The 72089-nt window shown below is 40.2% G+C and overlaps 1 protein-coding gene, 1 long non-coding RNA gene and 1 pseudogene across 2 annotated transcripts; all 3 read right to left on the reverse strand.

The window, feature by feature from the left end:
* Positions 1 to 26090: 26090 nt before the first annotated feature.
* LOC145118971 (uncharacterized) lies at positions 26091 to 28091 on the reverse strand. The gene is made up of 4 exons (XR_013713570.1): positions 27668 to 28091; positions 26823 to 26918; positions 26495 to 26747; positions 26091 to 26379 (listed from the first exon to the last, which is right to left on the reverse strand). It is a non-coding gene; the product is annotated as an uncharacterized LOC145118971 (long non-coding RNA).
* A 7384-nt stretch (positions 28092 to 35475) lies between these two features.
* On the reverse strand, positions 35476 to 36961 carry ATOEP16-2 (Mitochondrial import inner membrane translocase subunit Tim17/Tim22/Tim23 family protein). The gene is made up of 7 exons (XM_079056400.1): positions 36732 to 36961; positions 36588 to 36639; positions 36321 to 36380; positions 36190 to 36221; positions 36052 to 36085; positions 35893 to 35960; positions 35476 to 35825 (listed from the first exon to the last, which is right to left on the reverse strand). The coding sequence occupies exons 1-7, from the start codon at positions 36858 to 36860 to the stop codon at positions 35682 to 35684; spliced, it is 519 nt and encodes a 172-aa protein (XP_078912526.1). The 5' UTR covers positions 36861 to 36961; the 3' UTR covers positions 35476 to 35681.
* Positions 36962 to 39021: 2060 nt separating this feature from the next.
* Positions 39022 to 39734, reverse strand: LOC145121431 (large ribosomal subunit protein eL29y pseudogene; annotated as a pseudogene).
* Between the last annotated feature and the right edge of the window lie 32355 nt (positions 39735 to 72089).

The following is a 72089-nucleotide window of genomic DNA, read 5'->3' on the forward strand; positions in this document are numbered from 1 at the left end:
AAGTCTATTTGATCCTTTTCTGTGTATAATTTGCATGCATAAAGGCAACCTGTTATGATTGGTCTGATTGATGTGAGTAGAGCAAATCTTAGGACAGCCTGGGATTTGATGTATGCGGTAGTCCGCATGATATGGTTTATTTTGGGATGAATTGGAGTTATCAGGTAGAGCATTGGGGAAAGGTACGGGTAGGTGTGGAAGGTAGTACTGGGCCCGTACTACTGAAAGCACAAGACCTGTACCTGAACCAACGGTAGACCTGGGAGCTCTAAGGAGGACCGGTGTGGGAAGATCCCTGTTATGGATATCCTGATCATTATGTTTTATGGTATTTCAGTACAGTATGGTGATGACACAACATGGAGCTAGGGGATTAGGATCGGGATCTGGATCTGGGGTTGGATCAGGCGACACTACCGAGATCATCGACGAGAGGCTGCGTGAGCTTATTGCAGCTGAGGTTACGAGGGGCATCCTTGACGCTACCCCAGTTATCTTTGGGACAGTCAAGGAGGGTATGATGGAGATTATGGAGGAGAGGCTCAGGGCATTCAGAGCCGAGATTACTGCGGGCCAGGGTGGGGCCCGAACTCCCTCATTTCGGGAGTTCAAGGCGTGCGGAGTGCCAGAGTTTTTCGGGGTCAGGGACCCCATTGTTAGCCGATGCTGGGTGGCGGATATCGAGAACGCCCAGCGCACGAGTTCTTGCCCAGACGCGGCAAAGGTGGGTTTTGCTTCTTGTATGCGGAGAGACAGAGCCCGATATTGGTGGGGCGAGGTTACTAGCCAGGTGGGAGCAGCCGGTGTAGCTAAGATGACATGGGACGAGTTCGTTCGGCGATTTGACTTGGAGTTTGCACCAACCATTGAGGTGCAACGGATGGTGAGGGAGTTCTAGGAGCTCCAGTAGACCAACGAGACTGTGGCGGAGATCATCGCCAAGTTTCAGGAGCGAGCATTGTTGATCCCATCGTATGCTACCGATGAGGACATGCGGAGGACGAGATATCATTCCATGCCGAGGGATGATATATGGGAGTTTGTGAGCTTTACAGGGTATAGAACCCTGAATGAGATGGTAGAGAAGGCCTGTGAGAGGGAGATGGAGTTGGACTTCCACACCAAGCGGAAGCCGGAGCAGGCACATGCAGCGGTGGGTCAGGCTAAGAAGCCTAAGACCTCAAACACTTCCAGCAGGACCGGGGCCGGTGTGCCAGGTGCGGTAAATCGCACAGTGGGGCTTGTCGGACAGCAGGCTCTCGATGTTACTCTTGCGGCCAGCAGGGTCATTTGAGCAGGGATTGCCCCAAGAAGGGCTTGATATGTTTCCACTGCAACCAGACTGGCCATAAAAAGGCCGACTGTCCGCGGTTGCAGGGAGGGGGTGGAGCAGTGGCGGCGCCCGTGCCCGCCACGATGAGGATTACTGATGGCCGCCCTGCTAAGGTGGATGCTCCAGCGGCGAAGAGCCGTGCATTTCAGTTGACTACCGAGGAGGCTCGGGCAACGCCAGACGTTGCGGCTGGTACATATTTATTCTTCTCTGCTCTATGTTTATCTGTATTGCTTATGTATACGTTGTGCTTGTATAGAGACCTTTTTGGTCAATGGTATGTCGACTCATGTTCTGTTTGATTTTGGTGCTACCCGATCGTTCGTGTCTCTTACGCTTAGCAAGAAGTTACGGGAGGCGCCGGGAACTTTGGATTCCTCACTCGAGGTAGATATTGCAAATGACTGCACCGTCTGTGAGGGTGTATCAGGACTGTATCTTGACTGTGCTTGGCGAGAGGTTTTGCGTTGATCTAGATCGATACCGTTACGAGGGTTGAAGGTGATTGTCGGGATGGACTGGTTGGGGGCCAATGGGGCCATGATTGATTGCAAGCGCAAATTGGTTAAGGTTCGAACCCCAAGTGGGGGAGAACTGGTTATACATGGTGAGAGGGCCTCGCAGGGGCCAACTCTCTGTTCGGCTGCGAGGGCTAGGAGATTTCTACAGCAGAGATGTACGAGATTTTTGGCTTATATCTCAGATATGAGGGTTGAGACCACAGCGGATGTGGGCAGTGTGCTGGTTGTACAGGACTTTCGGGAAGTCTTTCCCAAAGAGGTACCAGGAGTGCCTCCAGAGGGGCAGGTGGAGTTTCGCATTGATTTGGTGTCGGGTGCCGCTTCGATAGCGAAGGCACCATACCGGTTGGCACCACCCGAGATGCAGGAGTTATCTACGCAGCTTCAGGAGCTGCTAGACCGAGGGTTCATCCGTCCGAGCAGTTCCCCGTGGGGAGCACCGATCCTGTTCGTGAAAAAGAAGGATGGATCACACAGAATGTGCATTGATTACCGAGAGCTGAACAAACTAATGGTGAAGAACCGTTATCCGTTGCCGAGGATCGATGATTTGTTCGATCTGCTACAGGGTGCGTCTTGGTTTTCCAAGATTGATCTTCGGTCGGGGTACCATAAGATGAGGATTCGGGATGAGGATATACCGAAGACTGCTTTCAGGACTCGGTATGGGCATTACGAGTTTGTGGTGATGCCGTTTGGGCTCACCAATGCCCCAACCATGTTCATGGATCTCATGAACAGGGTGTGTAGACCGATGTTGGATCGGTCGGTGATCGTTTTTATTGATGATATCCTGGTCTATTTTAAGACCAGGGAGCAGCATGAACAACATCTGAGAGAGGTATTGGAGACCCTGAGAGTGGAGAGGTTGTATGCCAAGTTCTCCAAGTGTGATTTTTGGCTGCGAGAGGTACATTTTTTGGGTCACATCATCAACCAGGAGGGCATTTCGGTTGATCCAGCCAAGTTTGAGGCAGTGATGCGGTGGGAAATACCGAAGAATGCGCCTGAGATCCCTAGCTTCTTGGGCTTAGCAGGCTATTATCGGAGATTTATTCAGGATTTCTCCAAGATTGTTGTGCCATTGACCCGGTTGACCAAGAATAATGTGCCATTTCGGTGGGGCATGGATCAGCAGTTGGCTTTTGAGACCCTGAGACGGAGGTTATGCGAGGCTCCGATCCTAGTACTACCCGAGGGGTTAGATGATCTGGTGGTGTACTGTAACGCATAGATTTCAGGTTTAGGTGCGGTATTGATGCAGAGGGGCATGTGATAGTGTACGCCTCGAGACAGTTGAAGCCTCACGAGACGAATTACCCCACTCACGACCTGGAATTGGGGGCAGTGGTATTTTCTCTCAAGATTTTGAGGCACTACTTGTATGGAGTGCGGTGTACCATCAATACTGATCACAAAAGTTTGAAGTATCTGATGGATCAGCAGAACCTCAACATGCGACAAAGGAGGTGGTCGGACGTACTTAAGGATTATGACTGTGAGATTCTGTACCATCTCGGGAAGGCCAACGTGGTGGCCGATGCTTTGAGCCGCAAGGCGGCAGGTTCCCCGATTGGGAACGTTTGTTTGAGAATGACCGTGATCTCTCCATTGTTGGATATGATCAAGGAGGATCAGGTCGAGGGGGTGAAGAAGGAAAATTGGAAGATAGAGCGGATTTGGGGACAGTATCCCTTGTTTGTTAGGGATAATTGTGGCCTTCTGACACAGTGTGGCCGGGTATGGGTACCGGTGATAGGAGGAGTGAGGCATAAATTATTGGAGGAAGCACATAAGTCCAAGTTCTCTATACATCCAGGGGCTACAAAGAGGTATAGAGATTTGAGACTGAGTTAATGGTGGCCCTGCATGAAGCGGGAGATCGCCTGGTTTGTGGAGCGGTACTTGACCTGCAGGAAGGTCAAGGCCGAGCATCAACGGCCTCATGGAAAGGTTCAGCCGCTACCCATTCCCATGTGGAAGTCGGAAGACATTACTATGGACTTCATTACGAAGTTACCGAGGACGGCGAGGGGTGTGGACGCCATATGGATGATCGTGGATAGACTGACGAAGAGTGCCCACTTTATTCCGATCTCAGAGAGTGTATCCGCTAAGAAGTTGGCGGACATTTATGTGCAAGAGGTGGTGGCTAGACATGGGGTACCAGTGTTGGTAGTCTCTGATAGGGACATTCGGTTTACATCTAGGTTCTGGAAGAAGTTCCACGAGGAACTGGGCACTTAGCTACATTTTAGTACGACATACCACCCCCAGACAGATGGCCAGATCAAGAGGACGATCAAACACTGGAGGATATGTTGCGAGCTTGTGTGTTAGATTTTGGGGGTAGTTGGGATACATACCTCCCACTCGCAAAGTTTTTATACAATAACAGTTATCATGCCAGTATCGACCGGGCTCCATTCGAGATGTTGTATGGACGTAGGTGCATAACCCCGGTCTGTTGGGGTGAGGTTGGATACCAGGTTATGGGGAGCACTGATGTAGTGCTCAAGACCACCAGATTAATTCAGCAGGTGCGCGACGGACTGCGGGTCGCACAGAGCCGTCAGAAAAGTTATGCTGACCGACGACGATCAGATCTCGAATTCCAGGTGGGGGACTTTGTATTACTAAAGGTGTCACCATGGAAGGGGGTCATCAGATTTCAAAAGAGAGGCAAGCTAGGACCCCGATATATCGGCCCGTTCAAGATTTCGGCCCGGGTGGGCCAGGTATCATATCGACTAGACCTGTCGGATGAGCTTAGCCAGATTCACAACACCTTCCATGTGTCACGGCTTCGGAAGTGTGTCACTGATGAGTCCGCAGTCGTTTTGCTGGATGACATCCATGTGGATGAGAGCCTGAACTACATCGAGAGGCCTGATGCCATCTTAGATAGGAAGACTAAGGTTCTTCAGAACAAGGAAGTGAAGTTGGTGAAGGTGCAATGACAACACCGCAGGGGCTCCGAGTGGACCTGGGAGCCGGAGGACGAGATGCGAGATCACTACCCAGATTTGTTCGGATCAGCAGACTTGGAGGACGAAGTCTAGTTCAAGTGGGGGAGATTTGTAACACCAGTTCCAAGTATTACTTGAATTATTTAATTTTTGGGTTTTGGTGCGTGAACTCGATGAGGTGGGAGCCCAACTTGTCGAGTAGAGGACTTTTTGAGGACGCGAGATCTACACCCTACTCGACGAGTTGGAAGGCCAACTCAACGAGTAGGCGCTGTAAAGATAAAACCCTAATTTTAGGGTTTGCACACTATATAATCTCCTTAAGAGCCTTGAGGCTGACCTTCTATCAGCCTCCAAACCCTAAGAACGTCTGTGCTAAACCCTAATCCCCATTCTCTTTCATTTGGTGAGCTAGAGTGACTTTTGAAGCTTGAGAAGAAGGAGATAGTGAGAAGAAGGAGAAGATCGAGCAAACCAAGCCCTCACTCTTGAACTTGACCATCTTGTGGACTGCTATAAGTCTTCAAGATTCGATTTTTATCTTAGAATATGCCTTGATCTTGAGTTTACTCTTCATTTCCTATCCTTCTTGTTGATTTCATGCATGGGGTTCATAAAGTTTGCAACTTTATGGATCTCTAGAGCAAAATGGTCCCAAGGCGGGCTAGATCTAGCCTTTGGTCAAGCAAGGACGTCATTCAAGGGCTTTTAGGGCATATTTCCCTCTTTCTAGCCATTTTGACCTAAGGACATGCATTGGACATGCATGTCCATAAAGCCTCCATATTTGGAATGTTTTGAGGACTAGAAACTCTTCTGGAAAGGAGGGATTCTAGATCTCTAGGGTTTTGGACCATATGGCAAAGCTTTGGAGCTTTCCAACCTTTGATAAGGGCCTTAGAGCATTTGAAACGGTCCTAGAGGGTAAAGTTGGAAACTTTTTCCTCCTAGACACCTTATGGCTTCAGATCTAAGCCCTGGAGTCCTTGTATTCGGTGTATCATCACAACAAGCAAACATGAAAGGGGACTCGACGAGTTGTCCTAGCAACTCGACGAGTCGGATCGGGTTTCCCCGCCTTCTAAATATCAAGTAAACTCGTCGAGTTGATGAAACAACACAGCGAGTTGGTTAGGGTTTGATCAGGTTGTCTGGAGTCGGTAGGAGCTCGAAGAGTCGCTAGATGCACTCGACGAGTTGAGGTCAACATGGACTGTTGACTTTGACTGTTGACCTTGACTTTGACCAAGGTTGACCTTGAGGGTACTTCTGGGATTATGACAAGTCCATCTTATGATGCTTACAGGCAGTTGAGTTGGAGCAACACGTGGGACATATCGAGTTCTAGCTTGTGAGTTCAACATTCGAGAGAGGTGAGTCTTCTTACCATACCAATGGGTCTAAGGCACCAAGGGTGGCCCACTTTATGTTATGTGATACACTAGCTGTAGTAGAGATATGTGGTATGATAGTTAGCTTTATGCTAAGTGGTATGCTAGTGATTATATGATATTTGCATGGAAGACCCCGGGGGGAGTCCGTGGCAATTGGATATAAGACCATGTGGGGGAGCCCATGGCATTCCTAGGTAAAGACCATGTGGGGTAGCCCACGGCATGATGGTATAAGACCCTGGGGGAGCCCATAACATCCTTATATGTTTAGGTATGTGTAATGTAGTATGATAGATACTTCTGTGATATATGATATGCTAGTTGATTATGTATGTTATTGCATGGAAGACCCCGAGGGGAGCCCGTGGCAGTTGGATATAAGAGCATGTGGGGGAGCCCATGGAATTCCTAGGTAAAGACCATGGGGGGAGCCCATGGCATGAAGGTATAAGACCCTGGGGGAGCCTACGACACCCTTTTATGTTAGTATGCATGGCTTAGGTGGTATATGTAGCTTTTATAGCTAATATGGTATGTGTGATGTGGATTTTGTGTGGGTTATGCTCTGGGGGTCTCACTAAGCATTTGCTTATAGTTTGTGGATTTGTTTCAGGTACATCCGAGCCCAAGGGAATGGGCAACGCTTGATAGCGTGGCGTGCACTCTCTCAGGCGTTTTATAGGGCACTCTGATGTTTTTAAATAAACGTTGTAATTGATATGAGTTTTGAAAACAATTATATTTGAATTTTGTAATTTATGGAGGTGTGTTTGGTTAATCAAAATGAAAATTTTCTTTTGAAAAATTTTGTTGTTACATTCGACCCCTCAGGGAAGAAGCTCGTCAACTATGCAGACTCGATGTCTGCAATCCACCTCCTGGCTATAATGGGGTCCTTCACCTGGTGGAAGTCCGGCGCACCGCATCCCCTGAAATCCTTGAAGGAGAGCATGTGAGTCCCTAACTGTCTAGATGCCATGTCACTCTTGAATGCCCTGAGACGCTCCTCTATCAGCTCGATGACCCCTTCCATGATCGACCTGAAAATCACCGAAGTCGCCTTAAGGATGCCTATCGTAATCTCGGATGCAATGAATGCCCGCAATCCATCATCGACTGGCTCGGAACCCGAACCCGAACCCGAACCTGATCCTGACCCAGACCCAGACCCGAAACCTTCTACTCCGCGACGTGTCACCGCCATTCTGAAACAAAACACATAATCGGCAGGGTCATACATAACCTCGAGAGGTCTTACACCCTGTACAAGTTCCCTGGTTCTATCTCAGCCCTCCTTGACTCGAGTACGGATCTTATGCTTTCAGTAGTACGGGCCCATACTACCTTCCACATATATCCGTACTTTCCTCAAGGATTGCCTTGACTTCGCCATGTCCTTTCTACAAGTATTTCTCTCCTTGCTAGTCTCATATTAGGCTTATCCTAGGGTAACCTCCAACCCACTCTCCGCCATTAGCTGCATAAGAAGTTACTGCTATCTCTCCCTAACTAGCTCGCAAATACCATTACATATTACTAAGACTAGATAATTTTTCGAATGAGAGGTCTCTCCCTACAACGGTTAGACTCAAACGAGAGCTGCGAAATAGGGCTAAACCCAACCTTCTGAAATTATTTAGTCCTCGTAATATGTAACTTAACATTTTCGTTTACTAGTTAGCTAGAGATAACTATAAATCCTAAAAGCACAAAGCAAGCATCATTCGATCATTGAGTAACCAAACTAAGCATATCCTATTCAGGCCATCAGATTACTGACTAATCAGTTCTAGCATGTAATTCAATAAGCACATATAGTAGGCACATATGGCATCTTCAAAGATCCTTATCCTTAATCTAACATGCAGTTCTCATACACATACAATAGGCATATAAGGCATTCTTCCTAGATCCTTAGCCCTAATCTAGCATGGAATTCTCATAATCATATCATAACATGTATGGGTATCTTGGGGAAAACTTACTTGAGCTCGGCTGATTGCATACATCATACACCTTGTTCTTTCTCAAAACTCTTTATTTTAAATTTTAGAAAAACTTTTTTCTTGAAAAATCTTTCAAACCCTCGATTTGAGTGCAGACACCCCCAAAGTTGTGTCCGAATCCCTCAAACCAAGGCTTTGATACCAACTTGAAACATTCCAAAAATCACGACCAAAAATTTCATTTTTGATATAACGATTCATAAAACAATTTATTGAAAACATCATCAAGTTATTTCATTTTATAAAACGCATAGATCATAAGTCTAAAAAGCATGTCATAATATAATAACAATGTCAGAGTACAAATCCCAAGAATCTCATATGCGGAAAATTGTGTGTGTGATGCGCTGCTACCGTGCCGACTCCTTTCCCTTCGAAGAGGAAGTACCTGAAACCAAAACTGAAAATCGTAAGCACAAAGCTTAGTGAGTTCCCCTATCATACCACATGCCATACATAACACACACTGTCTAACATATCCGGGTACTAGCTACCCCTTCGGTCTCTTTCAACCAGTAACTTGCCTTGCATATCAGGGTGCTGGCCTACCCCTTCAGTCCTGTCGATAGGTACCTCGCCTAGCATATCAGGGTGCTGGCCTACCCCTTCGGTCCTTTCGACCGGTACTGGGGACTATTTCACCCCCTGTAACATCCCAAAATTCAAGACCAAAAATTTCATTTTTAATATAGCGATTCATAAAACAATTTATAAGAAAACATCATCAAGTAATTTATTTCATAAAAACCATAGATCACTTGTCTCAAAACCATATTATCAAATAGTAACAATGTCAGAGTCCAAATCCCAAGAATCTCATGTGCGGAAAATCATGTGTGTGATGCGCTGCTACCGTGCCGGCTCCTTTCCCTTCGAAGAAGAAGGACCAGAAACAAAAACTGAAAACCGTAAGAACAAAGCTTAGTGAGTCCCCCATCATATACCATACATAACACATACTGTCTAACATATATGGGTGCTAACTACCCCTTCGGTCTCTTTCAACCGGTAACCTGTCGAGCATATAAGGGTGATGGCCTACCTTTTCGGTCCTTTCGACTGGTACTTGCCTAGCATATTAGGGTGCTGGAATACCCCTTCGGTCGTTTCGATTGGTACCTTGTCTACCATATCAGGGTGCTGGCCTACCCCTTCGGTCCTTTCGACCAGTACCGGGGACTATTTCACCCCTACTCTACCACATAGCAGCCTAGTGCATAAACATAATATCATATACTGTCTAGCTTATCTGGGTGGTGGAATACCCCTTCGGCCCTATCGATCGGTACTCAGGTCTATTCTACCCCTCCTATTACGTATCACATAACATCATAGCATACTAGCACATAATCATAACAGATAGCAACATACCAGATAATTATCACAAAGACAATCATCTCTACTATAACTCTTACTAGTGGGCCGACCGTGGTGCCTTAGAACCACTTCTACTGGAAGGTAACTCGCCTCAATGACGTGCAGTAACTGAACTGTCCTCAGTGCTGGGATCAACTCTCCTCAAACTCCTACACATAACATCTCTTTTAATTACTCTTTCAAACTTTTAACCACTCTAAGGGTCAACTATGGTCAATGGTGAAAGTCAAAGTCAACATCCTGGTCAAGGTCAACATCCTGGTTGACTTAACTCGCCGCTTTGGTCCGTCAACTCGTCGACTTCCATGATTCATAGAATCCCGAACTCGCGATCTAACTCGTCGAGTTACCCTCTAACTCGCCAAGTTTCTCCTTATGACAGAATCGGGACTTTCCGTTTGAACTCGTCGAGTCCTTCCTTGGACTCGTCAAGTTCTCCTTCATAAAAGTCGGGACATTTGCTATCAACTCGCCGAGTTCATCCTTGGACTCGTCGAGGTATTTGATCTCAAGTCCATAAACACGTCCAACTCGCTGAGTCATCTTCTAGACTCAACAAGTTTGCTCAGTAACAGAAAAGGTTGGGGAACCACGACCCAACTCGCCGAGTCCTAAGAACGAATCGTCGAGTTCCCCAAAGTCTAAATCCATACAATCGATTTTAGTCGGGCTTAATGCATCCAAAACGTAGATCTGGACTCTTAGGGTCGATATAACACGTAAAGTTACATACTTTACGTTCATGCATGGGTTATCTAGCTCAAAAGGCCTTAAAATGAGGTTCACAAGTTGCATGGGACTCCCATGGCGATAAAGTTGGCACCTTTATGCCATGGAGTCCCTCAAGGGTTACAGATCTGAAGTCTTAACCCCAAACATGCTTGCATCCATGAATGGTTCCAAAAATGGCTCCTTAAAGCCCTAAACTACTCCATGAAGGGATCTAGTAGATGAATGGTTAAGGTATACACTTTATACCTCAGATGAACTGGAAATGGAGCACAAACTCTGGATCTACTTGTTTCCTCTTGATCCCCAAAGCTTCCTTTTCCTTCTCATGCTTCAAAATCACCAAGAACACACAACAATGGCTCAAGAACACTTACAATGGGTTAGGGTTTCGAATTAGGGTTTTATGGACTAAGGGAGGTGATGAGGGAGGCCAAAATGGGGTTTTAAGGTCTTTAAATAGGGTGCAAACCCTAAAAATTAGGGTTTCACTCTGGCAGTCCTACTCGTCGAGTCGAGGCTCCTCGACTCGTCGAGTAGACTTCAAGTCCCGCGTCCAACAATATTCCGTTCCTACTCGACGAGTTTGGCGCCTCCAACTCATCGAGTCCCCTTGCAAAAACGAATAATTCTTATTTAAAATACATAGCAGGAACCGGACATTACACCCCCTACTTCTACCACATAGCATCCTAGTGCATAAACATATAAGTCATATACTGCCTAGTTTATCCGGGTGCTAGCATACCCCTTCGGCCCTATCGACTGGTACTGGGGTCTATTCTACCCCTCTTACCACTATCACATAACATCATAGCATACTAGCACATAAAACATAACAGATAGTTACATACCACATAATTATCACAAAGACAATCATCTCTACTATAACTCTTACTAGTGGGCCGATATTGGTGTCTTAGACCCACTTCTACTGGAAGGTAACTCACCTCAATGTCGTGATTTAGCTGAACTGTCCTCGGCGCTGGGATCAAGTCCTCTCAAACTCCTACACATAACAATCTCCTTTAATTACTCTTTCATACTCATAACCCTTTTAAGGGTCAACTCTGGTCAACTGTCAAATTCAAAGTCAACATCCTGGTTGACTCAACTTGCCGAGTTGGTCCATCAACTCGTCGAGTTCTATAATCCATAAAACCCTGAAATCTCGATCCTACTCATCGAGACCTTTCATGAACTCGTCGAGTTCATCCTCATAGCATAGTCAGGACCTTTTACCCACAACTCATCGAGTCCCTCCTTGAACTTGTCGAGTTCCTCAATCTTTATAACCCAAACCATGGCCAACTCGCTGAGTCATCTTCTAAACTCAACGAGTTTGCTCAGTAACAGAAAAGGTTGGGGGACCACGACCCAACTCGCCGAGTTGTATGAACAACTCGTCGAGTCCCCCATAGTCTAAATCCATATAGTCGTTTCTAGTTTGGCTTACTACATTCAAATCATAGATCTGGTTCCCTAGGGTCGATATATCACGTACAGTTTCTAACTTTACGTCCATGCATGGGTTATTTGATCAAAAATCCCTACAAAGTGGTTCACAAGTTGTATGGGACTCCCATGGCCATAAAGTTGGCACCTTTATGCCATGGAGTGCCTAAAAGGCTCCAGATCTAAATTCATGACTCCAAAACATGCTTGCATCCATGAATGGTTCCAAAATATGCTCCTTAAAGCCCTAAACTACCCCATGAAGAGATCTAGTAAATGAATAGTCAAGGTATAGACTTTATACCTCAATAAGGCTGCTTGGACAATGAAATCTCTGGATCCAAAGCTTCCTCATTCAACCAAGCACTTCAAGCTTCCACTCCTTCAAGGGAATTCCAAAGAATCACTCTCTTTTCACTCACACACACTCAAAAGGATCTAGATCATGAATTAGGGTTTGTTGGACTGAGGGAGGAGATGAGGGAGGCCACAATAAGTGTTAAGGTGCTTAAATAGGGTGTAAACCCTGAAAATTACGGTTTCACTCTGGCAGCTCTACTTGTCGAGTTCAGACTTCTCAACTCGTCGAGTAGACTTCAAGTCCCGCATCTAAAGATCTGTTTCTACTCGACGAGTTTGGGGCCTCCAACTCATCGAGTCCCTTAGCAAAAATGAATAATTTGGTTTAAAATACATTCCAGGATTCGGGCGTTACACAAGTTCATGGTAAGCATCTCCGAGAAGTACTCAAAGTCCTTAAGATGGAGAAGCTTTATGCAAAGTTTTCCAACTGTGACTTTTGGATACGGGAGATACAATTCTTGGGTCATATTGTTAATTGGGAAGGCATTATTGTTGAGCCAACAAATATAGAAGTTGTGATGAAATGGGAGATGCCAAAGAGTCCACCATAAATTCGTATTTTTCTAGGTTTGGCAGGTTACTATCGAAGATTCATCCAAAATTTCTCTTCTATCATAGCTCCATTGACAGCCCTGAACAAAAGACGAGTTACATATACTTGGAGTGAGAAGCAAGACAAAGCTTTTGGTGAATTGAAGAAGAGGTTGTGTGAAGCACCAATCCTCGCCCTACTAGAAGGAACTGACGACTTTACGGTTTTTAGTGACGCTTCTAAGATTGGATTGGGATGTGTCCTTACCCAAAGGGACAAAGTAGTAGCTCACACCTCGAGACAATTGAATCCTCACTAGGAAAATTATCCGACTCATGATCTAGAGCTCGTAACAGTGGTTTTTTCCCTAAAGATTTGGAGACGCTATCTTTACGAAACCAAATGCAAAATATATATGAATCATAAAATCCTTCAATATCTCTTTGCTCAGAAATAATTGAACATGAGACAAAGGCGATGGATGGAGCTACTCAAGGACTACGATTGTGAGATACTTTACCACCCAAGTAATGAAAATATCGTACCTGACGCCTTAAGTATAAAGGTGATTCCAGAAGGGAAAAGAGCTAGATCGTTGAAGATTGAAGTGATCTCAACGATTGTGGAAAAGATCAAAGAAGCTCAGACAAGGGCTCTAGCAGAAGGTGATAAGAAGGAAGAACTTCTAGGAAAGACGTTTGTGTTTGAAGAAGATAAGAAAGAGTTGAAGCGTTTAAGAATCAAATTTGGGTGCCTAATTTGGGTGGTATATCAGATCTTCTTATGGAAGAATCTCATAAGACCATGTAGTCTATACACCCAGGCAACACAAAAATGCACTTGGACTTAAAACCCTATTACGGGCGGCCGACAATGAAGGTCGATGTGGCAACTTACATAGCAGAGTGCATAACATGTACAAGAGTAAAGGCACCACATCATAATCCATACGGGGATTTGGAACCCTTACCGGCACCCATAAGGAAGTGGGATGATGTTACCATGGATTTTATAACAAAGTTACCCAAAAAAATAGGTCACGGCATGATCTGGGTTGTAGTAGACCGACTCACAAAAAGTGTGCATTTCATAACCGCACAGGAGAATTGGTCTATGGAAAAGTTGGTTGAGACGTATGTAGAGGAAATCATCAGGATACATGGGGTACCCTTATCTATCGTTTCAGATAGGGACAGTCGCTTCACTTCCAGATTCTGGAAGATTTTGCAAAAAGCAATGGGCACAAAGTTGTACTTAAGTACTGCCTATCATCCACAAACCTTGGAAGGTATATTGCGGGCATGTGCCTTAGAGTTTCCTAGTAGCTGGGATAACCACCTATCACTGGCCGAATTTGCCTACAATAGTAGTCATCATTCAAGCATCAAGATTCCTCCTTACGAAGCACTGTACGGAAGGAAGTGCACTACACCATTGTGTTGGTTGGAAGCGGGAGAGGAAAACTGTGTGGGTCCTGAGTTAGTACACCAGACCGCATAGAAGCTAACATTCATCAGAGAAAGGATGCTAGCTGCTCAAAGTCGTCAGAAAAGCTACGCAAATAAGACACAGCGACCGATAACATTTGATGTGGGTGATCAAGTGTTACTTAAAGTTTCGCCATGGAAGGGACTTATTAGATTCGGAAGGCGTACGAAGTTGACTCCTCGTTTTATAGGACCATTCAAAGTACTTCAAAGGATAGGGAATAAGCATACAATCTTGAATTGCCCGGCGAACTACAAGATATCCATAATACCTTTCACGTTTGTTATTTAAGGAAGTACTCGGGAGAAGAAGTTGATATGCTCCCACTTCCAGAGTTAAGGGTTAATGAAGGTAGAAGGCTGGTTAAAGAGCCTAAAGCAATCGTTGACCGTAAGAGGAAGAAATTACGACACAAGATGATTGACTTGGTGCTAGTGTGATGAAAACACAGGACATGGCCGAACCTCACCTAGGAAACAAAAAGCGAAATGAAGAGTTGCTATCCTCATCTGTTTGTTGTTGCATGATTCTAGGGACGAAATCCTCCAAGGGGGGAGATAATTGTAACGCCTACATTTCCTTCTAGATTATGTCTTAGTCTATAATCACTTTGGTCAACTATTGTAATCTTTATATGAATGAATAAGAAAGGATTATTCATATATTTGTATGCTTACGTGTTTTATAGGATATTATGTGTAAATTATATGAGTGTTTAATAATAAAATAAATAAAATTAAAATATGCGTCGTAGATAAAAGATTACTTAGGATAAATAATCTTAACCTAGTTATAGTATATGTAATAAGGATTTGGGAGATATAAGGAATGTTCAAATCCGACTTCATATGAAGAAGTTATGCTTCTTCGGAGTTACGCGATTAAACCGGCACGACTCTGCGTCTTGTAAAAAATAAATTTTTGATAAATTACTTTTTAGCCTTAGTGATCTAAATAGAAGTCGTAGTAGTTGCTAAACCGAAAGCGTGCATATAGAGAACGTCTAAATCTGAATTCATTATAGGAAGTTATTATTTTTCTAAGATTCGGTACAACAATATTCAGCCCAAAAGTCGAATTTTAGATTGGTAGACTTTAGCCAAAGTAATCTAAACGGGAGTTGAAGATCACGTTAATAGGAGTCCAATGATATAAATTATGTCGAAAATGGACAACGGCTGAGAGAGTTATGCTTTTTATACGAACTTTAATAGTCGAAGCTTGTGTGAAAAATATAAATTCAAAATTAGCCGACGAATTCTAAACAAAAGTTGTAGATCTCATTGAGTGCTTTCCTGGAATATAAAGAACGTCAAAAACAAAATTTGTATGAAGAAGTTACGTAATTTTTAAAATCTAAAAAACGATACATGTACTCGTTAGAAGCGCGGCGCACCCGACAAGACCACATAGCCCCACCCATCTTGCGCCATGTGTAAGGACAACATTTCGCCACGTCACTTTGTCCTGACCAGGGGCGCGGCATGCCTCGATGGTGTGCGGTGCACCTAACCCAAAATCACCCTATAAATAGCAGCTCATTCCTTCTTCGATCCTCACACCATTTCAATCGATTTTGCTCTGAAATACTCGACATTTTGCTCATTTCCCTTCATTCTAGCCTACGGAGAAGCCCTACGACACCCCTGAGTACTCATCTGAGTAGTAGGCTTTGAGTAGGAGACCCCGAGTCAGTATTATGTCCGCTTAGATCCCGGTTCTCATCAATAGCCCTTTCTAAGTGAGATACACTTACTCTACTTCCATGAAATTTATAATTATAATTATAAGTCATTACTAGGAACTTATAAGTAAAATTTATCAGTGATTCCATGTCGTTATACTGCTTGATCCACTTATGGGAGTGATGTCTAGGCTGGATTTAGTGAGGTGTTTAAAGTGAGATTTTCAAACAGTATACGTTTATACCAAACGAACCCTACCTCTAATATTATCCTACCTAGTTATTCCTTATTTAGATATTTAAGTAGACTTTGGGATTATTGACGAATCTAAACCCTTAGGATAATAGTTCCATGAAGTATCAAATTAGACTAAGACTTAGTGTTATGTACATCTAGGTCTTTTGGAAAAGGTGCAAGGAGAAGCTCTTCCCTATTCACCAATCAGCAGACACTTTGTCAAGTGAGTGCCTAGTTATTAACAAGATCATAATCTAAAGTAAAAGTATTATTTATATGAAATATTAAATGCTTGCCTGTACTATCTGTGTTATATGTTATTTGTATAATTAGGATAATAATATTGGATTAGAAACCGTAGCGGAAATCAATTGCCCTTAGTTATAAGTCTTACCTTAGGTTTAAGAATAAGACTTGTAAAGGTTGCTTAGTTCAAATTAAGCTTGACATTGAGTACGTCTCATGACTGGGGTAGAGTGTGTGAAATCAGAGCGGAGTGTTTCTCCTATTTTCTTGGGTGACCAGAAATGGTGGGTCCAGATCAAACAACTAGAAATTATGTATGGGTCATCGACCAGAGTAAATAACAACACTTGACTATCCTAGGCGGTCTAGTGAATTACGTTGCTAGCATGGACTTATAACCCATGGACGTAGATAAAATGGGATATCATATTTATCAAATCTCTGAAAATTGGTTGCCTTATATGACTTACATTGGCCAAGGACACCGCTAGATGTGTATTCAAACAGTTGCTCAAATGATTCATCAAGTTGGGTGATTCCTCAATATAATCGTTGCTTTACGATCTGTGACGATTGTTTGGGTTGGTAGTTAGTCTTAGGTCAGATTTTATATTATCTGATAAGTTGTTTGCAAGAACGATATTAATTATGATTATCATTAAATTATTATGGGCTTGAAAACCCTATGCATCTCACCAGGTTTTCCAAACCTGACCCACTCACTTTTATGCATCATTGGTAATGGAACCAAGGCTTTTGTAGTCTAGTTAGGATGTCGAGTGGAATAAAGACATGTGCCTGTAATAAGTAGTTTCATGACCTTTTATAATTTACACTATAATGTATGTTTGGATATGAACGAATGACATCCTCAAGGTTTTAATAAAACAACTTTTGTTAACTTAATTATTTTTTATTTAATTGGGAATTTTCGCATCTCATTTTATAAAGCGTAAAGAAATTGTATTAATTGGTTCTGAAAAAAATAAGGGATGTCACATGTGAGCCTAGATACTCGATTCTTGTTTAGGTGGATTGGTCTTAGGTGCCAAGAGTCTTGGTTGTATGATTGTATGTATATATATATATATATATATATATATATATATATATATATATATATATATATTGTTGTATATGGTATTTTATGGAACTCACTAAGTTTTGTTCTTACATTTGTGGATTAAATGTTTTTCCAGATACTTATCAGATCATGAGAAGGCGAATGCGTGTTTGTACATACATCAACAATTTCATGTTTTAAGATTCTATGTTGATTTTCTTTATTACTCTGATTTTGGAATTATGATTTATGGATAAATGGTTTTACCTTGATTATAATTCTACGAAATGGGTATTTATCTTATTTTAAAAGTAAAAATTTTATTCTAAAAATTTGGATGTTTTAGAAACTGACTGAAAGTTACCAAATTAAATAACCATTTGAGGATCCAAAAATAATTTAGGTTATTAAGCATTTATGTGGATATGATCTCATGTTTATTATTTGAACTCTAATTATAAAAATCTCTAGATTTAGCTTGTGACTAATGGATTAATTTGAAAGGTATTTAGACATGCTAGATCATTGGAATTGATAGGATTTATGATCGAAATAGTTTGGAATTGGTATAAAAGCATTAAGAGCTTCAACTCATGATTTTGGGCATCAAGTATGTCCGCTTGACTTGGCCAAGTCGAGTGGGATGATGCCTTGTGCTCCACACAGTCCAGTAACACATTGTTGGGCCAAACTTGTTTGCCTTGTAACGTTTGCAATACAAGTGAAAATTAACTATAGTTTTGTTCTATGTCTATTTTATGATCTTAGGGATCAATAAGAAATAACAAAATTTCATGTTTGAGATTAAAAAGTCAAGAAGTGACTTATTGAACATTTAAAGGGTAATTAAACCAAATATTGTTAACCTTAGGAAGGTAATGAGCTTGTTATTAAACCTCCAATAAGGTGGGTTATTACCCAAGAATACATGTCTTATACTTACTTTCATGATTTCAAATGTTAGACTTTTCATGTGCTATTATACTTTATGCTATATGACTACTATATGTATAATGTGTCTATACGTGAAAATTGTTTTAAATAAGTTTTATAAAAAAAATTGGGGAAACCTTAATATTTTGCATTTGTTTTTCATCATAAAATTATGCATTTACTCAGGGTGGGATGTTGACTGATGCTACGAACAATGAGCTTGGATATTCACATAACGCTGAAAAATAATATAGTGATACAGTGATATTTTAGACATTCCTCACTCACAAAAGAGGCTAGTTGTAACGCCCGGTTCCTGGTAGGTATTTTAAACAAGAATCCTCATTTTTGCAAAGGGACTCGACGAGTTGAGGTCCCAAACTCGTCGAGTAGAAATGGGAATTGGACGCGGGTAGAAGAGTCTACTCGACAAGTCGGAAGCCCCGACTTGACGAGTAGACCTGTCTGGATGAAACCATAAATTATAGGGTTTGCACCCTATTTAAACACATTAACCAGCCTCCCATGCAGCCCCCATCGTCTTCTTTAGTCCAGAATGCCCTAACTCGGGTCCCTTGAGCTTTGATAAGTGTGGGAGTCATTTTTTAGAGTGTTGTGTGATCTTGAAGCTAGAAGAAGAAGAAGAAGGAGCTAGAAGGTTCGAGGAAGTAGTAGATCCAGGGTTTAAGCTCCATTTCCAGTCCCTTTAAGGTATAAAGTTGCTTCCTTGGCTTGCTTATGGCTAGATCTCTCCATGTTGAGTTTAGGGCCATCTTTTAGCAATTTTGTGAACCTTTTTGGAGTATGGAGTGTGATCTGAAGTTGTAACTTCAGATCCAGATCCCTTTCAGCCCCTTTAGCTATAAAGTTTATGAATTTATCATGCTTTAGCCCTTCCCTTTGGCCTAGACTTCATTTGAGACTTGGAAATGGTGTTAACACCTTGCTTGCACGTAAAGTTTGTAACTTTACGTGTAATATCAACCCTAGGAGGTCAGATCTACGTTTTAGATGCGTTAAGCCTGATTGAGATCGACTGTATGGATTTAGACATTGAAGGACTCGACGAGTCACTCATACGACTCGGCGAGTTGGGTCGTAGTTTCCCCAATCTTTTCTGATATTGAGCAACTTGTTGAGTTTTGGAGATGACTGAGCAAGTTGCGCTCGTTTATGGACTTGAAGATCATGGAACTCAACGAGTTCAAGGATGAACTCAGCGAGTTAAGAGCAACTGTCCCGTCTGAGATGAAGATGAACTCGACGAGTCCAAGGAAGCACTCGACGAGTTCAAACGGAAAGTCCAGATTCTGTTATAAGGGGAAACTCGGCGAGTTAGAGGGTAACTCGACGAGTTAGATCACGAGTTCGAAGTTCTCTGAATTATGGGACTCGACGAGTTGAGTCAACCAGAATGTTGACTTGGACCTTATTGGTTTTGGGCTTGGGCCTTAGTTATGGGTCTTGTTGGGCCAGGGGTAAAATGGTTATTTTACCCCAAGATTGGATTATGGATCATGGTTTAGAACTTAGTTGCTAATTTGGTATTGTGATGGAAATTGTAGTTTGAGAAGCCGTCAGGGCAGCATCTAGGAAGTTCGGGCAGCGACCTTGAGTATTTAAGGTGAGTTACCTTCCAGTAGAAGTGGGAGAGAGAGAGAGAGAGAGAGAGAGAGAGCTATATTCAAATATGGATTGACATCTGTTGTGAGGACATGTTGACAGTGCTATTCTGTGAGAATGACAAAGAAAATATGTTGTTTGTTAATGTGAATACGTTCAATCTTACATAAATATTGTCATTATCCCGTATTGTCACTAATTAAATCGTCTATAAGGTTATTATATATTTTTTATTATTATGCTCATTCTGTTTAGAATGTTTATTGAGTCCTATTATATAAGAATGAAAATGAATAAAAAACGATGCGTGAGAACAAAAATGAATAAGAGTTAGTGAGAATGCATAAAAATGACGTTAGTTCTATGAGGTTGAAAGTATTCACATTAACAAACAACCTTTTCTCTTAGTAATTCTCAAGAAATAGCATTGTCCAAACGTACACACAATAGTTTTTCATCCACATTATAACCTAACCCTATATATATATATATATATATATATATATATATATATATATATATATATATATATATATATATATATATATATATATATATATATATATATATATATAAGGTGAAGTTCAATAGAAAACCATAATTAACAAGGAACCAAGGAACCAATCGTGAGCGTCGGAAATAATAATGATCAACGAGCAAAGAAATAGATGTACACTTGTACATTGGACGCGCGCGCGCACACACACACACACACACACACACACACACACACACACACACACACACACACACACACACACACACCAGATTATACCAAAAAATTCATCTCCTTACCAAAAAAACTCACATTTTTTTTTCGTTTAAAATTTTTTTAGGCCAAAATTTTTATCGAAAAAAAACCGAATATACCGTTGTTCTCGATTTTTCGTCCTCTTTCCGTAGAGAACCACGTTGATATATAAAAAATAAACTTTTTTTTTCGAAAAAAACCCACTTTATTTTGTTAGTTTTTTCAATATTTAAGTTTATTTTTATCAAAAAAAAAACTAATTATACCAAAAATATAAATTTTTTGTACTCTATTAATAAACATTAACACCGGGTAAAAAAAACCTCGATCGGTGTAGATTCACACTGTGAATCTAAACTATAAATATTTCAAATTTATAATATTCACAATGTGAAAAAGCTTGATCAGTTCAGATTCACATTGTGAATCTGACTTACTATTATGCACTCTGTGAATCTGAGAATGTTCACAATGTGAATCTGAACAGGTTCACAATATGAATCTGAACAGGTTCACAATGTGAATTTGAACTTAAATATCATTTTTTTAACATCAATATGAATCTATGTTTAAAGAGTACCAAAAAGTATGAATTTTGATATATTTATTAATTTTTTTCTATAAAAAAATAGACTTACTTTTCATCAAACAAAGAAAATGAAGTGGGTTTTTTGAAAAAAAAAATCATTTTTTATATATTAATAGGGATCTCTATGGAAAGAAGACGAAAAATCACGAACAATGGTATATTTGTTTTTTTTAATAAAAAACATGGCCTAAAAATAAACTAAAAAAAGGAAGTGAGTTTTGTTATAATCCGGTGCATATGCGTCCATTGTAAAAGTCTATAACCCTTCATTTTGTCGTTGATCACTTTAAATTTCGACGTTTTGAATTGGTCCTTGGTTCGTTTATTAATAATAATACATACAACAAAGGCAAGGATTAAATATTATACTATGCTAATCTTAAATGCTTCTCTTCCCCACATGTTAGTTTCTAAAACTTTATGATAACTAGAGAAGGCTTCCCCACGTAGCGGGGGTTAGAAGCCTTCGGTATTTATGATATGTATAACCGAATTGCATTTTTGGGTTACCATGGAAACGATTCACGTACCTGGAACAAACGACATCATCTCATATGAATTAACTAAACATAAAATGGGTATTGAACTGATTTTAAGGAAGGAGAATAGAGAAGCTACTGCCACCACCACCATCAGCGCAAGCGTCCGTTGTCGTTGCCTCCTCTTCCCTTGTGACAACCGTCAAATTCTGGTCAAGTCAATGTCAAACTAAGTCAACAAATCCAACCAGTCAACTCAGTCAACCCTTGTATATTAGGGTTTACGCTATGTAATTACTGAACAGTTCGCTAATTTAAAGGGAAAACATCAATTGGAAAATTCGTGTATTTAATTTTCCTTAGCCTTGATAGTGCTAAACAATGAAACAAAGCGATAAAACACTATTGCACACTCATCGGGAGTGTGTAGGACACTAAAATCATGGCTTAACGGGGTTTACGGACCTTGCGTTGCGAAGCCGGATGCTCAAAAAGGTCATAAATGGAACCTCTCTAAATCCTCTTCACTCTATCTCTCTCTATTCGAAATCTCTCCCAAATCTCTCCCAAATCTCTCTCAAAAGTTCCCGTAACTTTTTGTAATCATTTGGGCCATCCCGACCCTTAACCAGGTCAAAAACCGCTTAAAACGGGGTAAAAACAGGTAAAATACCCTTAAGGACCCGAAACCTACCTTATAGGGCCGAAGCCTCTTAGGGCCGAAAGTCCCCTTAAGGGACCGAACTGCTGAGAAGCGAACCCCAAGAACCGAACCTGCCTTCGGACCGAACCTCGCCTGACTCGAACCCGAAGCCTCTCGGACCGAACCCTACCTTCGCTTTCGCTCCTAAGCCTTTCGGTCCATTTCGCTTCTTACTCCTTTCACCTCGTTTCGCCTTCGGGCCCAGCAGCCTTGGGACCGAACCTCGGCCTAGCACCGAGAGGTCTCGCAGGTTGCCATTTTCTTCCCGGTTTTCGACTAGTTTTGCGTTCTAAGCCTGATTTTAATTATTTTAACGCGGGATTTTCACCCAAAACTTTATTTTAACATATAAGACCCCATATTTATTAATTAATCACGTTTTTCGGGATAAATCTTATCCAAGATTTAGTGGGTAAAGTACAAGAGGTGGAGTGTTGACTTTGCCTTAGTTTATGACACAAGCAACCACCTACACCCACTCTATGACCAGTCACACCTCCCCACCATCCCTAGTCACTTCCTTGTACTTTTCCATCAATCACCAGCCCCTCCCACGTTCTAAGAGCTGGAGCAAATCAACCTCTCTCCTCATTTTCACTCACTTGCTCTCATTTCACCAAAAATCAAACACAAGTCTTCTCTCAAACTTTTCTCTCTATTTCGAGACTCCAAGGCTGATCATCAAGCTTCATTCTACTCTTGGTAAGTATAATTCATCCTCCTTGTGATTATTACACTTCATTCTACCCCAATCATCGATTGCTTACACAAACTCCATCACTTTGATGTTAGATTCTCGAAAATCTTTAAGGCATCTCCCAGTGTTCTTGAGTTGAACACTTCCCTTCTCCAACATTCACCTACTGAAATCACATAAGGTGAGTTCATACCCCTACATTTTCATGTTTTCTTATGTTTTAAGGGGGGGAATACAAGTTAAAACACCAAGAACACAACTAAATTCTTCTAATAGCTTTCATTAGAAAAATTGGACTCCATTCACAGACTGTTTTGGTCAACTTAAACATTTTTGTTTTCAAAACTGTACATGGTGCAAGTAGTTCAAGTTCTTAGCTTTAAAATGGATACTTGCACATCTCCATAAGATTTTTCTACAATTTATGGTGATTTTTACAAAACTGCCTATCATTTCAAGAACCAATCCGGACCAGTCTGTGATTATGGACGTTTTCACCTAAGTTGGAGGTCACTAAAAATCGTGAGAAAATTTATGAACAAACTAGACTCATTTTCCAAACTCTCAGAATTTACGGATTTTGATTTGGACCTTTGATGATTTTTCTACAAATTTTCTAAGAACAGTAATAGAAATTGTTAACAACAGAAAAATGCTATCAATTTCATTACACCTTGTAACATGTTGAGCGAGGTGTATATCTTTATGTGATTATATGTTATTGCATTATATGACATTTTGCCTTAGTATAAGGACATACAACAGTTAACAAATGGATTTTTGCTAGATAAAGCATATAAATAATAAATTGTTATAATCAAGGTACATCCATTACATACAAACATTTGGATAAAATATGTTAAGTATAGTTTACATACATTACTACTACTACCCTTGTTTTGGTAAACTATAATAGGTATAGTTTATGATACATTACATAATACATACATTTCAAAAGGGTACATTTATACAGAGAGGATTTTCATTACACAACACGTAATTCCGTTAATGACTTTGTGAGACATTCGCTTCACTATACAAATAAGTCCTGTATTGTAACCAGAGTCTCCTGGAGGGAGAGCGTGATAGTTGTATATAGATCTATATTGGGTCTGACAAACCCACACCTTAACTGCATGCAACAGTTAGACCGGCAGGTCTGGGGTGACAAATGTCATAACATTTCCGACGCCTGAAGAACGTCGTTCAGGCCAACTAGGTCATAGCATGGTTATAATAACTCACAGAAAGTATTAACAAACATAGGAATTTACGGGAATTTCGTAGAAATCAAACGCGTTTATATCGATTTAAACTTACATTATTTTCTATAAGTAAGAAAGGTTACTTATACATTTTGGTCTTTGGATATAAGACTACATCACACATTTTAAGGAAAATATCGGATTTTTTTTCTGGAACAAACATTACATTTACAAGAGAGAGGTTTTTATCAATACAAAACAAAAGCTTATGAACTCACCAACCTTTGTGTTGACACTTTTTCAAACAACTTGTATTCTCAGGAAATCACTAAACAGGTAACCAAGTGCATTTTGAGGATGGGACGTTAAGGCGTCAGACATTTCATGTTTTTGTCAACATATTGTAATTGATTTGGAAACATGTAATTCATACAGTGATGTAACTCTTTCAATTATATATGTTGGTTGTGTTTGCTTGAATTACTATTGCCATTGTGGTTATGATACTATACATGAAGTCCTCCACCCCCGGACGTTTCCGCCATCCTTGGTTTGGGGGCGTGACATCCCTGTCCGTCGTTTACTCAACATGATACACCGATCGTTGCTTGCTTATAGCAGGTGAAGGTTCCGACCCCGCATCTGCGTCTGTCCGTTCCTCAATCGTTTTCAGTTTTGCGTGAGAACACAACCACTACAAGAAAAATGAATTACAGTCACACCAAAAAAGTGTGACCATATGCATATAGTGACATTTTATTTTTTCACTGAAAGTGTGACGGAATGTGACGCCATCGTATGGGTCTTATGGTCACTTTAAAATGTAGTGTCTGTATGAGATGAAAACATGTGGCCGTATTATAAAAGTGTGGCAAATTTGTACGAAATTTTTTTCCATAAATATCCAATATTGTAGTGTTAAACCATCAATAGACACATTTATTTAGTAACTGTGGTGACTGTATATCACCAACTTGCGACATTCACGATGTTTTAGTGTAGTTTTTTTCTTTTATATTGTCACATAGTTTAAATTTTATTAAGACTATTGTGTATCTTTTGTAAACATGTAATTACGGTGAGCATGACCATGTTTGGTAAATGGACACATATAATTAATTCCATAAGTGGCGAATTGTTAATAATTAGTCACAAAAAACAATCAATTTTTGTGACTATAGCCTATCGTACAGAGACACACAATTAAGTGAAATACAATCATAAGTATTATAAAGACACACATTTTGTTAAAATTAAGGACTACTCGGTATCGTAATAAGACTATTGGGTATATTTTAGATACATATAATTACGGTGAACATGACCATGTTAGGTAAATGGACACATATAATTAAATTTATAAGTGACGATTTGCTAGTATTTCGTCACACCAACAAAATTATGGTATTTATTTGCCATATAAATTGTTTTTCATGTTATTGTTTAGCTTAGTCACAAACACTTTAAAATAAACATCATTTTAAAACAACTGTAGACTCATAATTCTTGTATATTATGGCTATTGTTAACCATTTAGCCACACGTTAAAAAATGATGTAAAGTAACCATTGTATAATTTTAGAGACATTGAAAACCTATAAAACATAGCCAAATTTATATTAAAGTCACTTTAATTTAATATTTACTGTTACCTTTTCTACATTATAGACACATCAAAATAATTTAAATTAAAATAATCAAACCCAACAATATGATACAAAAGCAAAATTCATAATTTGATATTAGTAATAACTGAAATCCAAATCCATACATTAAATTCCTAATTAAAATACAAAAAAAAAATTGTCCTAATTTCAAGAATTTAAATAATGGTAAAAAAAATCAAACACATCATAAACCAAAACCTAAACATAACTAGGCATTCATCTTATTTACATTGATCTTTGTCTTCTTGAGAAGGGCATCCGATGATATGTAAGTTGATTTCCTTTTCTTTGAGTTTTGATGTTGATGTTCTTGATGTGATATAATTTCTGGTACCTATAACAACAACATTGAAACAAAAAAAAAAAATGAGTTCATCAAAAACTTAGTATACTACTTTATGAAGAAAATAAAGTATAATGCACAACGTAGTGAACATAATTAAACAAACCTTTGACTCAGTTTGCACAAGGTATTTTGACCATATATGGAACAAAACTTTTATATGCATCCTCAACTAATGTGAATTCTCCAGTTTTATGGGGTAGAAATGCATGTTTTATTAACACTTCATCAATAGAAACTTTATAGCAATCATCTTGTAGAGGAACTCCATGAATGAATTATCTTTCTGATGATAAGTGAACGATACCACGAGCAACGATGTTCCTTTTATACGGATATGATAGACTACATTTGATTGGCTACAATGATAAGTAATATTAGAATCAGAAACAAAAAGATAGAAATGTATATTCAACATGTAAAAAAACATTGACCTGGTGAAGGGGTTTATTTGGTGAAACTGTTGGTATGTCAGGATTGATAGTGGCAGTCTTAGACTCAACAACTTTTCTGGTGGGTTTTGTATTTGCCTAATATTAAAGATTTAAGACATATATGTAAAATTATATTTTAATATAAAAGATAAATTAAAAACTATTTCAACAAATAAATCCGATTTCAACAACTATAAACAACAATTTTCAACAAATAAACATGATTTTAGCAAAGTATAGATGATTTCAGCAAATATAAAATTATTTCAACAAGTAAATATGATTTCAACTACTATGTATAAAATTATCTAAAAAGGGCTTCCTTTTATATTATGATGGAAATCACCTGTAATTGTTCCATAGTATAATGGAAATCATCAGATCACACATAATAGTTCACTAAAGATCATAACTATATTCACTTAGAACCATAGTAATCCATGAATTTATCTAGCTTTCAATTACAAACAGGAGACAAAAGTCTTTCTCTATGTCAAGATAAAACAAAATTCAAAACAAATTATTCAACTGATTTGTGAAATTAACACAATCGGATTGCTTAGCACCAAGGTGATTCACCTTGGGATTTAAACAAAGGCTTGATACAGCATCCGTCGGAGGTACAACCTAAATAGAACCAATAGTTATAACAAAAACACTTGAAATTCTAAACAATAACAGTAAAGATGTTTATCTAAACTACAAACACTTTATGACAAACATTAATTGAAGGAACATACAGATCAATAAACCAGCGAATGCATACCACGACCCATTGAGTTATTGAACTGAAGTGTAATGAAAGTAACATATAAAGAAAGTGAATTATGGAAGTGTGGCTTTACCTCAGTTGACTAGTTTGGATTGGTATGGGCAGAAAAAGCCATGTGAAAGGCAGACATAGAATCCGAAATCATACTACAGTAATACAAACTGGTCCCATAACCCTAGATTCTTTGACAATAGTAGCTTCGTACGAGCGATTAACGAAGAATCGTGTGTGTTCAAAAATGGGAGATATGGAGGAAAGATTGGAGATGTTTGTCCACTATATACGGTGTTGTTGTGGGGTGTGACGGTTTCCAGCCGGCGACTTCACAGGGGAGGAGATGGTTAACGACGACGAGCAGGGGAAGGCTCGCTTGAGGAGGCGACGATCGGCAACAATGGAGGCGTCTACAATTTTCTCTTTTTGTCGCTGGATAAGTTTTATTTAGGTTAAGGGTTATATTGGTCGATAGAATTAGGTCATTTGGGGCATCGGAAATTCAAATTTTTTAGATTTAAAGTGTGGGAAATCCAAATATTTTAGATTTATAGTGTGGGAAATTCAAATATTTTATATATGTGGAATGGAATTTCCAAATTTATATATTTAAATTTAATATATATATATATATATATATATATATATATATATATATATATATATTATACAGTAACTTTTTAATATATGTTTTTGTTAATTATATTATTTGATTTTATAATACATATTATTATTTATTATCATCTTAAAATTAATATTTTTTTAATGTAATCGTAATTTGAAAACATATGTATTTATTGTTAGAATTTCGAGGTAATAAACGCATTTGGATATTCTGAGAATTGTGATTTCACTTTTAAATCAAAGTATATAGATGGTACTTCCTAATCTTTGATTGGATAAGACTCGGAAGAGATTCAGAACAGAGATTGAGATAGGGATGAGCGTGGGACGGAACCGTTACCGACCCGTACTGTTCCCGATTTCCCGAAAACCGAATTTTATCGAAAGTAAATCCCGAGTACCGAACCGAATTAACATCACCAGTATATGGTTGATGACTTATTTTATGGTTGATGGTGTATGGTTTAGGGCTTAGGCCATATGATTTACATCTTAAGGTTTGTGGCTTAAGCCTTAAGTTGTAAACCTTAAGCTCTAAGCCATAGGCTATACATCGTAATTCTTAAGTCATAAGCCATAAGCCATAATCCATAATCCATAAGCTATAATAATCCATAAGCCATAAACCATAAACTAGAAGCCATAAGCCACAAGCCATAAGTCATAACCTATAAGCCATAGGAAATAGGCCCAAAGCCCTAATCTTTAAGCCATAAACCATAATCCATAAGCCATAAGCCATAAGCCATAAACTAGAAGCCATAAGCCACAAGTCATAAGTCATAACCTATAAGCCATAAGTAATAAGCTCGAAGCCCTAATATTTAAATCCTAAGCCATTGGTCATAAGCCATAAGCCATAAGCCACAAGCCATAAGCCATAAGCCACAAGCCTAAGTCATAAACCTTAAGACATATATAACTCTAAAACCCCAATTCATACATGAGAGGTTATAAGCTTGTGGGAATAAGTATACAAGCCAATGGACTAAACTCGCAACAAAACAAAACTATTGGACCATCCTTGCAAGCCAAACCCATTTTGGACCAAACTTGCTAGTTTTGACATACCACAGGGACCAAATTTGCAATTTTGTCATATAGGTAATGGTATGTAATGGTATGTATGTAGTCATGAGCCAAAAGTCTTAAGCCCTTAGTCCTATACATCAAGTCCTAACTCATAAGAAATAATTCATACACCAAAAGTCATATGACTTAAACCCTAAGCCTTGCTACATAAGCCATAAGCCATGACATATGAGCCAAAAGCCATAAACCATAAGCAATATGCCTTAAACCCTAACTTTTAAGCACTAAACCATAAGCCATGGCATATGAGCCATAAGCCATAAGTCATAAACCATAAGCCATGACATATGAGCCATAGGCCTTAATCACCTAAGCCCTAAGCCTTAAACCCTAAGTCATAAGCCTTAAGCATTAAGTTATAAGCCATAAACCATAAGCATAAGCACTTATCCATAAGCCATAAGCCATAAGCCATAAGCGATAAGCCATAAGCACTAAACCTTATCTCCTAAGCCATAAGCCTTATGCCCTAAGCCATACATCAGAAGCTACAAACCATATCCCCTAATCCATCAACAATAATCCATAATCCGTAATTCATAAGCCATACGACCTTAACCATAATCCATAAGAAATAAGAAATAAGACTTAACCCATAAGACCTAAACCACAAGCACTAAGCAACAAACCATAAGATATAAGTTGTAAGCCCTAAGCCTTGAGTGACAAACCATAATCCCTAAGCCCTTAGCCCTAACACATAAACTATAAGCCTTAAGCCCTAAACCATACCACCTTTAACCATAAGATATAAGACACAAGCAATAAGCAACAAACCATAAGATGTAAGTTATAAGCCCTAAGAGTTGAGTTACAAACCATAATCCCTAAGCCCTAAACCTAATCCCTAAGCCCTTAGCCCTAACACATAAAATATAAGCCTTAATCCCTAATCCATACCACCTTTAACCATATGCTACAAGCCATGAGCGATATTCCATACATCATAAGATTTAAGTTGTAAGCACTAAGCCTTTAGCCATAAGCCATAGTCTATAATCCATAAACCCTAAACCATAGGCCATAAGAATAATCCCTACACCTTACGCCTTAAGCAAGGTGCCATAAGAAATATCTAGTAATCCATAAACCATAAACCATAAGCCAAAATCCCTAAGTCCTACAACATAATCCCTAAGTCATACACCTTAAGCCTTAAACCATAAGTATTAATCTATAAGCAATATGTTATAAGCATTAACTAAACCCTAAACCATTAACCAAAAGCTACAAGTTTGCCCCAAAATGGGTTTGGCTTGCAAGAATGGTCCAATAGTTTCGTTTTGTTGTGAGTTTAGTCCAATGGCTTGTACACTTATTCCAACAAGCTCATAACTTCTCATGTATGAATTGGGGTTTTAGAGTTATATATGTCTTAAGGTTTATGACTTAGGGCTTCGCTTTAATTTATTTAATATTTCCATTTTTTTTGCATCCAAAATGGATAGTCACAAAACACATCCTTTGTATCATAATCTTGCTTTGGTCTCAAAGAAACTCACACGCACATACAGGTACACACACATACACACATGCACACACACATATAAATACACACACACACACACACACACATATATATATATATATATATATATATATATATATATATATATATATATATATATATATATATATATATATATTCTAAACTATTTTAAATTTCTCCTCAAAATTTTAGTTTGAGTTTCACGGTAAAATTTCACTCTTCCCACAAAAAATTAAAAGCCCTAATTATATTTCCCACCTAAAAATTGGCTCTAACATTCCAATCAGTTCGTCGACCTCTCCATACAGATCACTTGTCGCCGACATCTCCACCATACGATCTCCTAATTGCTAGCACCTCTCTGTGACTCATCTGCCACTACTTCTCGCCTTATTTCAACCTGCATGTCTCTAAATATCGAAGCCATATACTACCTCCCATGCCCGTGTTCCCCTTTGCGGATACTGATGGCCGACTCCACCTTCCTCACCAACGATAGATGTTTCTCGTACTCACCCTACATGACGCTCATCGCCCTCACCTTCACCAGATGCCCCGTTACCCCGCCTCCTACCTTTGTCACATACCTCTCCTTCAAGAACCATAATTGTTCAAAACCGGATTGAAGCAATAGATTGAAATCGATATGTATATATTCGATTATTATAGACACTGTATTCACGGAATCACAATCACTGTCTCATTTCATCCTCGGTTCCTGTCTCTTCACGCAGCCATTGGCAAATCGCTTTTCTCTTCCTGCTTCTGTATCACTACACCACCATAGCCCCACATCACAGTGACACCTTCCCCCAATTACAGTGGTGTAGCCACCATAGCAGTGGCACCAGGTACCACCTCCACCATTGCGTTAGCTACAAGTTATTCTTTCTTTCCTTTTCAGACTTTTAGTTGTGCTTTCTTGCTATTAGTCAATAGTTCAGTTTGTATTTGGAGAATATCCATAATTGGGATGCTGAAAGTTGTGTTTTCTTTCTTTATTTCCTTTCAGACTTACCATTTGTCGCCTCTCCATTTCAGGTATGCTTCTTGTTCTTAAGGTCTCTCTCTGTTTTTGTCTTGTTTGTATCTATGTGACCTCATCTCTATTTTTGAGTCTCATTGCTGTGATTTGAAGGGGCTAAAACATAGATAGGAACCTATGACAAGTGATGCTTGGTCTAATGGGATAGACTTGATACTTAGAGTATTATAAAAAAACAACAGTTGCAAATTATTATTAGAATCTGGAATGATGTGTTTGATTGTAGAATTTCTTTACATGTAGTTAGCATATGGGAATTGTCTTGGAGAGGTCAAAAGAAATATGGGTTGGGAGAGATACACTTGGAAGGTAAATCCTTCTTCTTTATTAGCCAAGTACAAAAGAGCCCTGATTCACGCTTTCTTCTGAATCAACACCTGCAATTTGATGAACTGCATTGTTGGGAAGAACTACATGTAGGGCCTATAACCTGTCTATGAATTCACCAATAATGGATGATAATCTGATGGGTGAAGTCAAAAGGCATAACTGGGCGGACCCCTTGCTGGAAACTCATCGAGTGGGATAAAACTTTTGTTGAACCCAAACCTAAAGATTTTACCGAATATCTTTTTACCATATTATACCATCAAACTTTTATGGTGTAGTATTGTTATAACACAAAGTTAATTTTTCAGTTTTTTACTGTAATGGTAGATGACATGTTATAACATAAACTGCATATTATAGCAATGTACTTTGCAATGTTAGACAAAGTTGTATTCTTTTCATTTATTTATCATAATTTTCTGTTAAAGAAAGTTGTATTCTTTTCATTTTTTAATGGTGTATGATCTGGTGCAATTAAAAGAATAGATGACAAAAAGGGCAATTTGGTCCTTTCTTATAACTCTTATTCAATACAACTATATTGTTATTTGTTTTTATTTTTATTATCTTTAGTTTTTTTTTGGTTTTTTCAGAAATTGTTTCTAACTTTACAAAACTGCCATTCAACTTTTTTCATTAATTTATACAACCCTTTAATTGCAAAAAAAAAGTAATGTACTTTTGTAAAATGCCATGATTGAACTTTTTGTTCATTTTTTATTCTGCCAAATGATACCAAAGATAAATATGGTCAAATTTAAGAGTCTTCCAAATACAATAGTACAACCAGAATGAACATTACATAATTATAGTAACATATTCAATGAACGACCCCTAATTATACCGATAAGACATTATTGTTCTTTTATAACTATATTTACATATAGACACATATAATAGTTGTAATCGTAACTAAATGTTACCTACACACACATTATTTGTTTCTTTTTAAAGCCAATTCATAATATTTTGACACACATAATAAAAGGTACATAGCCATAAGTAACATATTCAATGAACGACCCCTAATTATAACGATAAGACATTATTGTTCTTTTATAACTATATTTACATATAGACACATATAATAGCTGTAATCGTAACTAAATGCTACCTACACACACAATATTTATTTATTCTTAAAGCCAATTCATAATATTTTGACACACATAATAAAAGGTACATGACCATAAGTAACCAATAGTAACTTGTTTTATTTTCTTGCGTTAACTAAGTACAACTAGTACAAAACCGCCCTATGGACACATAAATATTTAGTATGACCATACGTATCACTTTTTAGCTACTTTGTCTGTTATGTGGCTAAAAAGGCACCAGGTTATAGACACACAAAGAACTAACTCATGTGACGATACTTTTATCTACTGTCTCTCATAAAAAAAGTATGACAATATTAATCGATACATGTGGCTGATTGTGACATATGGCCTCAGTGTTCGAGTGTGACTAATGTTTGTTACATTTGGTATAATTAAGTGTGGTTAAAGTTTTGATTATCTATATAATGGCCACACAAACTAATTTAAATGTATCCAAAAACAGTCTCAAAATTTTTTTAGTGAACTTTGGCCACACTTTTTATAAAAAGTGCCACAGACCGTTTTTCGGAAAGTGTGACCGTAGGTCTTTTTTGTACTAGTGAACCGATTGTAAGAAAAATAGAGCACATAAGGAATTGATTTTGATTAATGGTGAATGATGAGAAATTGTAGTACCGATGGAAGAGGGTCCGCGGCGTATGCAATGTTGGAGGCAGAGTTGTAGGCATCTGCTATGGTAGAGGCAGAGTCAGCAACGTGTCATGTGGCCGGAATCGGTCTGGTCGGCTGCGATATGTCCAAAATCGAAGAAGGCTATTGTCGATCGATCTCAGAAGTCGTTGGGGGTGTCATGAGCAAGAAAGAATGAAAACTGGAAGAGTCGGTATAAGGGATAGGAAAAAAAGAAGTGAGAAACGCATCTGAATGGAAGCATGGGAGGTGGAAGAGGGGACATAACACGTGTACAGGACACTAATCCAGACCACAGAGTAAAATAAAAAACATTGACCAGATATTAACCGGGATGTAAAAATAGTTTGACCAAGGATTAAAGTTAACAAAACCCACAAACACAAAAGTCTAGGGGCGAAAATGAAAAATGGGCTACTTTTACTGTTCATAAAGGGGGTTTAAAATTTATATGTATATATAATGTTTTGAAATACTTTTGTGGTTCGCATTTTCCGAAAGACATAAAAATGATGATCATCGGTACTATTATTAGGTCTCCCAAGCCTAATCTATATATTTTCGACATGTATTAAAATTAGATCATGATGAAGAAAGATGATAGACGAAAACAAAAATATTTCAAAAGTGATGTCTATGTAGTGGTTTCATTTTTTACTTATGTTTTGATAATTGTTGTACATCCTTATATAACTAAAGTTTAACACTTTCAAATTTTTAAAATTTAGCTCGTTAAAACGTTTAAGTTGAAATATTAGGACCTTTTATTTGTAATTCATGCTTAAATATTTTAGAAATTAAATAATTATGAAATTGATTAAATATTTTAGTTGCGCTTCACGTTGTAACAGTGAAAGATGTGATGCGGATTGCCATATCCAAATTTTCAAAAGAAAGACAAAGCCCGTTAAGATTGACCGCATTACATTACCTAGCATCTTTAATATTAAAGAATCAAATTGGTTCATATATTCCTTCCTATCTACAAATTGTTGGTATTTTTGTCGAGGCATAATAATCATGTTACAATAGTTCTCATCTTTAATATTGAAGAATCAAGTTGCTTCATATTCCTTCCTATCCGCCAATTGTAGCTATTCTTACACAAGAATCAAGTTGCCTCGCATTCCTTCCTATCAGCAAATTGTTGCTATTTTTATCCGAAGAAACATTTGCTGTCACGCTTTCTTTTCTTAATTATCACTATAAGTTTTATGATCTATCTAGCTTAAGGGTAGAATAATCTTTATTTATTTTAATTGTTCCTTATTCTCTGATCAATTGCAAGACATTTCGCAAATAATAAAACCCGGTTTTGGATGTTATTAACATCAATGTGAGACTATAAGATCCAAAAATATATAGAGGGTTAACTCGATTACAATACGAGACTACGAGAGGCTTATGATGGGTCTATTAGAACCATATAAAGTCCTAGTTGACATTTTCACCAAAACTGATCACAAACAAAAACGTTTTAATTAGCAAATAAACGTTTCTTGGACAGATATAAGTTCAAGCAAGACCAATGAAAGATGGGAATTAACAAAACTTGATAGCATGGGAAATCCAACTTGTAACCTTACTTTAATGAATCATAGCATTATATATACACACATAATAGCATTAAAGATCTAAACTTAACCATATTACGCAGAAACTCCATATCTTCATTCAAACAAGATATAACTAATTAAAAACCAACACTGGGAGATCCATACTAATTAAACAAGAAAATATTCAAATGAAAAGCCCTAGAATTCTAGAATATCCCAGTCAAAAGATTAGCAGCCGTGGATATAGCCGCGCCTGTGATGGCAGCATGCACAATCTGTTCATGAGAAGAATCCTCAAACGTTAATGATAAAGCTGCACCAGTGATCGCTCCTGCCATCGCACTGTTTTTCTGCATCAAAATCAAACAAGTTCTTACCAAACTACTCATCAAGAGTATATCAAAACTTGCTCAGTACCCAATCATGAACTCCTCGAGCTTCTTTTAATCCATATGTAACACCTGAATACATCCCAGCAGCAAGACCTGAGGTGTTAAACTTCAATTGTTAGCATACGCGTAGTTCTATATATATAGTTCTCATGACACTGATGGGGATGATGATCAATGAGTTTACCCCATTGCAGAGACTCTTTCCCTGTGCCTTTAACCTGCAAACATCCAAATACATAAAAAATCAAGAAGTTAATTACTATGCGAGAATTAACAACACATGGATAGTAATATCTATAGTAATTTGTAGCAACGAACATACCAACGCTTCAACAGATTTCTTGTTGGTTTCTCCTGGAAATGAAGGTGAAATAATCAGTAAAACATTATGACCCTCGTCTTATGACATGCATGCTCCATAGCTGTAGCAAGACTTGAGTTGTTCGTACGTACCTTTGAGTTCCGACAAGCGATGTTTCCGCTGGGTAGCAGGGAAAGCAGTCGAATCTCCATCTGTGCAAATGATTATAAAAACTCTAAATCAAGAACCATGTAACCCTCAAATTTGAATATAGTAACATATGAATTCATGTCTGCTTTCAAAGTTCGATTTAGTAAGGATCCATATTAGCATCTTGTATCACTGACAACAGATCAATAACTTGAAGATCTGGCACTAATGGTAAGTAATTCATAAGTGTAATAAGAGTTTAGGATTACCTTCGGTAACAGTGAAATATGCCTCCCGCGACACTGCCTGGACTGCTCCAATCTGTACACAACAGTTCGATTAATTAATCTCAACCTGATGATCACTGAGAGAGAGAGAGAGAGAGAGAGAGAGAGAGAGAGAGAGAGGCGTACACCGGCGGCCTTGATGAAGCTGTCGGCCATACGATTGAGAAGGGGATGACCTAAATCGAAGAAACCTCCATTCCTATCGAAGCTTCTAATTTCATCCATCAACGATCGAGTCTCCAAGTTGTGGCCCATTGTCGAACAGTTGTGTGTAGCGTGCACAGTGAGAGAGAGAGAGAGAGGTAGTTGCCGAGCTTACAAATTTCTATGAAAATGGCGAAGTGGAAGGAGGAAGGAGAAGAAAGAGGTGTGAGATGACACGTGTGTCGTTATTTCAGACGTGTCATTTCAGAGGGACGAGAAGCCGATGGTGTTGGCGGTTAACCGGATCCTGCCTACACGTGTTTGAGAGTGTTGCTACTTGATTGGACTATCTAATGGATGGTATAAACCGGAACCGATCCAAATTTTATTGATACCGAAAATAGATAAAACTCTTGTAGGTTTTTGGATTTTATTCTTGCAAAGTTTTTTGCTAATTTAATTAAATAAATTTAAAACTAATAAAATGTATTAGTAAAATAGATTTTAAATAACCATATTAAATTTTATAGAGTTTAATCAATTTTATATAATTTTTTGATATTTCTATATAACTTTTTTTTATAATGTATTGAATTCTATAAAGTCCAATCAAACATTATAAAAGTTAACTTATAGTATTTATTTAAAAATTATAAAACTTTCTTTTTCATTCAAGAGTTAATGGTCATTTAACTTCAAATCCATTAAATGTGAATGTGACATTTTATAATAATAAAGTTTCCTCGTTGAACGATGACTAGATTCTTCATTATTCAACTCTCTTATTGAATTCGGGATTATAGTTGCTCCTAGATTTTTCTTTTTCGTAAGAACCAACCAATTTTTATAAATGAGAATCTAGCAAAAAACTAGCAAAAAAGATTAACAAATTGTTTACTGGATATTGCAAGTAGCAATTCCATATGATAGAGTACTTTCTATTTCTATTACTAAACTAAAGAAAAGAAAATTCACCTATGGATTAAATAATCTCATCTTTCCTGTAGCAAACATTTTGTGATTATGAAACCTCCAAATATACCACAAAGTAGTACACACAATCGCATCCATTGCATTCTTCTTTTTGACAGCGGCTCGCAAAGAATCCAAATAATCGAACAATTGAAGAATAGAATCAAACTGAACATTTTGTATGCAAATCCATTTACATCTCATGCTCTTGCTACCACCTCACATCTAATAAACAAATAGATAGTATTGACATCTTCCACTTCGAGAGCTTCTTGACAAACCTATCCTTGATCGGTTTCCACCCCACAATTTTGGACATATTCTGACCTATCAGAAGACCCAAATAAACAAAAGGCAGTTTGTCTGGTTTACAATCCACCAACTATGCAAATATCACTACATCCTCCCATCTAACTCCAATTCCAAAAAAATTTGCTTTTTGTAAACTTATTCTCAACCCAGACACCAAATAATAACATGTTAGGAACGTTAAGATTTGATATGTCAAAACCTGTCCGTCAGCAGTTACTGCCACTGATGGTTATCAGGGTTTGTACCCCTAATTACATCAAAAACCTTCATGAAGATTTAGTAGTAAATAAAACCCTTAGGTTTTAAGATATATACTTTCCTTATGAGTTACGGATAGTAATGAAGTTCAGACTTACCATATAATAGAAGCCTAAGATCATATCTTAACATACAAGATATATACAAATAAGGAAACACAATCTCATACAAAAGTGATTTTAATTTAGTTTATAAGGATTTTCTTAATTTTCAAACGGAATTATAATTTGATTTTCAATTTGCTCTAAGTTTTTTAATTTAGTTTGGTTTAGTTTTCGGTTTAGACATAAAATAATTTCAAACCGTGGAAACCAAATCAAAGAAACCTAAGAAACCATAAAATTAATCGATTCTCACCTCTAATTTTGATGCATGATGACTTCCCATAGTCCATAGATAACCCAACATCGTTTTACTCTCTCCTTAGAGCACTTAAATAAAAATTTCTTATAGGATTTGTTATCCTCACCGCTTTAAAACATGTTTTGGAAAAATATGTATTAACACCCCTATTAAGAATGTTCCTTTCCATTTCCAATATTGGCTACCTCCCAACTCTAAATTTCAGAAAATCGTTTGCAGCATCATGTAAAATGATTTTTCGTAGTTAATTTGAGTTCCAAAAGAAGTACAACACTAAACATTTCATTGTATTTTATTCAAATAAAACTGTGGAACATGTAGTAATTAGTAACAAAATCATAGAATTCATATAATATTCGTAAAAAGTTCATACATATTCAATATTATAAACTCGAATGATTAGCACTTCCTCACAAAGAACAAAATCCAGTAAACCAAAAAACAACTTATCATAACACATATACTCTTCAACAGCGGATTCACTACCCTGCTTGTTGTGCTTCCTTGCATACCTCTGGTTCCTCAAGAACTTAGGATCCACCTGCATTCACAACCATAAAACTCCCCATCATTAACTAAAAACAATGATTTATGAAACATCTATTTTCAGGTTTTGAAGCCAATTTACTAATTGTGATGTTAATTAGAGATCTTTACATTGAACATAATCTACTACACAATTCTATTGATCATTGCTTTGTTTGATTCCAACATGACAATGAAAACAAAAAACAAATTTACAACATGAAAATACACAAATATAGACATAAGATAGAATTTTTTTAACAATTTTCTCTTTTCCCATAATCACTACACGACATTTACACGAACTCAAACGTGAAATTGCTCAACTGATAGAAAAAGTTACTAAATTGACAGTAGAATATTCAGTTGTGTTCTACTATAAGAAACGCAGACATCTAAAACACGAACATTAGTTAGAGAATTAGATTTTGATAGAATAAAACAGGAACAAACCCCTTTGGTCGAAGTATGGCGATGTTTCATGGGCTTCTTGATTCCGTTTCTATGAGCCTTATGTGACTGGTTATGCGCCGTATGATTCTTCGATTTAGCCATCTCCACTTTCGCAAACTATTGTTCGTCAAAATCCAATTAAGAGAGGAAAGAGTATCAAAAAGAAGAACATTAACAGAGCAATGTTCGAATCGTAAACAACGATTGACTGGAAATAAATTTCTAGAAATTACACCTCTTTGACGGAGGCTGCTCGGCGGAGTTATTAGGGATTTCAGGAGGGAGAAAGAAGTTTGATCTTTTTATGTACGGGCCGTTTTGTCAAACCCTAATTGTAATTACAGTTTTCCATTAATGGGACTTGTGCATAAAGGTGAAGTTGGTACGGTACCAATTCGTTTTTCCTTAAACCGTGTACCGTACCAATTATAATTGGTATAAAAAATTTTCTATCGGTACCGTACCAAGTATACTTGGTACCATTATATTTGGCTAGCAACAAGTTTGGTTGGTACAAACTGGTAATGGTTTATACTGACTTCTTTTAATAGTCTATTGTAAGATTTTAAAATAAGCAAATACATCGAGTAATTTTGAAAGGGGGCACAAATTATAATTCTTACTTATGAGAAAAAGGAGAATAGGGGTTTGCTCCTTGATGTGTCCTAAATTATACATATTTTAAGGGAAATTTCATATACTTTTATAGAGATATTTATACGTAGCTTCCCAGGCTAGAGATCGATACTTTAGAGGAAGTCACGCTGCAATACAAGTAAGCACAAGGATATATATCAGATGTTGATGTTGCTTAATTTCTAGTGAAAGTGTGCTACCTTTATCGATGTTTATTAGGGTAGTTATACTCAAACAATAGAATCTTGGTTATTGATATTATCTGGGCGATGTAGTTGGCCAGAGGTCACAAGGGTAGTACCCTCTATTACAATATTAATGCTTTTTCCATATTTCTTGGGATATGTGTAACATCCCAAAAATCATAGAAATTTAAAATTTTCAAAAACAACCCATTTTAACCATCAAGTGTTTAAAAAATCATTGTTTCAAGAATATAATCATAATCAGAATTTTCCCAAGACCCAATATGTCACACCCCGAAACCGAAGGCGGAAACGTTCCGGGGCGGAGGACATCATGCGTAGTATCACAACAATCGTATCATAGCAATCAAAGTAAACACAACCATTACATTGCAATATGAATATTTACATTTGTTCGAAAACATAGCTTGTACATATCTTTATATTCAAAAGTAACAAAAGATAAAGACTGGACTTCAAGATGCTCTGTCTTCTCCAAAAGTGAGCGAAGGTACCTGCCTATCGTTGCCCTGAGGATACAAACGGTTTTTGAAAACGTATCAGCATAAAGCTGGTGAGTTCATAAGCATGTTTTTGTATTGGAAACTAGTCACTGAATTTGTAAAATTGATTACTTTTCATTATAAGTAAATATCGTTTGTATCGAAAACCTTTGTTATTGATTTCTGAAATATGTATGCATGCTTCCCAAGAAAATCCATTATTTTCTAACATGATCGTTGAGTACTGAATGAAAAGTATATTTCGTTTGAAAACCCTGGTTACCACCAGTAAGTAGTTTTATTAATCAAATAAAACCATGAATTAGATCGCTGGAATACCCTCCAATAAGTAGATAAGTAGTCTTATTAATAAAAATAAAGCTATTGAAGAATAAAATCCCGGAAACAAATGTAAGTTTATGCTTATTGTGAGTCGGATAACCATGCTAATATGACAAGTGACCTCCTTGACGCTTCTTCAGACGTCGTACGATTACAAAATTTGTCACCCCAGGCGTGCCCGCCTAACTGTAGCTAGCAGTTCAGGTGTGGGATTGTCAGTCCCGAATAGATCTATTCACAAATTTCACGCTCTCCCTCCAGGAGACTCTGGTTATACTTCCGGAGAGGATTTATTGGTACCCAGAAGGGCATAACGAAGATAAGTCTCACAATCTTGTATTAACTAGTTTACGTGTAGTTCAGTTGTTTCTCGAGTTCGAAATCGATGGTAAACAATGTAGAGTATAATAATTATACAAAATAATTATTTAGTTAGACACTCTCGTTATTCGTATGGATAAACTAAATATGTCATAGTTTACATGTTTGACTTTGCATGGAGTTTGATTCTGTAAAACCGATAATGAAATCCCCAAACTATACCTATTATAGTTTGATTGATAAGTTATGTTCATGTGCTATTCGGAAAACTATGCAATTATGTTTAGAAAACGTCCCTTATGCGCCGCGTATTACAAAAGGGATAAAGTATCTAAATGTTTAACGTAAAACCATTGTAATTGCATCAGTTTTTAAGTTTTGAAAACCTTTATGTGTGGCTTGTATTCCCCCCTCTGAAAACGTTAGAAAACTTATAAAAGCGTAGGGGTGTGAACTCACAGTTTATCGTAGGATCCGAAAGCACAATTGGTTACGAGTGTTTAGTGTCAACCGATATTTCGTACGTAAGTGGATCCTATTAACATTTGATAACGCATATATGTGTGTCAGAATTAGGGTGTTTCGTGACTAAACATCACGGAAAACCACCCTAGGGACTTGGAAATGCTTGTCAGGATCCTATATGACCAACCAAGGGAGGTGTACGGCCAAAATAGTGTGTGTGCGGCCAGGGTGTGCGGCCAGGCTGTGTGTGCGGTCGTACATGGGAGTGTGCGGCCGTACAGAGGGGTGTACGGCCGTACACAGGGGTGTGCGACCGTACACTCCTCATTTGTGCCCAAAATGTCGATTTTGAGGTGTTCTAGTGTCAATACCAAGTCCAACTAGTAAAAGGAGGCCAAACTATTCACTTTGGAGAGTCTTTAAGGTGTGTGCGGCCACCTTATGAAGGTGTGCGGTCGTACACCTTCAAAGGATGAAGAACACGAAGAACACTATGAGTTAGGCTTAGATTCAAGTGTTTTACCAATATAACAAGCTGAATGATGAAGTAGTTCACGTTTTGAGGCCTTTAGAGTGTTCTTGGATGAAGTTTTTAGAGAGAGAAAGTAGCGAGAGAAAGCCAAAGGAAAGGAATGAGTGAAGGGGTCACTCTATATATATAGGGATGAGTGTGCGGCTGGAGGATGGGTGTGCGGCCGCACACTCATGTGTAGGGCCGTACACTCCTCCTGAGCGAGTGTATGGCCCGAATGTTGTACTACGACTTGGTATTACCCGACCTAGAACTCAACCTTTGATTGTACGAGGCTTAGAAAGTACCATTACACCCTTAAACGGTGTTAAATGATGATAAAATCGAGTTTAATATTGATAACATTAACTGATCTTACAAGTTAGAAGTTTCGGGTTGTCACATTATCCCCCCGTTAGAGGGAATTTCGTCCCGAAATTCGAATATAGAATACAAATCAAGAATTAGGGAAAAAGATGCGGATACTTCTGTTTCATCTGATCTTTGCGCTCCCAAGTGAATTCAGGTCCCCGCTTGGCATTCCAACGAACCTTCACTATCGGGATGCGACTTTGTTTTGTTCGTTTGATTTCCCTATCCATGACTTCGATTGGTTCTTCCACAAAGTTTAGATTCTCGTTGATTTCGATCTCATCGAGAGGAATAACAAGAGTCTCGTCAGATAAGCACTTTTTAAGTTTCGAGACGTGGAAGACGGGATGAATATTACTAAGCTCTTGAGGTAAACGGAGTTTGTATGCCACAGGACCAATCCTAGCAAGGATATCAAATGGTACTATGTATCTTGGATTTAGCTTTCCACGTTTTCCAAAGCGTATCATGCCTTTCCAGGGCGAGACCTTCAACAGAACACGGTCTCCAACCTAGAACTCCAAGGGTTTTCGTCGTATATCGGCATGGCTCTTTTGTCTATCTCGTGAGGCCTTCAGTCGTTCTCGGATTTGGACGATCTTTTCTGTGGTTTCACGAATGATTTCTGGACCAGTGAGAGTGTTGTCAGGGACTTGTCCCTTAGTTAGCTGCATGTCGCTCGCCTCAGCCCAGCACAGAGGGGATCTGCACTTGTGGCCATAGAGGGCTTCGAAGGGCGCAACTTTAATACTGGTGTGGTAGCTGTTGTTGTAGGAGAACTCGACCAAGGGTAAATGGGTGTCCCACAACTTCCTGAAATCGATAACACATGCTCTCAACATGTCTTCCAGGGTCTTGATGGTTCTCTTACTCTGCCCGTCTGTCTGAGGATGGTAAGCTGTACTCATGTCCAGCTTAGTTCCAAAAGTCTTCTGCAGGGAATGCCAAAATCTCGAGGTGAACCTGCTATCTCGATCGGAGATAATGGACACAGGTACACCGTGCAGTCGGACTATCTCTTGGATGTAGATTCGTGTGAGTCTCTCCATTTTGAAGTTTTCCTTAATCGGAAGGAAGTGAGCGGATTTAGTTAGTCGATCGACTATCACCCAGATGACGTCATACCCACTCGGAGATTTGGGTAATTTGGTGATGAAATCCATAGTAATCATCTCCCACTTCCATTCAGGTATTTCCGGTTGTTGGAGCAGACCTGAGGGCTTCTGATATTCGATTTTTACCTTGGCGCAAGTCAGACACTTGCCCACAAATATAGCGATCTCTGCTTTCATGTTTGGCCACCAATATAGTTTCTTGAGATCGAGGTACGTCTTATCCGAGCTTGGATGAACGGAGTATCTGGTCCTGTGGGCTTCGTTCATGACAACTTCTCTGTAACCACCGAACCTTGGGGTCCAGATCCGGTCCATGAAATAATAGACTCCGTCTCCCTTGATCTCTAGGTTTTTATCCATTCCCCTCAAGACCTCATCCGTGATGTTCTCTGGTTTTAGGGCTTCCAGCTGAGCCTCTCTGATTTGCGCGGATAAGTGGGAATGGATAGTCATAGTTAGTGCTTTCGCACTGCCACTTGTATACTGTTTGCGACTAAGAGCATCCGCCACCACATTGGACTTGCCAGGATGGTAGCGTCTTCGCACTCGTAATCACTGAGTAGCTCAACCCAACGCAGTTGTCGCATGTTCAACTCCTTCTGATCGAAGATGTGCTGCAGGCTCTTATGGTCGGTGAAGATGGTACACTTGGTTCCGTAGAGATAATGTCTCCATATCTTCAATGCGAAGACCACCGCTCCCAACTCTAGGTCATGCGTTGTGTAGTTGACTTCGTGTGCTTTCAGCTGTCTCGAGGCATAAGCAATAACTTTTCCCCGCTGCATGAGCACACAGCCCAAGCCCTGATTGGACGCATCGCAGTAGACAACGAAATCCTCCGTCCCTTCGGGCAGAGACAGGATAGGTGCGCTGCATAGGGCCTGTTTCAATGTTTGGAACACAGTGTCTTGCTTTTTACTCGAACAGAAAGGTACACCTTTCTGAGTCAGAGTGGTTAGGGGTTTGGCAATTCTGGAGAAATTTTGAATAAATATACGATAATAGCCAGCGAGACCCAAGAATTGACGAATTTCTGTGGGTGGCTTTGGTGTTGACCAGTTCTCTATTGCTTTGATTTTGGAAGGGTCCATGTGAATGCCTTCCTCGCTTACCACGTGACCTAGGAAGGTTACTTTTCGAATCCAGAATTTGCATTTAGAGAACTTCACGTAAAGCTTCTCCGCCCTTAGAGTTTCCAGCACCAATCTCAAGTGTTGTTTGTGATCTTCCTCGCTTATGGAATAGACAAGTATATATCGATGAACATGATGACAAACTTTTCGAGGAAAGGACGGCACACCCGGTTCATCAGGTCCATGAACAGTGTTTGTGAGTTGGTTAGACCGAAGGGCATAACTACAAACTCGTAGTGACCATATCGAGTTCGAAATGCTGTTTTAGGAACATCACCCTCATGGACTCGTAGCTGATGGTACCCTGATCTTAAATCTATTTTCAAGAAGTAGCTAGCTCCCTGAAGTTGGTCGAAGAGATCATCGATTCGAGGAAGAGGGTAACGGTTTTTGACAGTGAGCTTGTTCAGCTCCCGATAGTCGATACACATCCGAAAGGATCCATCCTTCTTTTTCACGAACAAGATCGGGGCTCCCCAGAGTGAGGAACTCAGTCTGATGAATCCTTTTCCGAGCAGCTCATTGAGCTGACTAGATAGCTCCTACATTTCTGCTGGCGCTTGGCGATATGGAGATTTAGCTACGGGGGTAGCTCCGGGGACTAAATCGATATGAAACTCGACTTGGCGTTCAGGAGGGATTCCCGGAAGCTCCTCAGGAAAGACATCAGGAAAGTTGCAGACTTCGGGAATGCTCTTAAGGTCTTTAACTTCCTGTTTCTCGTTAACAACATGGGCTAAGAACGCATGACATTCCTTTCGCATAAGTTTTTGAGCTTTGATGCACGAGATGATACGTAGGTTTGAACTGAGTTTATCGCCGTAGATTATGAGAGCTTCACCAGAAGGAAGGTTGAGACGGATGGCTTTTTCGAAACAAAGAACATCAGCACGATTGGGGCTCAACCAATCCATGCCTATCATGACATCAAAGCTTTTTATGGAGACTGGCATAAGATCGATGGGAAATGAATGATCGTTCAGGGTAAGAGTACAACCGCATATTATATCATTAGCGCTCTCCTTCTCACCGTTAGCCATCTCGACGGTAAATGTTTCGGTTAAGGGTTGAGGTTTATGTTTAAGAAAATGCTTGAATGCATGACTAACAAAACTTCTTTCAGCACCAGAATCGAAAAGAATGCATGCATAAGAGTTATCGAGGAGGAACGTACCCGTCACAACGGTAGGATCAGCCACGGCCTCCTTTTTCCCCATAGATAGTACTCTCCCGGTTTTGCCAGTTGTTGCTGCCTTAGGGCAGTTTCTCTTGAAATGTCCGACTTCCCCACAGCCGTAACAGGCTTGACCAACACCTGCTCCAGAGGCCTGATCGGTTGGTGGGACTGGTGTTCTGCAGCCTCGAGCCAGGTGGCCCTTCTTACCACAGTTGTTGCAGAGCATCTCACGACATGGACCAGGAATGCGGTGATGATAACTACACTTATTGCACCAAGGGAGGGTACTAGTATACCTACTGGTAGGTGCTTGAGTTGCAGGAGCAGCGACAGGGGTAGTAGCAGCGTGAACTGCTACCGTATGTTGCTTCTTTGAGGGCTCATGCGAAGACTGACCCTTTCTCTGCTTCCAGAATTTTCTCTTCTCACCACCCCCTTTAGCCGGTTCAGGAGTGGCTGTCACTTCATCGAGATCGACTTCATGATCGATCAGAGTCTGCGCCAGGCACTTGGCGCTATCAAATGTAGCTGGCCGAGCAGCCAAGACATTTCCTTTGGTCGGCTGGGTCAGTCCCCAAATGTATCTTTCAACCTTTTTGCTTTCCGGGGTGACCATCCCCGGGCAGAGAAGCACTAGGTCTTCAAACCTAGATGTGTAGGCGGCAATGTCGGAACCCTTCATCTTTAGGTTCCAGAGTTCGTGCTCCAGTTTCTGCATTTCACCCCGAGGGCAGTACTCAGCAAGCATGAGCTCTTTCAAGCTCTCCCAACCCATAGCATTTTCTATTGGCAGGGTTAGGGACTTGACCCGGCCATTCCACCAGGTCAATGCTGTGTTGGTGAAAGTGAAAGCGGCGAATTTCACTTTGTTAGCTTCAGAACAAGAGCAGATTTCGAAGATGGACTCGATCTTTTCGAACCATCGAGTCAGGGCAATAACACCTCCAGTGCCGTCGAAGGATGTGGGTTTTGCGTTCATGAAGTCTTTATAGGAGCACTCCTTCTGGTGCTCTTGACTCCCTTTAGGATGAGTACCACCTCCCGGCCCTCCAGATCCACCAGGATTTATCTGTGACATCGCAGCAGCCACAACAGCAGTAACAGCCGCTTGAAACATAACGGGATCGAGCTGAGGAGGTGGAGGAGCTGGATCCGTTGGAGGATCGTTGTTCTTTCTGTTGGGTCTTTTCTTTGGAGGTATCTTGTTCTAAAATGATCAGGAAGAAGAGGGTGGTAAGTCCTCTAAATCGTATCAAGAGATATGAAGCAAGAATATATATCTCAATGTGATAGCTAGAGTGTTCTACTAAGCGATAAGCAAGGAAGGACTACCAATGCAATTAAGTTATCGTTAAAAGGAATGAGTAGCAACACTTGGAAGTGAATTTTTGCAATGAACTTGGCTCTAGTAAAATACTCCTATAGTATTTTAAGTTTGACTGTTTTCTTCTTTCGATGACTTGTTGTATGGATACTTGGTAAGTTTTAGGCCTGTTGCAACACCACAATCACCCCCAAACACATGTTGGTCATGTCTCGAATGAATATAGTTGATCAGGCTATATTCACCCTAGACATGATTACATAACTGCCCAGGTTTAACCGCAATGTTCAACATCCAATTACTTTTGTTTTGTTCTACTCATGAGACTGTTTCTGGTACGTAGGTATACTTGTATACTTTTGTAAAAATATTTATGCTTTGGAAGTATACTTTTAGTTCAGAGCACTTTAGCCCCTTTAGTGTTTATAGTTGTATACCATGTAAGGTTCGGTATACTTAGTTCACTATAAACAATAGCTCTTATACCAATCTGTCACACCCCGAAACCGAAGGCGGAAACGTTCCGGGGCGGAGGACATCATGCGTAGTATCACAACAATCGTTTCATAGCAATCAAAGTAAACACAACCATTACATTGCAATATGAATATTTACATTTGTTCGAAAACATAGCTTGTACATATCTTTATATTCAAAAGTAACAAAAGATAAAGACTGGACTTCAAGATGCTCCGACTTCTCCAAAAGTGAGCGAATGTACCTGTCTATCGTTGCCCTGAGGATACAAGCGGTTTTTGAAAACGTATCAGCATAAAGCTGGTGAGTTCATAAGCATGTTTTTGTATTGGAAACTAGTCACTGAATTTGTAAAACTGATTACTTTTCATTATAAGTAAATATCGTTTGTATCGAAAACCTTTGTTATTGAATTCTGAAATATGTATGCATGCTTCCCAAGAAAATCCAATATTTTCTAACATGATCGTTGAGTACTGAATGAAAAGTATATTTCGTTTGAAAACCCTGGTTACCACCAGTAAGTAGTTTATTAATCAAATAAAACCATGAATTAGATCGATGGAATACCCTCCAGTAAGTAGATAAGTAGTCTTATTAATAAAAATAAAACTATTGAAGAATAAAATCCCGGAAACAAATGTTAGTTTATACTTATTGTGAGTCGGATAACCATGCTAATATGACACGTAACCTCCTTGACGCTTCTTCAGACGTCGTACGATTACAAAATTTGTCACCCCAGGCGTGCCCGCCTAACTGTAGCTAGCAGTTCAGGTGTGGGATTGTCAGTTCCGAATAGATCTATTCACAAATTTCACGCTCTCCCTCCAGGAGACTCTGGTTATACTTCCGGAGAGGATTTATTGGTACCCAGAAGGGCATAACGAAGATAAGTCTCACAATCTTGTATTAACTAGTTTACGTGTAGTTCAGTTGTTTCTCGAGTTCGAAATCGATGGTAAACAATATAGAGTATAATAATTATACAAAATAATTATTTAGTAAGATACTCTCGTTATTCGTATGGATAAACTAAATCTGTCATAGTTTACATGTTTGACATTGCATGGAGTTTGATTCTGTAAAACCGATAATGAAATCCCCAAACTATACCTATTATAGTTTGATTGATAAGTTATGTTCATGTGCTATTCGGAAAACTATGCAATTATGTTTAGAAAACGTCCCTTATGCTCCGCGTATTACAAAAGGGATAAAGTATCTAAATGTTTAACGTAAAACCATTGTAATTGCATCAGTTTTTAAGTTTTGAAAACCTTTATGTTTGGCTTGTATTCCCCCCCCTGAAAACGTTATAAAACTTATAAAAGCATAGGGGTGTGAACTCATAGTTTATCGTAGGATCCGAAAGCACAATTGGTTACGAGTGTTGAGTGTCAACCGATATTTCGTACGTAAGTGGATCCTATTAACATTTGATAACGCATATGTGTGTTAGAATTAGGGTGTTTCATGACTAAACATGACGGAAAACCACCCTAGGGACTTGGAAATGCTTGTCGGGACCCTATATGACCAACCAAGGGAGGTGTACGGCCAAAATAGTGTGTGTGCGGCCAGGCTGTGTGTGCGGTCGTACATGGGAGTGTGCGGCCGTACAAAGGGGTGTGCGGCCGTACACAGGGGTGTGCGACCGTACACTCCTCATTTGTGCCCGAAATGTCGATTTTGAGGTGTTCTAGTGTCAATACCAAGTCCAACTAGTAAATGGAGGCCAAACTCTTCACTTTGGAGAGTCTTTAAGGTGTGTGCGGCCACCTTATGAAGGTGTGCGGCCGTACACCTTCAAAGGATGAAGAACACGAAGAACACTATGAGTTAGGCTTAGATTCAAGTGTTTTACCAATATAACAAGCTGAATGATGAAGTAGTTCACGTTTTTTAGGCCTTTAGAGTGTTCTTGGATGAAGTTTTTAGAGAGAGAAAGTAGTGAGAGAAAGCCAAAGGAAAGGAATGAGTGAAGGGGTCACTCTATATATATATATAGGGACGAGTGTGCGGCTGGAGGATGGGTGTGCGGCTGCACACTCATGTGTACGGCCGTACACTCCTCCTGAGAGAGTGTATGGACCGAATGTTGTACTACGACTTGGTATTACCCGACCTAGAACTCAACCTTTGATTGTACGAGGCTTAGAAAGTACCATTACACCCTTAAACGGTGTTAAATGATGATAAAATCAAGTTTAATATTGATAACATTAACTGATCTTACAAGTTAGAAGTTTCGGGTTGTCACACAATATCATAAAAACAGGAAGATGTGCACGATCGCGCCTTCTCCTTGCCACGGTCATCTGAAGTACCTGAAACAATAAGCTAAAACTATAAGCCAAAGTTTAGTGAGTTCCCCCAAAGTACCAAGACACAGACATATAACAGCATATATTGGGTCCTTAGCTGAGAGACTGGATTACCCCTGAGCCCACAGTATTAGTCTGGCTTGCCCTTCAGGCCCACAACTCATATATGGCTTGCTCTCGAGCCAAAATCATAAGCATGGCTTACCCTACAGGCCCACAACTTATGTATGGCTTGCTCCTGAGTTTGTTGGCTACCGAACAAAGCAGTGCCACGTCAACCCAACCATACTATGTCCACATATGCATTATATATAACATATATCCAACAAACAGATAAGCATATAACTAGTCAACAGACAATCAGGCAGGTCTACAGATCACTACCACATACTACATCCTATATACCAGGACACAGATCTAACAGATCCCTACATCATAGCAACATCCTCTATACCAAGATTGTAACACCCGGGTTCTGGTACGCATTTATTTATAAATTATTCATTTTAGTAGAGCTACTCGATGAGTTGGGAGCCCCAGACTCGTCGAGTAGAAACGAGTTTTGGACGCGGGTTTTAAGCTATCTACTTGACGAGTCGAGAGCTCTCGACTCGACGAGTAGGTCTGCCAGAGTGAAACCCTAATTTCGGGGTTTGCACCCTATTTAAGCATCTTAATCCCCACCTTTTGGCCTCATTTCCAGCCTCAAAGTCCCAAACCCTAATCTACGAAACCCTAGAGAATTGTGTGAGTGTGTGGGCCATTTTTGAGTGTTCTTGTGTGATTTGAAGCTTGTAGAAGAAGAAGAAGAAGCTTGAGGACTTCAAGAGAAGATTGTAGATCCAGAAGCAACATCTCATTCCCTTCACTTTCTGGTAATCAAGTCTCTAACTTGATCATTTATTCATTAGATCTACTTATTTCCATTTTTTGAGAGTTTTGGTTCAAGAAGCTTGACCCTTGGGATTTGGACGTCCCAAGCAAGGATCCTTTCAGATCTGGGATCATTGTTAACACACTGTCGCGCACGTATTAAACAAATAAATTTATCACTGTTGGTTGCACTAAAAATATAGCACAGGGAAGCAGGGTCGTATCCTCAGGGACACGGCCTAATGGTCAATGCCTTTTTGCATCAGGCACATCTAGTCAAAAAAACAGAATATAAAAGGGGGTTTTAATTAAAAACAAAAAACTAAAAATGCAGTGATATTAAATTAAACGAAAATCAATACAAAAAACAGTTTCAGTTCTGCTGCGACTTTCCTAATCATGTAACTGATCCAGATCTGATTATTTGAGATGCGTTCTATCTAAGTTGGTACTGAGAAAAACTAACAAGCTCTAGTAATTTCTTTTTTACCTAAATTAGTTAATCAAAACAAGCTCTTCAATTAACCCTAACTTTTTACTGTCTAATCAAACAAGCTCTTAATTAAGATCAAAAAACTTGCATTAAGTTCTTTGTAAAATTCCCAACAATACCCAATACTTCTCACAAGCTCGGAAGTATAAATATATGATTTTTACAGTTTATAATAAAGTGAAATCCCAAACACGGAACCGATTTATTACTTGTTACTTATTACCAGTTGACAAGAACAATTACGTATTCTATAACTGATTAACTGGAATGATAAAACCCTAGCTAGGTGATCAGACTAACAAGAATGAAAATCAAACATTCATTAAGAACAAAACTGAAGAATCTAGATAGAAGCACAAATAAAAAACCAAATCTAATGATCAATCACATGAATAGTACTCGTCTTTTCAGAACTGAAAACTAAGGTTTTAGCCAGATATGGCTAAAATCTGATAAAAACAAATGAAAAGAGACATCAAACAACTAATCTTACTAAACTAATCGTAGGAGATGATCCACAGTTTTCAGATCTTCAGAAATTGTTGAAATCGGAGAAGAAACGCCTCCAAAATCATATTTTCGTCGTCTGGTACCTCTGGAATCGCCAACTTAGGTTACTAGAATGCTATCAGGTTCTATTTATACGTCCAGCAGCAAAAGCGACGCACATGCGATCGCATGGGCACAACCTGCGATCACATGTTTTGAAGAAAACACGTCTCGTGCCTTTTTTTAATGAAGTAGGATGCTATTTTGGCACTTTTTGGCCAACCTGCGATCGCATGTACACAACCTGCGATCGCAGGTTTTCATTTTTCACTTCCGGATGAATTTTTGGCACTAAAAAAACCTCGAATCCATGCTGCGACCTAACCTGCGATCGCATGGACCATAGTTGCGATCGCATATTTTGTCTATGACGTCCGATATTTCGTCTACTTTTCATATCATTTTGAATAGCGTTAATCGGAGTTACGGTTCATGAGATATGCTCAAAATACTGACAGGGGGTCAAAGCTGCCAGCAACATCCTTCAACTTTAGATTGCAGATTCTATCTTCATGTGATCAATTCGATCGAATGTTTCTTGACCAAAGCATCTTCCAATCATTCCGCAACATACTCCATAAGTTCCAAGCTCCATTTTAAGCTCCAAACGCACATTCAACTGCTCCCAAAGCACTGCTCCACTCGAACTATCTGAAATTGACATAAAAACATGAGCAGTACGGGAATTCTAACGAAAGACATGAGCTGAATATTATTTAAAAAAAATGACATGCAAATGTACAAAATATGATGTTAAATGATAATAAAAACTACCCTATAAGATGCATAAAATGGCATCTAACAAATCTCTCCAAGCTTAAACCTTACTTGCCCTCAAGTAAGAAAAAGATAAAACATTATAAACAAATGGAAAGATGTAGATAACCTAAAAAGAAATTTAGAATAAAATAAAATAAAATAAAAACTTAAACTAAAGTACTTCACTCTTTTTTTTGTTCACATGATCAGATTTCACAACGAGGAAGCTCCAATGAAATCACTACCTAGACAACAGTTTCAATACTTTATATTAACGATTCAGATTTAATATTTAATAAGTTAAACCAAGCTTGAGCAAATAATTTTTACGCCGAATTAAATTTGTGAAAACAGTGTATTTTTAAAAATTATTTCACAAAAATTTGTTTATAAAAACTTAGCTGGACCAACCCCTCCTTTTTTTCCGAACTCGTCCAGTAAACGCGGTAAGCTCCATTATGGACAGAAAATCCAAGCTTACCCCTATGATTCCACTATCGAGGGATCAATCTCATTATACCACACATCTTCTTCGTCTTGATCAACTCTTCAGATTTAACTTGCTTGCTTCTCGATTTTTACTTGAACTTGACATGGATTTGGCTTTGAATTGCAAATTTCTTCAAGTTTCTTGATGTACCATTTCTAACATATATATATTGACTGGGCGTGAATTTTACTTTGAGGCCCATCATATCTTCAATACTTCAAAAATGATAACTATTTGTGGGTATAACAAAAGTTCCCTCCAAACCTCAAAAGGCGCAGAAACTATAGGGTTCAGTACTTCAAGGAATTATAAGGATTATCCAACCTAGGTTCTTTTTAAGGCATTCAATGAAATTATTTTCAAAACACTGTTCATTTTTCCATCCCACACTTCCATTGTAAAAATTATCCGACTCTTATGTTGGTTCATATTGAAAACATTTAAAGCACTTGAAAAGATAATTCTTAAAATTTATTGTAATTAGACCGTTATTTTCGGTATCTATCACACTTCATATTAACAGAGCTATCGAATGTAAATAATATCCTCATCTCATGTAAAAAAAATTTAAAGATTTTAAAGAGTTTTTTTCGGAATGCATAAAATAAAAATAAAAATAACTAGAAATAAAGTCTTTTTGGGTTTTTTTTATTATGAATGCAGAAAAATAAAAATAAAAAATAAAATATATTTTTTTTGGATTTTCGAATTTTTATATGCAAATGCAACAGATTAAAATGCAAAAATGAAAATAAAATTTGAAAATTTTAAATGAAAAATTGAAAAATTAAAATTTTAACAAAAAATGCAAAGTTTTTACACTAACCCCCTCCCCAAGCTTAAAATGATGCATTGTCCTCAATACTCAGAGAGGAATGAATAGCTCAATAAAGAAAATAAACAAAAATGTGCAGCCAGGAAAGAATGTACCTGATAAGTTTGTAGAAATCTGATTTGGACGATGAATGTTGACGAAAAATCTGGATTTCAGTAACTCCGTCGATCCTCTGATTTTCCCAATCTTGCTTGGGACTGTGACCATCTCTTTATTGAGAGCGGAAAAATAAAAACTAAACATCGGGTTGCCTCCCGGAAAGCCGCCCATTTTTAAAGTGGTTGGTTCGGCTTTGCCCAACCATATTATTAAATGGTGTGGTTGGTACTTCTCTGAAGCTCAACTCTTTTCCTTGTGACTCCAGATCCCTTCAAATATGGCAAGGTGGGTGGATCTGGGACTTGTTCAAAAATCCGGAAAAACTCCAGATTTTTATCAAATGACTCAAATTTTAGATTATTGAGCCGTTTTCTTTTTCCATTCTTCTTGACAGCACCCAACTTCTTCTTTTTCTTCTTTTTCTTTTTTAGCTTCATGTCAGAAATCACTTTTTTCTCATCTTCCCCAAGCTTAGCTTTTTCCATCAGCTTTGTACCAGTTCCTCCAGCAGAATTTACATCATCTCCCCAAGCTTATCTATCCTCAGCTCCTTTAATGTATAATTATCTAGTTTCCTGTCTAAAAATAAATCTTGCACAAAACCATTAGAAAAATCACAGCAGTCCTCAGAAAAAGGACTGCTGATACCCAGATAATTAACAGAAAATTTATCAATTGGAGTTTCAGCATCATTTATTTTAAAGTGCACAATATCACCATCAAACTCCATAGAAAGAGTACCAGCAAAAACATCAATCTTGATTTTAGCAGTTTTCAAAAAAGGTCTTCCCAAAATAATTGAGTTTGCATCTAAAGTGTCCAAGTTTCCCATGTCCAAAATATAAAAATCAGTGGGAAAAATCAAATTATCCACTTGGACAAGAACATCCTCCAGTACACCTTTTGGGTGCACTGTCGAGTGGTCAGCCAATTGGATAATTGTCCCGGTCTTTTGTAAATTTCCCATTTTTAATTTTTCAAAAACAGAATAGGGAAGGACATTAACTGAAGCTCCTAGATCAAGCATGGCTTTTGGAAAACTAAGGTTCCCCAATTTACAAGGAACTGAGAAAATCCCCGGATCCCTGCACTTTGGAGGCAAATCTTTTTGTAAAATAAAGGAGAAATTTTCGCCAGCTTTTACAATCTCATTAAATTTCATTTTTTTCTTTGAGACACATAAATTTTTAAGAAATTTAGCATAGCGAGGGATATGTTGGATAATATCTAAAAGTTGTATATTTACCTCAACCTTGCGAAGAATTTCCATAATATCTTCATCATCTCTTTCGCGCTTCGTGCTCCTCAGTCGCGATGGGAAGGGCGGTAGTGGCTTGTATTCTTTCAAAATTGACTTGGGTAGTGTTGGAGTTTCTTTTCCTTCTAGATTTTCAGATCCTTCTTCAACCAACACCTCTTCATATTCCTCCTCTTCTTTTTCAGGCTCTTTTAAATTTTCTTCTTCGACCAGAACTTCTTCAAATTCTTCCTCAGAATCGTTTTCTGGTTCAGATGCGCTTGGGCCTTCATATGTTTTCCCGCTTCTCAAGGAAATGACACTCACATTGTGCTTCAAATTGTTTTCTGTGTGCCCTGGTAACTTTCCTTGAGACTCCAGACGACCCACAAAAGTGGCAAGTTGAGACACCTGCTACTCCAGGTTCTTGATACTGGCTCTGGTTTCTGTCTGGAATGCTTGGGTGCTCGTGGCCAAACTTTTAACAATATCCTCTAAGGCCATGCTAGAGCTGCCAGAATATTATTGCAAAGGCTGCTGGAAATTCTGGTGCTGAAAATTCTGCTGATTCTGAAAATTTTGCTGAAAACTCAGCTGCTGAAAATTTCGTTGCTGCTGAAATCCGGGTCGAGGCTGAAATTGTTGTTTCTGCTGATAATTATTCTGAAAATTCTGGTGGTAGCCCCCAACAGCTTTTACTGCAACTGTATCCTCTTGCAGTAATGGACACATATATCTGTTGGATGTTCCGTCTTCAAACATATACCACATTGTTTCTTCGCAACTGCTTTTTCTTTGGTCAGGAGCAGAACAGTTTTCGTCAATTCAGATATCTGAGCTTCCAGATGAACATTGCTAACTTCCTTAACTCCCCTTGGCTGATCTGGATACCACTCGTCTTCATTTCCAGAATGTTTAGACTCGATCGCAAGCTTTTCAATAAGCTCTCTGATTTCAGTTGGTGTCATATCACCCAAGGAACCACCACAGGAAGCATTTATCAGGCACCTCTCCATGGGTCTCAGACCTTCACAGAAACAGTTGTAAAGTTGATAATCGTTGATCCCACGTTCTGGGCACCTAACTAGAAGTTTCTTGAAACTTTCCCAATAAGTATGTAGAGCTTCTCGTCTTCCTTGTTTGATCCCAAGGATTTCTCTTCTGAGACTGGAGACTCGTGTTTCTGGAAAGTATTTCTCTAGAAATAGCTTTGCGAGTTATATCCAAGTGGTGATGGAACCAGATGGTAGTTCATATAACCATTCCCTTGCTGAATCTTGAAGTGAGAAGGGGAATGCCCTTAGTTTGATCTGGTCTTCAGTAACTGCATGTAGGGGTGGCAACTCTCGACCCAACCCGTAACCCGACACTGACCCAACCCGAAAATAGACGGGTTTGGGTTGAGTTTTTTGACCCGCCAACCCATATATATATATATATATATATATATATATATATATATATATATATATATATTACATTTAAAAAAATGATACATTTAATTATTAATGAAATTTGATTTCCACCCGTATTCGTAATATTCCCTATCATTGTATTCCTTCCGTATTCGTATGTGACTAATTTGAATTTGTGGTTCGTTAATCAGAAAAAGAAAAAATACATGTCGTTATTTTCACGAGTCACGAACGAAGAACACATCTACTTTCTATGAATGTTTTCATTTTTCATTTTTATTTGGATGTTATTGACTTTATGAATTTATGTTGAAAACCTTTTTTTTATGTTAATTACTTTTTAATCATTTTATGAATTTATGTTGAAAAAACCTCATTTTTTAAAATGTGTTGCTTATTTATTAAACGGGTGATATGGGTTGGGTTTGACCTATTAACTTGTGAACCTGGAAACCCATATACTTAAACAGGTTATATGGGTTGGGTTGGGTTGAGGTTTCCAACCCACCAACCCGTGACCCGCCAACCCGCCAACCCGTCAACCCATATATTATATGGGTTGGGTTGGGTTGAGGTTTCCAACCCACCAACCCGTGACCCACCAACCCGTCAACCCATATATTATATGGGTTGGGTTGAGTTTATGTTTTCTGACCCGCCAACCCGCCAACCCGAACCCAACCCAATTGCCAGGCCTAACTGCATGAGGCTTCATTCTAGAACATACCACATGAAATTCCTTGAGGAATTTATGTGGGTCTTCGTTTTCTAGACCGCGAAATGTGGGAAGAAGGTGAATCAGCCCAGATTTGAGTTCGAAGTTTTGGGCTTCTGGAAACTTAATGCAGAGGGGTTGCTGGTTGACCTCTTGAGTGGCCCACTCTCTAAGGGTCTTTTCTGCTTCGTCTCCACTCTTAGTTAAGTCTTCAGATTCGGTTTCTGAAGAGTCTGTGGTTTCGGTTTTAATGGAAGAGGGTGATGAATAAGTTTTATAAGGGCTGTTTTGAGGTGATGATGGGGGTACTTTCGGAAAAAATAGATCGGGTTCATTCCACAAGGGAGTGCCTTGTGGTGTGGGGGTTTCTGGAGGTAAGGATGAAGACGAACCAAAGAGACCACCTGATCGTTTCTTTCTTGTTGCTTCTTTCTTCAGTCTCCTTGCAGTTCACTCGATTTATGGATCAAAAACTAAAGGCGTACCTGAACGAAAAATTCTTGGCATAAAACTATTAGAAAGTACCGTGTCCCCGAGAACGGCGCCAATTTGTTAACACGCTGTCGCGCACGTATTAAATAAATAAATTTATCACTGCTGGTTGCACTAAAAATATAGCACAGGGAAGCAGGGTCGAATCCTCAGGGACACAACCTAATGGTCAATACCTTTTTTGCATCAGACACATCTAGTAAAAAAAATAGAATATAAAAGGGGGTCTTAATTAAAAACTAAAAACTAAAAATGCAGTGATATTAAATTAAACGAAAATCAATATAAAAAACAATTTCAGTTCTGTTGCGACTTTCCTAATCATGTAACTGATCCAGATCTGATTATTTGAGATGCGTTCTATCTAAGTTGGTACTGAGAAAAACTAACACGCTCTAATAATTTCTCTTTTACCTAAATTGGTTAATCAAAACAAGCTCTTCAATTAACCATAACTTTTTATTGTCTAATCAAACAAGGTCTTAATTAAGATCAGAAAAGTTGCATTAAGTTCTTTGTAAATTTCCCAACAATACCCAATACTTCTCACAAGCTCGGAAGCGTAAATATATGATTTTTACAGTTTATAATAAAGTCAAATCCTAAACACGGAACTGATTTATTACTTGTTACTTATTACCAGTTGACAAGAACAATTACGTATTCTATAACTGTAACGACCCAAAATTCATGACTAAAAATTTCTTTGAAAATCATTACTTAAAACATAATTGTCAAAATATAAACGAAACCATACATAAACCAGAGTATTAATTCCAAAACATATTTTCATTATCAGAGTAAAACATCCCAGCCTGTCTAATCAATGGTGTGTGCCATGCGATCACCCCGAGCTCTTCCCTCCGCTACCGGAAGTACCTGAAACCAAAACTGAAAACCATAAGCACGAAGCTTAGTGAGTTCCCCAACCTACCACATACCCTACAATAACATATAAAGAAACTACTGGGCCTTGCCCACTGCATCGGACCGAAGTCCGGAAACTGCATCGGACCGAAGTCCGGAACTAACCAGGGCCTTGCCCTCTGCATCGGACCGAAGTCCGGAACTGACTGAACATAGCATATCATAATCATAACTACTAACATAAGCACATATACTGCATACTACATATACTGGGCCACGCCCGCTACTTTGGGCCTCACCCACTACCTCGGGCCTCGCCCGCTACAACAGCCCCGCCTGGCTTTGAGCCCCGCTCGGATACAGATCTATTTCTCTTAGGCCCCGCCTGTCCCTGGGCCCCGCCCGCTAATCATATACTAACACATAAACATACCACAACGCAGAACCAAACATATACTACTGAATCCTGTTCTAAGGCCTCGCCTATCTTGGGCCTCGCCCCTGTCCTGCTACTGATGAATCATGGAACCCCATCCACGCTCCTACTGATAGTGAGATACGGGCCCAGCCCACACTCACTCTTTTCCTAACTTGGGCCTCGCCCCTGCTCTGCTGCTAATGAGGTATGGAACACCGTCCACACTCTGCTATTGGTGAGATACGGGACCTCGCCCACACTCACCTCCTTACCTTGCACATACATATATCACACAGACAACAACTATAACTATCATACAAACCGTTCCTTGGGCACCCGCCCGCTAACATTGGACCTTAGTCTCGAATGTCATACTAGCATACTGTGCCTAGGGCTATCCCCCGGGTCTTCCTACTCACAACTACATGGGCCGGCATTGTGGCCGTAGACCCATCCACACAAAGGGAAACTCACCTGTACTGCTGAACTTTGCTGATAACCCTCTGGCTGCTGTCCGACAACCTTCTGAACCGCTGCTCCACTAGCTCCCCGAGCTACTATTATCAATATAACACTAAGTTCCAAACTGAACTTCTAGAAGTCAAACTAAGTCAACTCTGGTTAAAGTCAAAGTCTTGGTCAAAGTCAACCTTCCAGTTGACTCGACTCGCCGAGTCAACCCGTAGACTCGCCGAGTCCTTAAACTCAGAAGCTCTCAAAATACGACCCAACTCGCCGAGTCACCCTAGGACTCGTCGAGTTTAACGATCTCTGAGTCCCATCCTGTCCAACTCACTGATCTGCGTCTTAACCAGAAGAGGTTGGGGGTCCTGCGACCTGACTCGTCGAGTCCAAGAACAGACTCTCCGAGTCCTAAGCAATCTTCAACAGAATCGCCGAGTTGTTCTTCCAACTCGCCGAGCCCATGCACATATTCATACAACTCGTCGAGTACACCCATGTGACTCGCCGAGTCTCTCCAGTTCTCAATCCATACAGTGGCTTTTCGAGCTATGCAGGGGCTCCAATCCATAGATCCACTCTTCTACAGTCTATCCCCCACGTAAAGTTGCAAACTTTACGTGAAACCAAGGAGCTAAAGGCCCAAAACACTCTAGGGCTAGGGTTTAAGGCAAAGGGGCTTCACCAACAACTTATTGACATCAACTTTATGACCTTCTGGACCATCACAAGTCTAGATCTGAGGTAGCAACCTTAGATCTAGGCCTCTAACTCGACATAGATCTCAATCATGCCCAAAATGCCCCAAATCTCAAACATAAGATAGATCTATTTGCAATAAAGCCAAAGCAATAGCTTATTACCTCCAATATATGCTCCAACTGAAGTAGATCCCAGATCTACATCACTCCTTTGCAGCAAGCCTCTTGATCTTCAAGCCCCTTTCCACCAAAATCACTTATCTAGGCTCTAAATTGCTTCCAAGGGCTCTCACTCACGATTTAGGGTTTCTGGATCTTAAAAGGGGAGTAAAGAGGCTGGGGAAGGGATGTAATGTTCTTTAAATAGGGCACAACCCCCGGGATTAAGGTTTTTCTCGCCCAGACCAGACTCGCCGAGTCCACTAGCTGACTCGCCGAGTTGGTCACTACTCTATACCCCAGATCCCGCTCCGACTCGCCGAGTTCCTCCCTGGACTCGACGAGTTGACTCGTGACTTAGAGCTTTTCCTTTCTTTTCTTGGTCTTTTTGATTCTGGGTGTTACAACTCTCCCCCACTTAAACTAGACTTCGTCCTCGAAGTCCGCTACGACCAACTGTCATGCAATCCGTTCACATCGCCCCTGCCTGATGAATATAACTCTGGCCGACCACTCTCATGGACCTTCCGCCCGGTCATGCATACCAACCCTATATATTGTAATAACAATCCTCCACCGTCCAGAGAACACATCCTGTTCCATTGGTAATCCTTTCAGTACTCCCCGAGCACTCATACTGAACCCCTTAGGGGTTCACTCCCCTTTGACTTGCGCGTTTTCTGGCCTTCCCAAGGCTACTTCCCATAACTAACCACTTCCCCTATCACTGTAAAGGACATACCTTTCACGATATCCAATACTCCAGCCACTCCCAGTGCTGGTTACGGTTGCCGTACACACTGAATACTTCTTACTACTTACAATTTAATGCTGAGTACCCACCCCAGCGAATGGTTCAGATAATCCTTCGAGTAAAGGATTCATCCCTGCAACGGTTAAGACTCAAACGAGAGCTACGCAACATGGTCAAACCCTTCCCTCTGAGATTATCCAACCCTGTTATGAGAGGCGCAGCACCCTTAGTCAAATATCTGCCTTACCCCATAGTCCTTCTATCATCACTGCCACTAGCTGAAAGTTATGATGTCCCTTATCCGCCTTCCGGATGAACTGAGACCACCCCAGGTCCCAACTAATCTGTCCATAACTAGATTACCGAACTCATACCGGTCACTACACCCAACACAATATCCTAGCCGCTCCCAGCGACTTCCGAAGAAACTTCAGCTATCTATTACTGCTCTATCTACTCTGCCATTCTGGCGCTACAGGTCCTGGGATCCTCGATCCCATGCCCTGACCCTACGGTCCCTACCAGGTCCCACCTGTGCTGCTAAAATCTCACGGGCCTCGCCCACGAGTCTCACTCGACTATACTACTGAGCAACCCTGCTCCTAGGTTTCACCCATGCTGCTACTATCATACGGGCCTCGCCCACGGGTCTCACCCAACTGTATCCTGGAGCAGCCTCTCCCAAGGTCTCACCTCTTTAGAGCTACGCAGGTCCACTCCATACTAATCTCAACGAACTACCCTTTCCTGATCCCCACCTTGATCACTAAGAGATAAGGGCCTCGCCCAAACTCCGCTAACTAGGAGATACGTGCCTCCACCCATTCTCCGCTAACTAAGCTGCTAGGGAATGCTACGGCTTACCCGCAGTCTTACATCACTTCCGCCACTAACTCGCTGCTGGGAAAGACGTTGCGGCTCTCCCGCCGCTCTACCATGCTCTACATGCTGTCTCTGCCACTGATTACTAACACGAAAGCATCCCATGCTAACTGTTCTCAAAATCTTCATTCCAACTCACTCGAGTCCTACAGGCGATCCTCCAACCTGAATTCCCAACCAGTTACTAACCATCTCGATAACATGAACTAACTGTTGGGAAGTTTCTCAAACTCCCAACCCTGAACTCCTCAATCCATCAATAGCTGTGCTACTTTCTTTCCTTCTCAGAGGTCGCGTACTCATTCTGGATCTGTGTGCTCTTACCCTTGTACACTCGGAGGGTTCTCCCCCACTTTGATCCTGCTTATACCTCACTGCTCAATGCTTGAGAAGAATTCCCAATCTTTTCTATCATTCCACAATCAATCTGCTGAAAAACCCAAGCTTGCCACAACTAGGGATCTAACCAATCCATCACTCAATAACACCTTCCTGAAGCCAGCGGGACACTACTGAGTTCCACATAAGCATGCTATAGTTACTGCATCCTAAGTAACCTGCTCCAATAGGGTACAACCCCTAACTACCATTTTAATATCCAAGGCATGCAGATGACATATAACTAAATCACAAGCAAGCCACACAATTCGGAGATACTTATACCAATAGCGATGCAGAAGCATAACAATATAATCATGAATAAAAGTTAACAAAGAAACAAAAGACACACACCTGCAACGTTCGGTGCTGCCCGCGCCTCCATGGTAGTCATCTGAAAAGCCCTGCCTCCTACCGCAGGCGCCTCTGCTCGGCCCTGACGGCCGTCCGTGATCCTCAAAGTTGCAGGGGCAGGTGCTATCACCCGTCGTGCCGGAAACAAACTGGGACACTGGGCCTTCTTGTGGCCCCGCTGACTGCAGTGAAAACATATCAAGTTTGATCCCTGCGTGGTGGTAGCAGTACAATCTCTGCTAAAATGACCAGTCCGGCCGCACTTGAAGCAGCCCGAATCTCCACCACTACCACTCCTACACGCACCCTCGTGCGTCCTGCCGCACCTCCCACATCGGCCGCGGCTCTGGTAATCCCTCGATCTCAAATCTGACCCCTTGGGCCTTTTGCCCGAGCTTGTGGCTACCTGAACCTCATCAGGCTTCCTCTTTCGGATCTGTTCCAAATCAATCTCCCTCTCTCTAGCTCGTGCGATCATATCCTCCAACGTTTTGCAGCTGGATCTGCTCACAAACTGCCTGATGTCATCCCTCAACATCTCGTGATATCGGGCCATCTTCATCTCCTCATCCGCGACATACTGCGGAACAAGAAGGGCCCTCTCCCTGAACTTGGCGGTGATCTCCGCCACAGTCTTAGTAGTCTGAGTCAAATCCTGAAACTCCTGTACCAACTGCTGCACCTCAATAGTCGGTGAGAACTCAGCCCTGAACCTGGCCGAGAAATCACCCCATGTCATCGCGTCCAATGCGGCATCATCCCCCAAGGCATGACCAATCTCCTCCCACCAATCCATTGCTCTTTCCTTCAGAAGGCAGGAGGTGAGTCTGACCTTGTCCCCCTCGGGACACCGGCTCGTACGGAATGCATTGGCGACATCGGCCAACCACCTGCTGCTAGCAATGGGGTCCCTAGCCCCATGATAATCTGGTGCTCCGCAAGCTCTAAACTCTCGGAATGTCAAGGTACGCGCTCCCATCAAGGCCATCATCTCGGTACGGAAGGCTCCTAGCCTCTCATCCAAGATCTCCAGTATACCCTCCTTGACCGTGCCAAAGATCACAGGAGTCTGATCTAGTATGTTGCGCGTAACCTCCGCTGATACAAACTCTCTCATACGCTCCTCGAGCTGCTCGGTCCCTGAACCTGAGCCTGATCCCTCTCCGGCGCCTGACCCGCCCACTAGTCTCTCTCGCAGTGTCACCATGCTGAAAAACCTATCACATAACTATCAGAATACACATCACTGCTGAGGGATCGCACACACTCTACAAGTTCCCTGGTTTTGTCTTGGCCCCTCTTGAATCGAGTACGGATCCTCTGCTTCCAGTAGTACGGGCCTATACTACCTTCCACATCTATCCGTACTTTCCTCAAGAGTTACCTCGACTCCACCAAGTCCCTATCACTACTACTACTGCTCCCAGCACTAACTCATCCTAGGCTTGCCCTAGGAAATCTCTGACTCAACCAAAACCAGTTCTCAGCTGCTGAAGGCCTCCTTGTAATGCCAATTAGCCATCACCTGAACACCATCACATGTGACGAGGCTCAGATAATCCTTCGAGTAAAAGACTCGTCCCTACAACGGTTAGACTCAAACAAGAGCTGCGCAATAGGGCCAAATCCAGCACTCTGAGATTATTCAACCCTGATCACACATGACGTGACGTATTCAACTAATGGCTAACTCCCATCACTCAGAGTCCCACAAAGCACAAAGCAAGCAGCATTCGGACACAGGAAACTACTCAAGCAAATCTATTCTCATAACGAGAACTATACTAGCATACAATGCTAAGCTCATACTACCAGGCATAACCTATACAGGCTATCCTACTACTGTCTAACCAGCACTATCATGCAGCTCAAAAGCACATATAACAGGCACATAAGGCATCCTCCCTAGATCCTTAGTCCTAAGCTAGCATGCTGATCACATAGTCATAACATATTATAAACTTGTATGGGTAATTTGGGAGAACTTACTTGAGTTCGGCTGATTGCATGCACCATACCCTTTTCTCTTTTCAAAGTTCCTTTTTCTTTTTCTAAAACCCTTTTCTTTCCTCAAAATCCTTTTATAAATATGGTTTTTCCTTTTGAAAATTTTATACCACTTCCTCAGTTTGAGTTCAGACACACCCGAAAGTGTGGCCGAATCCCTCAAACCAAGGCTCTGATACCAACTTGTAACGAACCAAAATTCATGACTAAAAATTTCCTTTAAAATCATTACTTAAAACATAATTGTCAAACCATAAACGAAACCATACATAAACCAGAGTATTAATTCCAAAACGTATTTTCATTATCAGAGTAAAACATCCCAGGCTGTCTAATCAATGGTGTGTGCCATGCGATCACCCCGAGCTCTTCCCTCCGCTACCGGAAGTACCTGAAACCAAAACTGAAAACCGTAAGCACGAAGCGTAGTGAGTTCCCCAACCTACCACATACCCTACAATAACATATAAAGCAACTACTGGGCCTTGCCCACTGCATCGGACCGAAGTCCGGAACTAACCAGGGCCTTGCCCTCTGCATCAGACCGAAGTCCGGAACTGACTAAACATAGCATAGCATAATCATAACTACTAGCATAAACACATATACTGCATACTGCATATACTGGGCCACGCCCGCTACTTTGGGCCTCGCCCACTACCTCGAGCCTCGCCCGCTACAACGGCCCCGCCGCTCCAGGCCCCGCCTGGCTTTGAGCCCCACTCCGATACAGATCTGTTTCTCTTAGGCCCCGCCTGTCCCTGGGCCCCGCCCACTAATCATATACTAACACATAAACATACCACAACGCATGACCAAACATATACTACTGAATCCTGTTCTAAGGCCTCGCCTATCTTGGGCCTCGCCCCTGTCCTGCTACTGATGAATCATGGAACCCCGTCCACGCTCCTACTGATAGTGAGATACGGGCCCAACCCACACTCACTCTTTTCCTAACTTGGGCCTCGTCCCTGCTCTGCTGCTAATGAGGTATGGAACACCGTCCACACTCTGCTATTGGTGAGATACGGGACCTCGCCCACACTCACCTCCCTACCAGGCACATACATGTATCACACAGACAACAAGTATAACTATCATACAAACCATTCCCTGGGCACCCGCCCGCTAACGTTGGACCTTAGTCCCGAATGTCATACTAGCATACTGTGCCTAGGGCTAACCCCCGGGTCTTCCTACTCATAACTACATGGGCCGGCATTATGGCCGTAGACCCGTCCACACAAAGGGAAACTCACCTGCACTGCTGAATTTTGCTGATAACCCTCTCGCTGCTGTCCGACAACCTTCTGAACCGCTGCTCGACTAGCTCCCCGAGCTACTATTATCAATATAACACTTAGTTCCAAACTGAACTTCTAGAAGTCAAACTAAGTCAACTCTGGTTAAAGTCAAAGTCCTGGTCAAAGTCAACCTTCCAGTTGACTCGACTCGCCGAGTCAACCTGTAGACTCGCCGAGTCCTTAAACTCAGAAGCTCTCAAAATACGACCCAACTCGCCGAGTCACCCCAGGACTCGTCGAGTTCAACGATCTCTGAGTCCCATCCTGTCCAACTCGCTGAGTCACTACTCAACTCACTGATCTGCGTTTTAACCAGAAGAGGTTAGGGGTCCTGCGACCTGACTCATCGAGTCCAAGAACAGACTCGCTGAGTCCTAAGCAATCTTCAACAGACTCGCTGAGTTGTTCTTCCAACTCGCCGAGCCCATGCACATATTCATACAACTCGTCGAGTACACCCATGTGACTCACCGAGTCTCTCTAGTTCTCAATCCATACAGTGGCTTTTCGAGCCATGCAAGGGCTCCAATCCATAGATCCACTCTTCTACAGTCTATCCCCCACGTAAAGTTGCAAACTTTACGTGAAACCAAGGAGCTAAAGGCCCAAAACACTCTAGGGCTAGGGTTTAAGGCAAAGGGGCTTCACCAACAACTTATTGACATCAACTTTATGACCTTCTGGACCATCACAAGTCTAGATCTGAGGTAGCAACCTCAGATCTAGGCCTCTAACTCGACATAGATCTCAATCATGCCCAAAATACCCCAAATCTCAAACATAAGATAGATCTATTTGCAATAAAGCCAAAGCAACAACTTATTACCTCCAATATATGCTCCAACTTAAGTAGATCCCGGATCTACACCACTCCTTTGCAGCAAGCCTCTTGATCTTCAAGCCCCTTTCCACCAAAATCACTTATCTAGGCTCTAAATTGCTTCCAAGGGCTCTCACTCACGATTTAGGGTTTCTGGATCTCAAAAGGGGAGTAAAGAGGCTGGGGAAGGGATGTAATGTTCTTTAAATAGGGCATAACCCCTAGGATTAGGGTTTTTCTCGCCCAGACCAGACTCGCCGAGTCCACTAGCTGACCCACCAAGTTGGTCACTACTCTATACCCCGGATCCCGCTCCGACTCGCCGAGTTCCTCCCTGGACTCGACGAGTTGACTCGTGACTTAGAGCTTTTCCTTTCTTTTCTTGGTCTTTCTGATTCTGGGTGTTACAATAACTGATTAACTGGAATGATAAAACCCTAGCTAGGTGATCAGACTAATAAGAATCAAAATCAAACATTCATTAAGAACAAAACTGACGAATGTAGATACAAGCACAAATCAAAAACCAGATCTAATGATCAATCACATGAAAAGTACTCGTCTTTTCAGAACTGAAAACTAAGGTTTTAGCCATACATGGCTAAAATCCGATAAAAATAAATGAAAAGAGACATCAAACAACTAATCTTACTAAACTAAACGTAGGATATGATCCACAGTCTTCAGATCTTCTTAAACCATTGAAATCGGAGAAGAAACGCCTCCAAAATCGTATTTTCGTCGTCTGGTACCTCTGGAATCGCCAACTTAGGTTACTGGAATGCTATCAAGGTCTATTTATATGTCCAATAGCAAAAGCAACGCACATGCGATCACATGGGCACAACCTCCGATCGCAGGTTTTGACGAAAACGCGTCTTGTGCCTTTTTTAATGAAGTAGGATGCTATTTTGGCACTTTTTGGACAACCTGCGATCGCATGTACACAACCTACGATCGCAGGTTTTCATTTTTCACTTCCGAATGAATTTTTGGCACTAAAAAAACCTCGAATCCATGCTGCGACCTAACCTGCGATCACATAAAGGCCCAATGCGATTGCATGGACCATAGTTGCGATCGCATGTTTTTCCTATGACGTCTAAAATTTAAAAATACTTTTCAGATCATTTTGAATCGCGTCAATCGTAGTTACGGTTCATGAGATATGGTCAAAATACTGACAGGGGGTCAAAGCTGCCAACAACATCCTTTAACTTTAGATTGCATATTCTATCTTCATGTGATCAATTCGATCGAATGTTTCTTGACCAAAGCATCTGCCAATCATTCCGCAACATACTTCATAAGTTCCAAGCTCCATTTTAAGCTCCAAACATGCATCCAACTGCTCCCAAAGCACTGCTCTACTCGAACTATCTGAAATTGACATAAAAACATGAGCAATACGGTAATTCTAACGAAAGACATGAGCTGAACATTATTTAAAAAAATGACATGCAAATGTACAAAATATGTTGTTAAATGATAATAAAAACTACCCTATAAGATGCATAAAATGGCATCTAACAATCAATAAGGGTTGTTAAGGCATAAAAGTGCAAACTTTATGCCATTGAAGCCCCCATGCAAGCACTAAGGTGTTGTTATGGCCTTTTGTGCCCCAAAAGGCCATGCATGGAGGGAAAGTCTGAGGCTTTACGTGTTCTTTTTGTATCTAGGACCTAGAGCTGGGTTTTCATCCTTTGGTTTGGAGTGGTAAGGCTGTTGGACAAAGATCTATATCCTAAAAGAACTAGGGTTCTAGCTAAACCCATTAAGAAGGGTTATTAACGGGTAAAGTTGGAAACTTTACCCTTAAAAGGGCATTTCCAGTATATAGATGAAGTATGGACTTTGGATTTGGAGAGTAGAGACGTAATGTGACATCCCCATTTTCACGGCCAGAAAAGACCGATTTTGTTTATGCTTGTTTGAAAATCAGAGTAACATTTTACATAAAAGTGTTGCGGAATTTGTTCCCAAAATAAAAATATGATAAAGATTTATCAAAGCATTTTCGTAGAAATGTATTTCATTAAAAAGACTCGGGATGTCATGTTCGATACAGATCAAAAGCATAAACAATACAATATAAGCCTTACTACATTATTTCATATCTACAGGCCTATATCCATAATCCCTCATCCAAAACATCACATCTATGCTCGAACGCCACTACCTGTAATACATGAAACTGAGTGGGTCAGGCTTGGGAGCCTGGTGAGCACATAGGGTTTTCAACCCACAATAAATAAGTTATTTAATTTCATCAACCAAAAATAACCCAATTACCCGTTCCCGTTATCCTTACTTTACGTCCCTAAACACCTATCATAAGGGACCTAGCCTAAGGATCATCATCGGGATGGACACTACTGCTAAGGGGATTCCTCAGCAATAAATGTCCTTAAGGCAACCATGAGGGGGATGGAGTACACCGGTGAACACATCGTTCACAAACACCTATAGGTTGCGAGCCTGCTAGCGTTCCACTGGACTGTCTAAAAGAGTCTGTGGTCGTCATCCATACTCCGCTAGATGACAGAATCAACAACAACAACATCGAGGCCTCTCATCATTTTATCACACATCGTCTATTACATCTACCCATGTGTTACCCAAACATTTTGTAGATATAAAATACATATACAGTTTAAATCATTTAAAACATGTATAAAAATCTTTCATCAGCATAGACAGCAAGTATTCAGACAATATGCACATATAGCACGTAGTTTATATTAAATACCTCATATCTATGTGTAAGGTGAAAGTGACTATGCACTCACCTGATTTGTAACAACGTAAATTTTCAAAACAATTTTTCATTTTTAAATCACACTTTCAATCACACGATAATCACAAAAACATAATGTATCCACTGTGTCATAACAAAACATGTCCCAGAATCTCAATAACATAAACTCCATAAGTGTGTACGGATCATGCCGGCGCTTTCCGGCTATCCTCGCTAGTACCTGAAACACATAACATAACAACTGTAAGCATAAATGCTTAGTGAGTTCCCCAAGATACCACATACAACACATACGCCTTTCCAGGCCATAACTCTGTAGGACCTTCCGATCCATGTGTCTCAGGGGACTTCCATCCCGAATCCCGGTAGACCTTCTGGTCCTACCCGTATCGACCTTCCGGCCCGTAACCTCCTGACCTTCCGGTCCATGTCATCTTGACCTTCCGGTCCATATCATCTTGACCTTCCGGTCCTTACCATACATAACATACATAGCACATACATATCACATAACCACATATAGCACATACATCTCATAGCATACAAGACCTTCCGGTCACACATAGGTACCCTTCCAGGTACAGTATAGTGAGAAGACTCACCTCAATGAAGTCCGATAACTCTCGTGCTCAACGTCCCGACCTAGCCTCCTCCTATTATTCAAATAACATTCCCGATCAATATTCTCTCATAGTCTCATATCTACAGATTGCGTAGAAGGCCATTCTACCCCTCTCTCAACTCTCTTCAATCAGTCTTGACCAGAACCCTAAAGTCAACGAAAGTCAACGGTCAAACTTTGACCCGACTCGTCGAGTGCACAAGGGCGACTCGGCGCGTCCATGCGGGTTCTCTGAATCCTTCTAGCCTCTCTTGGCTCGTCGAGTCATCGTCCCACTCAACGGGTTACACCTGTCACGAATCGCGGGGCAACCCCGACTCGACTCATCGAGTCCCATTATGGACTCGGCGAGTTGCATCCATGGCAACACTGAAATGACCTTCTGAGGTTAGATCTACTTCTCTAACCTATAGATCTGGCCTTCCCAACCACTATAATCACGTAAAGGTCTGACCTTTACACTCATGCAATGTCCAATAAGCTCCTTTGGGTGAAATAACCTCTAGAATGGCAACCTAGGGTCATATCTCTAATGGAGTAGCAAAAAGAAAGGTAGATAGGACTCTCTGGACCTCTTAAGGTCCAGATCTAAGAAGAACTCCACCTTGGGACCTCAGATACTTCGAATCCAAGCCAAAGAAGGCATAAGAAAACCCTAAATTCAAGTAGATCACCAAATACACGAGATTGAGCACAGATTAGTACCTCTAGCAGCCTCTTCTGATCAAATGGGTGATAGATCTGAGCTCCTCAATCTTCCTTGTTTGTCCTCCTTCCTTCTTTCTTGCAAAATAAAACTTAGAATGATGAATTAGCCCTCCTCTTGCACTACAAGCTTTCTCTCTGCTCTCTAGGGTTTCTGAGGGGTGCATTGGCCGCAAATGGAGGCTATAAAGGCCTTTAAATAGGGCACAGACCCGAAGAATTAGGGTTTCACTTTACAGCGCGGACTCGCCGAGTCCACGCATCGACTCGTCGAGTCCTTCATTTAATCAGACAAGAAATGTGCGCTCCTACTTGGCGAGTCTAAGCGCCTACTCGCCGAGTCCCTCCATAAAACTCAAGATAAATGAAATTTATAGCATACCTGGAAATCCGGATGTTACATGATTAGGTGGTG

The sequence above is a fragment of the Lactuca virosa genome, chromosome 6 (assembly GCF_052849685.1).
Source record: "Lactuca virosa cultivar CGN04683 chromosome 6, Lactuca_virosa_CGN04683_v6, whole genome shotgun sequence".
In the NCBI taxonomy this organism is placed as follows: domain Eukaryota; kingdom Viridiplantae; phylum Streptophyta; class Magnoliopsida; order Asterales; family Asteraceae; genus Lactuca; species Lactuca virosa.

Bases quoted from the DNA above. Each gene is read 5' to 3' on its own strand.
- ATOEP16-2 (XM_079056400.1), bottom strand. From the start codon at position 36,860: ATGGGCCACAACTTGGAGACTCGATCGTTGATGGATGAAATTAGAAGC. The intron at 36,640-36,731 runs GTACGCCTCTCT...TGTTGTGTACAG, and splicing joins GCTTCATCAAGGCCGCCGGT to ATTGGAGCAGTCCAGGCAGT. The intron at 35,961-36,051 runs GTAAACTCATTG...TTAACACCTCAG, and splicing joins GAAAGAGTCTCTGCAATGGG to GTCTTGCTGCTGGGATGTAT.